The following is a 51,216-nucleotide window of genomic DNA, read 5'->3' as shown; positions in this document are numbered from 1 at the left end:
ATGGGCTCTATCTCTTTCCATAAACGTCTCTAAGATAAAAAAGAGAACATTGTTCACACACACACACACACACACACACACACACACACACACAGAAAACACTAACACACACGCGCACACACATTAACACACACACACACAGCCTTATTGACAACATAACCGGTTACCATGCCATCTTCTCTGCACATTAACACTGCGTGGCTTTTTGGATCGCTCCCCATTTTCAAAGTACTTCCATGTATGGGATCCTGATTGAACTGGGACTCTGATAAGGAAGATAATTTGGAAGTGGACCAATGAGAGGCCAGCCGGGTGTGACAACTACAGACTGATCTGTCACCTGCTGCTGCCCATGTGTGGTGGTGGTGGTTTGTGCATCGCTCCACAGTTAAAAGTATTCTCTTTCTCCTGGATTGTGAACTGATCTGGGAACAGGTTGTATCAGTCAGCACTGTGCTATCCTCTCTGCTCCTGGAGCTTAGCGCAACCCACTAACACTGCTTAGCTCCGGGTCAGTTTTTTTACCTGTGCCTCGGAGCTGCGTCCAACGTGAAAAGACGACCGTGTGTGTTTGTTGGGCGGAGAGGGACACACAGAGCATAGCCCGTGTGTGGCAGACATATTTTTCTTCGCACCGACTGTGGATTGATGGAAGTGCCTATCACAGCTGTGATGGCCATGTTTTCATTTAGGCAGAAGGATTCCATGGCCCTCTACAGACAGGGTCAAATGATATACACGTCCTTTCACATTTTAGTACAACTTGTTGGGTTTTTAGTCTCCAAATGAAATAGTTTGAGATAGATCTAAATTGAAGTGTTTGTGTCCACCCTGTCTGAATGTCTGACTGCTGAACAGAGATGCAGATCTCATGTTAACACTAGGTGGAAATGGAGGTGCCAATTGTCCAGTAAATTCTGGCCTGAAGTTCGCGATCATCTGTGAGTCTTAACTATTTTTCTGCTTTGCTTGGTTGTGTAAAGGGCGGCAGATTTTTTTTAGAAACGGACACGACTGGTGTGCACAGGGTTCTAGAAATGCTAATGTGTTGAACTACATGTGCCATGGAGGGGGGGAGGTCTGTTTGGATGCAGGCAGAATTCTGCAATATACGGCCTAACAGACCTTGGCAGGGGGGGGGGGGGGGTACATTAACATCACTCAAACGTGTGTGGCTGTCTGATATACTGTTAAAGGTAGGGTCAGTGATTTCGGAGAGCGCTTATTCTCAAAATCACTTTTTGTCAAAATCAGTGCATACATATCTCCTCACGATCAGCTACCTGTCCATGCTGTGTGTACGATGACAATAATCCAATGTTAATATACACATTTTTTACAGGCTCTGTAAACGTGTTTGTAAACCAAGGGTATGTTGTCAAAGGGGCTATCAATGGCCTATACATAGGCTAAGCTACTGATTGGCTTAAGTTAAGTATTTGGCTTCAGCATTGAAATATCGACATAGCAGTACATCTAAGCCTATATTTAATAGCATTGTTGCTAGCTAGGGTGGGTTGGTCCGAGACACTTTGTTTACATAAAGGTTTACTTATTTACTTTATTTTCAGTGAGGAGATATTTACTGATTTTGACGACAAGTGTACTAGTGTAGAATCACTGACTCCACCTTTTAAGAGGACGTCACCTCTGAAACAGGTCTGACCTCCTTCCAGCTGAGTCATCGTTTTCCCTCCACCCAAGATGGACGTGAAGTGGGAAAGGCTTGACACCTAAATAAACAGGTGCATTGGAGAAAGTGTGTCAAGGGTCACTCGAAGCTTAGAACGTTGATGATTGATTGATTGATTGATTAATTATGTGACATTTGGAGGATTGAAAAGCAAACAATGGTGAACAACAGGTCTGACTAGCCAGCATGCTAACATGCAGTGGACTATAAACCATTGCTGTGCTGTGACAACACAACCAAATCCAACATTACTCCCCCCACTGAAGTGTTATTAGGAATGTACAAGGCCTTGAAAATGGCAGCAGTGAGATGCAGGAGAATGAACACACCCATCTGTACTGTGTGTTTGTATGTGTTGGGGGGCATTTAGTCTGTCCTCTGACTGACTGTAAAATCTCGTTAGAGTCTCTCCGTAGAATGGGATGAAAGTGCAATAGTTTCTTCTCCTATAAACCTGGGGCTTTCCTCTCTTCAGGTCAAAAAGGTTCGATCATCCCTTCCCCTTTAAAAAAATGTATTGTACGTGTTTTGTTCTATTTAAAGAAAAGGGAAAGTGGGACCGAATGCGTCCCCCAGCTGTACATAGAGTTTAGACAGTGTTTATTGGTCAGATTTTACTAATTGGACATTTGACAGGGACGTTGTATATTTTGTTTTCTTACACACACACATGTGAAAGTGCCAATGATACAGGAATGGTTTTGGATGTTAAAACATTTAAAAAAAAAAAAAACATGGACCACAGCTGTTTCCTGATTTGTATTTTAAAATAAATCTCAGGCTTGGGAACAAAATAGCACTTTAAAAATAATGTGTCATGACTCCAGGTTTTCAGGTCACAAACAGATATTTTCAACACAAGAACACTGAGAGAGGCCCATCTGGAGAGCTAAAGTCAGCAGGGGCCAGCTGATTGGTTATCCAAATGATTCAACCCCGTGGTTCTTAATCATGTTACCGTTCAGCTTTTTGTCAGAATTTGATTCACAACTATTGATTCTTCTTCGTCTTCTTCTTCTTCTCAGTTTTCCGTGGATTCAATTAGACATTCTGTTTTTTTTTTGTTTTTTTTCTCAGTCAGTGTCTCTCTCTTTCATTTCAGTCGTTTGACATCATAATGTGAGTTGATTAAAAAAAATCAAATAAAGACCATGCCTCAGTGTCATGTTATTAACATGAAATGTCATTCAGCAGACGCTTTTATCCAAAGCGACTTACAACTGGAGCACACATTCATACACCGATAGCAGCAACTAAACGCAGGGTGCAAGCTAACTATCAGGAGACATTTAGGGACACTTTGACATGTACAGCACAGAAATGACCAAGTTCATGTAATGTAATCTTATAACTGTCGAGTCATTTAGATCAGGTTTTTATTTACTATGGCAGCTTGAAAACATTCACTGGAGATGCCGGGGATTGAACCCGGGGCCTCATACATGCAAAGCATGCGCTCTACCACTGAGCTACATCCCCTTCTCATAAAACATGAAGGGGCACCATTTCTTCGCTTAATTTACTGACCATGACATGACGAGTGAAAAGGCAAACAGATTCTTACCTTTACCACACAATTGGAGATAGAACATTTGGCATTGAAATATTGTCATTTGAACATTAAAATGCATTAAATGTTTAACTGCAGAACTTGTGATTTGGGAAATGTTTCAATTAAAGATGCTTTTTACAGGATTTTGGAAAGGTTCCATTTTAATGTCAATCATGCACCAACACGACATGTAGTCTGGGTACAAAATGAAACCATGCATCCAGTGCATGTTGGGGTAGCCGACAACTATTTTAATATAAAATCAAGGTTTCGGCTATCTACTCACTATGCATTCATTTCAAAATAAGTTGTTATTTTTCTGATTATTTGATTGCAGGTAGGCTACATGACAAAGCCTAGGTGTGTCTGCAACCCTTCCAGAATGTGGGCAATAGTTTAATGGACACAAGTCACATTTTACTCATGTTTTAGCATGTTACGAGAGTATTTTGCTTTAAGCTCCATTAACTGTGTGCTTGTGTGTGTGCTTCTGTGACTTTGAGTAAAACGTTGGGCGTAGCCTATTATTTGAGGATGTTCCTAATGAATATACTACTATAGACACGTGAGTTCATTTAATTTATGTAAAGATGTGGTGTTGACGGGACGAATAAACACTTCAGTGTCAAATCAAAAGCCCCGTATTTTGGCTCCATTGGTCTGGACTCAGGAACTTGACTTATCATGTTGTTGTAGTTGTTGTTTTTCCATTATCAAGCTAACTGTTGATAAGCTGCTGTTTTACAGGTTTAGGTTAAAGGACTTCATGCTCCCACAAGCAACAGTTCTGGATGAAGAGCTAGAAGATCCAGATCATGTCAAATCATTAAAGGCCTAACTCATTTTTCAGTGTAGTAAGAGCAGTATAAACTAAATCCTTTTGAAGGGTCATGTCATGAAAATTGCCTAATCATTAACAATAACAGTCAATGTGTAGATGGTGTTAAAATCATCTGAAAATATTTATTTTTCATGTTGAATTAATAATTTATGTTTCATTTGGATCAATATGTTGAATATGCTGTGAATTGTGGGAAACGGACGGAATCATGGTCTGACTATGAACCACATAGTGTTGTTTTTGTAATGTGAAATGAAAACATTGCCATTGAGGAGTTGAATTTTGATTATATAGGGTTTTTTTAATCAAAGTTTTCAAATACAAAACAGGCTACTTTACAACTTGTCTAACATGTAAATTAATTAAAATAAATAATAATACATTGGACATGAAATAGGCCTATAATTTAATGGGTTAATGATCCAAGTCTCAACCTCTTCGTTCCACCTTTTTAAAGACTGAATAAATATTTTTAAATCATTATTTTTTCATTGTAAAGGTGACCACAGAGCAAACATTGAAGAAGAGGCGGACAGCAGCGCCCCCTAAGGGTTACGCAGCTCGCGCAAAAACAAAAAAAAACGTGAAGGAATTTCCGCTGACGTCACTGCGTAAATGTCCATAACAGGGCTGCAGCTGTCTGAGAGCAACAATAACAAGCTCGAGCCAACAACTTCAACGCGTTTTTATCGCTCGTGACAGTGCCAGACAAAGGCAGCTTTCTCAAGATGCGACCGTCGACATAACTGTGGAGCCTGCTTCTTCGTCGTCCGAGTCGAAAAAACGGGTTTATCGTCGCGGAAACGTAGCACGCAGACTCGGCCGTAGAAGGGGAACGGGGCAGTTCGGGGCTTGCATCTGGGTCAGTGGGCCTGTCAGCGGCTGTTCACGGTGGTTTTGTTTCCCCCCGCAGTGTTCTATACAAACCAGTGGTAACATGCAGTCTAACGGGGCAGGACAGGACCGGGATTCAGAACTGTCCTGCCGAAACGGTGCCTCGCAGAACGGCGAGACGACGACGTCCTCCACCGCCACCACCACCGCCGCCGGGGCAGCTGCTCACTCCAACGGACTAGTGTCAGTCACAGTCAACAGTGGAAACACTGTCAGCAGCAGCAGCAACAACAACAACAATGGAGTGTCGGCCCAGCCTGCGTCCAACAACGGCAACAACAACGGCACGACGTCAGATGTCAAGAAGAAGAAGCGTCTGTCTCAGTCCGAGGAGGACGTCATCCGGCTCATAGGACAGCACCTACACGACTTGGGGCTCAAGTAAGTCATTACTACGCTATTAGTGAGTGACCTTCCTCCAAGCCACAGTGGACATGTCGAGTCGACCCTCAAATCAGCAGTTCGCTTAACATTGAATAAACCGAGCTGAATTGCATGAAGCTGCAGGCCTCGCAGGTGAATGTTAGAGCCCCCCACCCCCCCACCCCCCAGCACACAGCAAAGAAGTGATTTCAGCCTGCATTTCAACAGGTAGGCTAAATTAAGACTGGGTGGGCTCTAATCTGTCCCACCACTTAACCCTCATGAATGTTATCAAGTCATCCTAGGGCTAGAAATATGACCTGAACAAAAACAAATCAAGATGATGGTTAAATAATAAATAATGCAATCAACTTATTGACATCTTATTGATTGAAATGTATTGAAAGTGTCTGGTAGGCTACAGGATGTAACATCCTCTATTCTATCCCATACTCTTCCAACACTGAATAACAACAAATAAAAGACTATTATAAGTTTGAAGTCTCATGAATTCCATAAATAAAAAATACATGTGTTTCATAATTAAATCACAAAACATCTAAGTTGTAGGCCTACATAACATCCCTTGACAAACAAAATGTGTCCAGCCTCATCAGTTTGAAGGGGACCTCACCACAAAAGCATGGAAGTTCGTTCTATACACAAATTGTAAATAATTAGTCTCTTCAGACAACGTATTTTTGAGGAGGAACCATGTCTTTATTTTAGGAACCCTCAATAACGTCAATTATAGTACGGTAGTTTTCCAATCCAAACAAGTAAATTAGATGCTAAATCATATTAATGTCACGCCTAATCACGCTAACTACAAACATGGTTGTGATTATTCGGTTACAAGAAAAGTTATAGTAAAAATAATAGTTTTTGCTTTTACCACGGACATATAGTTATGCATATTTGCATATCATGACGGTTTGATCCAGATAAAATCAGCTGTACACATATAGTATATAACTGGGTTATTAATCACTTTTTGGCACCACACTGGGCGGGGTTAACATTGTTAACAAGTGTTTCCCTTCCAGTTGCATAGCTCTATAGAAGGATAATTACAGTCAATAGCTGCTTGGCGAACCATATGTTCATTGTTCAACACTATAAATAATTGCTCCTAAACACTATGAAACCAGTTTGGACACAATGTAATTCAGCTCAACGTTGTGTTATTTATAGCATGGTTCTCTGCTATGATCAGAGGCATTTGCTACTGGAACACTGTGGAAGAGAATCACATATGTTAACATGTGGTGTGGATGAAGTGAAAGGTAAACCTAATTACCAATCTAAATGGAAAGTCACTCATGTTATTCACTAAAGGAGGGAGAAATCTGAGAGGAAATTTTTTAGTCTATAAAAATCTGCAGTTTTTAGAGCTTGACATCTTCTTTCTTCATTTGTAAAAAAAAAAAAAAAAAAAGTCAAAAACCCAACAAGAAAATAACAATAATAAGAGAAAAGTGGCTCATTGTAACTCATTGGACAGGCTGCAATATATACACTGTTAAATAAATATCACTGTTGCTGATTTTCTCGACACTGGTTAAATGATTGATTAACATGTCACCGGTTTTCCTCATTTCTTTATCTCTGCTTCTTGTTTGTTGTAATTCTAGTATCTAGTGTAGCATCACTCAGTCACATATGTTATCAGTCACTCACATGACTCTTCACTTTCCAGTTCATGTCATTGTCGCCAAACTTGCCCTGCGTTCCAAATCACATACTCTTTCTTTTTACTACACTACATACTAAAGTACAGAAGAATAGATGATTAGGGCCACAGGAGAGAAAAGAAAATCAGATAAGGAAGATTTGTTTTTCATTATGTCGAGAAATGTCAAGAATAAAGACGCAAATGCTATTGGAGTTAGTGGGGCAACTATGTTTTTTCAGCATACTACAATTGACATGAATGTATTGGGACATCCTAAATCTTTTTCCGGCTTACTAAATAGTAGAGAAGTATGGGGATTGGAACGCAGGAACGATTGAGTGCTGAGGTTTTCCCATCTTATTGATTGATTGATTGATTGATTGATGGATGGATTCTCTTCTCCTGTGCTTGTTGTTTACAGTCAGACCGTGGACCTCCTGATGCAGGAGTCTGGCTGCAGACTGGAGCATCCCTCGGCCACCAAGTTCCGCAATCATGTCATGGAAGGAGAGTGGGACAAGGTGGGACCATGTTATCTTACTCTCCCTACAGTTATCTGTGCACTATATCTACACACCAAACCGTACGGATTACATTTGCATTAAAGGTCACCTATTTCACCGATTTTCAGCATTAACATGGGTCCCCGGTGTCACTAGAGACTCCTAAAGTATGAGAGGAATCAACCCTCTCTCTTTTTCTCCACCTCCACCTTTCTTGAAAACATGTGTTCAAAAACCCCGGTCAGATTTCTCTCCCCCTTGTGACATCATAACGGAGCGTTTCAGACACAGGCTGAAAAGAGGAGATTCAGTAATGGCATTGTGAGAAATATAAAGTTTTTTTTGGACACTATACCATTTAAACACTTTGTAGTAGAAACACAAATTAAAATTTTTAACCTGAAAATATTTGTAATTTGTGACCATTAAAAATAAATAATTTTCTTTATTTTTTATTTTTAAAGATATATTTTTTGGCATTGTTATGCTTTATTGATAGTGTAGAGACAGAGTTGAAATGGGGCAGAGAGGGGAGTGACATGCAGAGAACAACTGCGGGCTGGAATCGAACCCGGGTCCGCTGCTGGCTGAGGCCCATGGGGGGGAAGCCCTACCAACTGAGCTAAGGGCGCCCCCAAAAATAAATCATTTTCTGTGCTTAAACCCTGTGTTATTTAGTGTTGGTCTAATGGAACCTGTTTTCCTCTCTTTACTCAGGCTGAGAGTGACCTGAATGAGCTGAAGGCATTGATGCATTCTCCGAGTGCTATAGTGGTAAGTGGTAAACCCAGCAATCGTCGTCAAAAACACGAACATAATGCAGCTCTAAAAGAATGGTAAATGGACTTGACTTATATAGCGCTTTTTAGCCGATTTTCTCAGCCCCAAAGCTCTTTACATTTCTTACCACACCGATGGCAGTAGCTGCCATGCAAGGCGCCCTCTGAACCATCTGCACTCCAAAGGCGACCTTCCTACCCACTTCGCCAGTGCCGCCCTTAGTAACTGCCGCTCTGAGTAAAATGCTCTAAATACAGGGGCAAAATCAAAGAAATCACCAGTGATACGGGCTCAAAGTCAAACATTAGTGTCAGTTAGAGAGTTACAGACAAAAAAAAAAGATAACGGTTAAGCACTAAAGACTAGATAGACAGTGATGGACAGAGGGAGATGAAAATGTTGTCCAATAACCAGTGTGTTCCAGCCATGTGAAAGGTCAAAAACATCAGCTTATACATTCAGCTTTATGGACAGATGGACTCCTTCATGGACATTCACCAAACGTACACAACACAAATGGGTGAACCGTAATTTAAAAAAAAATGTACATCCAGTTGATTGCATATTGCACATTGTAAATATTTTTCATCACATTGCACATTTCAATTTAACTTATCTACTTTTTACTTTCTATTCTATCTTATATACTGTTTTATATTGCGCAGAAAATGCCTTTGCTCTACTTAGTATTTAGAATGTAGCTTATGTAAATATTGTTTATGTTTATCTTATTTATCTCTATATTTTTTTATCGTTCCAACTGCACTGTGGGCCAGAGATAAACACCATTTTGATTCTGATGTATGTCTTGCATATATCAGAACTGTCAATAAAAGACTTTTACTTTGGTGGTTAATAATAGGGCTGTCAAATTAACGCGTTAATTTCGATTAATTAATCACAGAAAAATTAACGCGATTTAAAAAAATTAACGCAGATTAATCGCACTTCTATAATGCCCTTTGACCCGGTGCAAAAGTGGTGTGGAGCTGCACCTGTAGCTCGCCGGGCCGGGCGCGTGGGTTAAAGGGAGAAAGGTAAAGAGAGAAGCAGGGGAAAGGGGCCGACTCGAGGGCTCTATGGACAGTTTATGGGATGCATGAAGGTAGGAAGACATCTTACTTAATTCTCCGCAGTATCCGTGCATTATTGATTTAGTGGGTGCAACAATGTAGGCTAGGTTCAAAACAGTAGGCCTATCTCTCAATCTTCCTCCAATTTTGTTTGTTTGCTGTCTAGCACCCGCCCCGTGTGTGTGTGTGTGTGTGTGTGTGTGTGTGTGTGTGTGTGTGTGTGTGTGTGTGTGTGTGTGTGTGTGTGTGTGTGTGTGTGTGTGTGTGTGTGTGTGTGTGTGTGTGTGTGTGTGTGTGTGTGTGTGTGTGTGTGTGTGTGTGTGTGTGTGTGTGTGTCATGTCAATATTTTTGCCTATGAGTAGGCTACGAAATGGTGGCAGTGCAGCGCTGTCTGTTGTGGGAGATGGAAAGTCGTAATTTTGTCTGCTTGTTTTTTTGAGAAAATTCGGCGCTAGTTCATGTATAAAGCTGGCTGAGGGGAGGAGACAGAAGTTACGAGAGACGGAGAGCGAGCGCGCACGCGAGAGAGAGAGAGAGAGAGAGAGAGAGAGACAGAGAAACAAACTGTAGTAGGCTATACAGCTGTTTACAAACAGGTATAAAAGTGTCATATAAGTATACGATTAATTTAGATTAATTAATCACAGAGCCTGTAATTAATTAGATAATTTTTTTGAATCTCTTGACAGCCCTAGTTAATAAACATGGTTGTTTCTGGTCCTGTGTCCCTGTACAGCGGATGAAGTTCCTGCTGCTGCAGCAGAAGTATCTGGAGTATCTGGAGGATGGAAAGGTCCTGGAGGCCCTACAGGTCCTCAGAGCTGAACTCACTCCTCTCAAGTACAACACAGAGCGCATCCACATCCTCAGCGGGTCAGTCACACACACACACACACACACACACACACACACACACAGGGAAGCATGTTGATGACAAACTGTTAGCAATGACAGTAGGGCTGTTACGATACACCAACTCACAGTTCGATTTGTGTCACCATTTTTAAAGATATTTTTTTTTGGCATTTTTATGCTTTATTGATAGTGTAGAGACAGAGTTGAAATGGGGCAGAGAGGGGAGTGACATGCAGAGACGAACCGCGGGCTGGAATCGAACCCGGGTCCGCTGCTGGCCGAGGCCCATGGGGGGGACGCCCTACCAACTGAGCTAAGGGCGCCCCCTGTGTCACCATGTTTGACCCACGATTCGATACATAGAACGATAGCAACATGAACATAGCCTTTTATCATACACCACAGTCTCTGCAAAGTTAAAAGACTGATCCTGACCCAACCAGCACAGGGGGAACTACAGAGGTTGTGTTGTTCCTCACAATGACGGATTACCGCATGGGCAAAGGGGGCACGTGTCCAGGGCCCTGGCCAATAGGGGGGCCCTTGATTTTTTATTTTTTTTTATTTAAAAACGGGAAATGGCCAAAGAGCTCCACATCCCCAGCACTGAATTCAAAGCCTCGACTCATTATGTTGCAAATCACCGAGTCGGAGGCATGAATCGACAAAGCGATCAATTTACAGTGGCTTTTCTGCTGTGGCCAACTGCGCCGTCCTTTTACACACCATCACCGCCTTCGTAATGTTCATATTTTATAGATTGCATCAAATCCCTTAGGATAACAAGAATGAGATCGTTTTTTTAAAAACGATGTCCATGCGTAGGTGGTGATTATATTAACTGTGTCGGCTGTAGACTGAACCTAGATGAGCGATGCGGTTGTTTCACTTTAAAGTTAGTCAGCAGTGAGATTGGGGACATGTCTCTGTGTATCCAGGCTCGGGACATGCAATCGGATCGCGAAAGCCTGTCCCCTCTACAACGTTAACGTGCAGGAATCCCCGGTGATCATTTAGTCTTAAACCACATAGTTTTTCTGCACGGCGGCTCACACTGGCACGGTCTCACTGTGAACGACACCAACACAGAGTTTCACCGGGTGACGCGCTGCCTCGCTCATACGGGGCTTTGAGTGTAGGCTCAGACGCAAAGAGACTCTATCTCTTGCACCAGAGAGATTGTATAGAATTGTATTTTACAACGTGTCTCTCTCTCTCTCTCTCTCTCTCTCTCTCTCTCTCTCTCTCTCTCTCTCTCTCTCTCTTGTGTCCAGGGCCCGTGGTCATGTTAATCCGTACAATGTAAAAGTGCTTAAGGGTTTGAGCAAACAAACTATGGACATCCATTATCATATTATATTTCTGCCAAGTTGGTAGTTTGGCCTGAGGCGGAAGTAGAGGATATTTCTCCCTAAACAATGAAAACGTTAGCCCTCATCTTGTTCACCGTGAACATCCACACAGCAACATTCAAAACAATCAAACATGTCCTACTTTTCAAAGCTGCTCAAATATGTACTTGTCAAGCGTATGTGACTTGGCGGTATACTTCTCCTGTGATGGCGACAGTAAATAAAGGACAATCAAAGTGATACTGCTGCTGTTGTGCCTAGTATAAAAAAAAAAAGATATGTTTATCTATTTTATGTAGCAACTGCGAAGAATATGCGTCTATTAAAGGTGAATCCTGAAAAGACAGGCCTTGATCAATATATACTGACTGTGTGTGTGTGTCACTGTGAAAGCAGGTGTGAGTGTGTCTTGAGAGCAGCTGAGACAACATGTTGCCATTGTGTGTTTGTGAAGGTACCTGATGTGCAGTCATGCGGAGGACCTGCGAGCCAAAGCGGAGTGGGAAGGCAAAGGCACAGAGTCAAGAACAAAGCTGCTGGATAAGCTCCAGAGTGAGTGGAGTCTGACTCACAGTCATTCTACTGTACACACTTAACACTCCCTTTGCACTTGTTATTGTCACGTACTGTATGTATTTGTGTTACACTTACCTTGTGTGCTACAACAGCGTCAACCGTGTGATTCTAATGTATAAGACGATGCTTCTCTTGCCCACTCCTGCCCCTGCTGCTTACTACATAACACATTAGCGACACATGCTAATTTATGAGAATAGAAAATCTGTGTTATACACATTAAAATCAGATTTGTCGCTCACTGGTTACATCTCAACCTGTGCCAAATATGAACATTTAGTTAGGGTGTTAAAGCAGGTAAAGAATGTTATCAAGATATGTTACAAAACTTTAGGCAATAGTCCAATCACCGACGTGTATACATACTTCTTCTTTTGACAGGTTTAAACAGAAGGGAAAATGTCTTGTCACGTCACACAGACTACAAAGCTTTCGTCTTGGTCGCAAAGGAACGGACACACACACACACACACACACACACACACACACCAAAACATACAAACTCACAAGTATAAAAAAAACAGCCAGTAGAACATCTTTGTGCTTGCTCGCCTACGTTCAGCCCTGAGAAGCATAATTTAAGTTTATGTAAGCATCAAAGCCTCTCATTGTGTATAACATATTTCCGTGTGTGTGTGTGCGTGTGTGTGTGTGTGTGTGTGTTCGGTGCGTGTGTGTGTGCGTGCAGCGTACCTGCCTCCGTCCGTGATGCTGCCTCCTCGCCGGCTGCAGACTCTGCTGAAGCAGGCGGTGGAGCTGCAGAGGGAGCGCTGTCTCTACCACAACACCAAGCTGGACGGGGGGCTGGACTCTGTGTCCCTGCTGCTGGACCACGCCTGTAGCCGGTAGGAACACACACACACACACACACACACACACACACACACACACACACACACACACACACACACACACACACACACACACACACACACACACACAGGGCTGCAGGGACTTGTTGTCTTCTACTGTGGGACACTCTAATATATGAAGTGAGGCCCATAGCATTATAATTGATCTCTCTCTCTCTCTTATCGTCTCCATGTTGATGTTTACCTGTGTGGCGCTAGAATCATTTCAGACCAGGCTGTTCCTATTGCTAGTATTGATCAAGTGAATGGTGTTTTTTTTCTCTCAATAAGCTTGATAGAGTATGATGAAATTGGAGAAGTATTTTGTAAGATTTAGAATAGTCTGTTTAGTTTATCTTCTTGGATTTTGCACTTCTTTATGGTTGAGACTGGGGGAAGGAGTTGACATGCAGAGGATTCTTCCTATCCCTTTTTCAAACAGGTCTAGTATGTGTGATGTTGAAATTGGCTTTTTGATTAAAAAGAAAACTTTATTCATATTTTTTTTCTTTTTGTTATTCTTTAATTCATTTTCTTTTATCGTTCCAAATAGGGATTTAATTTATTAATTAATTCTTTAAAGTCTGCAATAAATATGTGATCATTCAAAACTGCATCGTAGCCACTCATATAAGGTATTTGGCGAACCGATCTATTTGCCTGTTGTGTTCAGTTTTCATTATGAAGCTTGCTGTCTGACTGATGTGTGCCTGTTCCAAATCTATTAGGAAACAGTTCCCGTGCTACACTCAGCAGATTCTCACTGAACACTGCAATGAAGTCTGGTTCTGCAAGTTTTCCAACGACGGCACAAAACTAGCAACCGGGTCCAAAGACACTACGGTCATCGTGTGGCAAGTCGACAAGGTAAACCATCGTTCCCTTACCATTAGAACAATGAGTGGCCGTGTGAGTGATAGTGATAAAATAAGTGGATAATTTGTGTGTGTGTGTGTGTGTGTGTGTGTGTGTGTGTGTGTGTGTGTGTGTGTCTGCGTGTGTGCGTGTGTGTGTGTGGTCAGGAAACCCAGCAGTTGAAGTTGATGAAGACTCTGGAGGGCCATGCTTACGGTGTCTCGTACCTGGCGTGGAGCCCTGATGATGCCTACCTGATCGCCTGTGGTCCCGATGACTGCTCTGAGCTGTGGCTGTGGAATGTTCAGGTACGACATCTCTCACACTCACACTGTGGATGTAAATGTCAACTGGTATTTTGCTTCCTCATTTGACCGTGATTGACGTTAATTTTTTTTTTAAAAGTAAGACAACAAAAGAAGTTGAGTGGCAGTGTCTCTCAGTTTTGTTTATGGGTGCAGGTGCAAACAGGCTGCATTTTATCACAGACATCAGTTATGTTATAATAGGAAAAAGTGTGTTTGTATCAGTGCATACCTGTTTTTGCTTGTGACATTGTTTTTCTTAATATAAAGATGGCGTCTTTATGGAGAATGCTTGTTGTCAAAATCAGCTTTGGCTCTGTCAACTGGCGTGTTGCTAGCTACGGTTTACATACATACTGTACATATGTTTACATATCAGTTTACAGAGCCTAGGCTGTGTATTAGCACTGGATTTCTTCACATCGCACACACAGTACGTACAGGTAGCAGATTGTGAGGAGATATTCAATGATTTTGACAAAAAGTGATCATGACAACAAGCGTTTTCTCCAGGTTCGCTGACTCCCTACTTAAAGTGAGGTCATTTGACGATCTGCAATTTATTCTGCAGCATTTGCTCAGATGTGTGTTTTGGGTTGAAAATAATGCAGTTTTCTGGTGTTATGCTTTGGTGGTGTTGATCTGAAACAGTTAGAAATGCACCCAGAGGGACCTTTCACATCTTTTTTAAGGTGTCTGTATGTCTCTCTCTCTCTCTCTCTCTCTCTCTCTCTCTCTCTCTCTCTCTCTCTCTCTCTCTCTCTCTCTCTCTCTCTCTCTCTCTCTCTCTCTCTCTCTCTCTCTCTCTATCCTGTCCTGTTCTGTGTTGTGTAGACGGGGGAGTTGCGTACAAAGATGAGCCAGTCTCATGAGGATAGCCTGACCAGCGTGGCCTGGAACCCAGATGGCAAACGCTTCGTCACCGGAGGCCAGAGAGGACAGTTCTACCAGTGTGTGAGTGTCTTTCACAGCACACAGTCTGTGCTGCCGCCGCCCACACACTATGAGCATCACATACACTGCATTTACACTCGCACTCACTTAACATCTTAGGGCGCACTCACACTAGGCAAGTTTGCCTGTTCCATGCTGCAGGAAGATTCAGCACGATTCCCCCCCTCCCCACTCCCCCCGCTGGCCCGTGGTCACACTGCTCGTGGTCTCGTAGTCTACTTGTAGGCTATACGACTGTTTGTGAATATTTTCATCCGGCCAAATTTGCATCATATATTCCACTTCCACATTAGAGCAACGAGAATCCTTAAGCTATTGTTTTTTTTAAAATGTAGCCTTGACATAATCGGTCGCGGTGGACAGTCTCATATTTGTGCAACACGCTGTTTATTATTAATATAACGGCCGGTCATCAGACCATACGTACCGGATGGTTTTAGGGTTAGGGTTAATCAAGTAATCCAAGTCAGAACTTTGTGTATGGGCAGAGATCGTTTTTTTAAGTGTCTTTATAAAGTTTCTTGTTAAACCTTAGTGTAGGCTACTGTTTCCTTATCACCGGGCCGCGGAGTCCCGCTGTGTGTTGTTTTGGGTGCGTCTCCACCGCCATGCGTAAAGGCAGCATTATGACAGCTGACGGGAGGAAAAAGAAAAAAATCATCTGACGAACGTGAGTAAACACGAAAACCTTTTTGCTTCGCTTTCTGCGCTCACCTATTTAGCTCTCTCCCTCTTTTATTAGCCCACACCTAGGCCTACACACACGTTAATTCTCACACATTTTATGTAGCTACAAGTCCAAGTGGTGGGCAATTCTGGTGCCGACTAGTAAGGCAGCAGACGTTAACGGACTATGCATCCTTAATAAATTCACGTCAGGAACGCCGCCTGTGCGCTTGCTTGTGCGTGTGTCATCTCATTAGCATCTCTACTTTGGCCACGGCACACCTCTCCCAAGTGTGCCGTGGCCAAGGGGCTGTTCCGTGCTGGAATACGGATGGCGTGGTCACACTAGCCAAACGTTCTAGACTTTAGTATGCAAATGAGCTTGGGCACGGGGCCGCAGCCCTAGTGTGAGTGGCCCCTAACACATACAATAGAGCTGAAGTGGTGAAATGTCCAGAACACAGTTTGGCTGCCCTGATATTGGCACTTTGATAACATTAACTTACTCAACTACAATATACTATGTTCAATTTTGCCGACTTCAATGTGCTGAAATACTGTATTTTTGATCACAAGAGGAACCCTGGATATATGTAGTTGAAGACAGTTCGCTGTATCAAATTTTTGTTTTAAGGTTTTCAGCAAAGTATGCAAAATAAATAAATAAAAAACACAGTCCAACAGACTTTTTTAGTGAAACTGCTATTTCTGAGTGAAAAGGAGATCCTGTGTAGGGGGTAATGCAAAGTAATCTGGTCCCATCAGATAGTATGATTTGATTTGTAGCTCCGAATTTACCGACATAGTTAATGAGCTCCAATAGTTTGTGCCCACAGCAAGGCAAATTTAAATATGCCTGTGGCGAGTCTTGATTTCCAGGGTAAATGTCTATGGTATCTGTATTTAAAAATAAACATGGTTCCTATTTTTATAACAGAAAATACTGAGCCTTACTAAATGATGGATTGGATTTTTTCCCAAAGCACTTTTGTTTGGAGGGTGTAAGTGAATCCATTGTGTTTCCCCCTGACCCTCAGGACTTGGATGGAAACCTGTTGGACTCGTGGGAAGGAGTTCGGGTGCAGTGCCTGTGGTGTCTGAATGACGGCCGGACCGTTCTCGCTTCAGACACTCACCAGCGCATCCGCGGATACAACTTTGAGGACCTGACAGACAGAAACATGTAAGTCACCTACTTCCCCTGACTAGCCTCAACACACTCTTTCTGTAAAAAAAAAAAGAACCAGGCCTAGATTACATTGCCTATGCCAGACAGGGAGGAAGTTGGATAGTAAGAGAAGGTGTTGTGTTTCATTTCCATTTTAACCATGATTTCACTGATGCGAGCGTTGTAGCAGAGAGAGTTCTCAACTGTCAAGACAAGATGTTTGTAATATTGCACAATGGAAAACTATGCTTTTCCTCCTTATTCCAGATAACACAAAAAATATGTAAATTGTGAGGGCAGATTAATTTGTAACTATCTAATTGATCTGTTTTTCATATGTATATCACATCAGTTTAACACATGTGCATTTTCTCTAAGAAATGTGCTGACAAAACAGTTGCTTAAACTATTTTAAGGTTTATTGTGGCTGACCACAATAACCCCCTGAGACCTGTTTACTCTATAAACCATCTGTTAGTTGACACCCCCGTTGTTGAAGGGGGCCTTAAAAACTCTGTTTGACCAAAAGATATGGTCAGTCCCATCGGGGGCTGACCATGTAGGTCTGAAGCTTTACACTCTGTACTCTGTTGTTTTGTCTTATTATAAATGTAATTAAATTCTTAAATTCTCTGTGAGTTTAGTTTTCTATTACAGCATGTCGGAATATAGAACTTCCCCGACATAAGTAAGTTGCACCTTGTATCATTATTAGCACACAGGCAGAACAGTAATGCCTCGTTTCCACTGAGTAGAGCGGGTCGGGTCTCTCTCTCTCTCTCATACAGTATTTTTGGAATATGCTTTAATAATTGAATGACATCACATTACCCTTGCTCGTAAAACACATATCTAAACATTGTTTTTGTGAAATAGCTAGTTTTTTTTTCAGTCTCGACACAGTGTCTCTCTGCCCGTGGGTGATGTTTTTTTTTGTTGTTTCATTTTCAGAGTGCAGGAGGACCACCCCATCATGTCTTTCACTGTTTCCAAAAATGGAAGGTTAGCTCTGCTCAACGTGGCCACTCAGGTGAGAAGACTGTTTCTACCTCACATATTGTTGCATTCTCTTATCAAAAACCCAAGTGTTTTAAATAAAGAGATCTGGCGAGGCATTTTTCAAAGTCTGGTAGATTTTTACTTGCGACAGCAAAGCAAGGGTAAAACAATGTATCAGGTTGCATACATGGTTGAATACAAAGACTGAAAGACAATTAATGTGTATGCGAACAAGACTGTTCGTGTGTCCAGGTCCTTGAGTTTCTAGCAAGAGGGGGATGAGTTTTAATTACTGAGACATGAGATGATTCAAGAACTTGACCTTGTACATAAAGTCTCCCCCTCTTTCATCTTGGTCTTCTGTATGTGTGAGTAAAACCAACTGTGTGTATGTGTGTCACAGAAGATGTTTCTCACAGGATACATACAGGTGTAATAATTCATAGATTGTAATCAAGCAATGGAGATTTTAGGGAGTTCTCCTCCATGAACTTTTAACCATTGTGAACACATACGTCATACATCTGTATAGAGCCAAACTCTTTGAGGCTCTTAAGTTAACTAGAACAAAGTTCACAGCAGAAAGCATGAATTGTTTGCAGCATTAAAATATTATACAATTAAGGCAAACAAAATTCTGTTAACACATATCACACCAAAATACACTTCAAATACTGTGACTTGAATGGCAGCTAGTTGCTACAGTAGCAGTTCAGTTCAGGCGAGACACTGCCGGCAAAAACATATTGTATTCAGGCTTTGGTCAGTTTTGAGATTTTTGTCTATTTTGCTGACTTCTTTCATCATACTAGTATAAGGTCCAAAATGTACATTTAGGTGTTTATTTGACTAAACCAGCTTGTCTGTTTGTGTCTGTAAAGGTATTCTATACAACAATACAGTAACCCATTATTTTAAAATTAGTATTTCTTTATACTCTGAACCAGAATTCTCAACTTCTTCTTCTAAACTCGCCATAATCATCATAAGCACTATTCTGAAGGTTGTTACAGAAGGATTGTTTTACATGTTGTTAACTGTCTGATTTATGATACATTCTGTTCTTAAAAACATGCAGAAAATGCACTTTTAAGACCTGTACATAATTAATTTATTTTTTTATAAAATGAAAAAAGGCTGTAGTGTCCAAAATCTGTTCTGTAAAACCTTTGGACAATATATTGAAATAATACAATAAAGATTTGAACTCTTGTCCTTATCCAACACCTCGATGTTTGTATTTTAAAGAGATGCAAATATACGCAGAATTAGTTAGATGTTGCCAAATTTGCATATTTAATTAAATATTTCTGGAAAAAATGGTAATCCAAAAGATATTAGTTTTAATTCAGTTTTCAAATGAAATTAACCACTGACAAAGTTCCTTGATGATAGCTCTAAATTGAAAATGTAATCCTATTCAACTGCAGTGTCTGGCCTTAAGTGTTGGTTTGGAGATGTGTCTCTTAGGGTGTATTCACACATGCTGTGTTTAGTTCGGTTGAAACGAACTCAGGTGCACTTCCACCTTCGGTGCGCATCTTTCAGACAGGTGTGAATACAGCAATCGCACTCGGGGGCGGACCAAACAAACGCTCCGAGACCCAGCTGAAGAGGTGGTCTCGATGCGCTTCAAAACGCACTCTGCTGCAGTTCGTTTGTGGTGTGAATTTGGCCGGACTCGATCCGACCCAATTGCAGGAAGCACTGCGCCTTTTCTTTCTTTTCTTTTTTAATAAATCGCCATCAGCTTCACATTATGGGAAAGTGTTGTTGTCGCCATTGTTAGGAAGATTAGTTGTGGTTTGACCGGGAGCCCCGAGCGAAAATATTACATTTGATAATGACGCGTGCGGATCAGCGATCAGATGGAGAGGAGCGTCTCCCGTAGCCTACAGTGCCAACAGGTTCACGCTGCGCTTTGCATGAAGTGTGTGTTTTTATTTTTCTTCCCAACGGGACCGTCAATACTGTCCCTGTGTCAGTTTGGTGCTGAACTGCGCCGAACTGACACCCAGCTGATACACAGCTTAATCAGCTGTGTTTCAGTTTGAGCCTATTCTTCACGCGAAGAATAGGCTCAAGGGGTGACCCAGGAATACAGTAAAAATTATGTTTCACATCGTAGGCTAGAAGCCACATAACGTGGCATTGTCATAGGGCTACATATTATAAACATATGAAACAACAATAATTTGATGTTTTTCCTCTTTATTTATAGGCTAGATGTAGGCATTTTTATTATTTTTAACCCCATATTATATCAATGATAAATTCGCAGTTTTTACTTCGTTCTTCCTGCTTCTCTCCACCCCAGAATGTCTGTCCAATGAATGAATGACCTCAGATCACGTGTGGTTTTGCTTCGTAATGCTGGTTCACTTGCAAAAGGGGCAATATGAAAGTGGACCACACCAAAAAAAAAAATCCAAATTCTATTCGGTCTGGACCAAAGCAAGTGAACTAACGGACTTTCCATGTGTGAATACACCCTTAGTGAATGCTCTGTGTTTGTAGGGAGTGCACCTATGGGACCTGCAGGACCGCGTGCTGGTCAGGAAGTACCAAGGGGTGACCCAGGGCTTCTACACCATCCACTCCTGCTTTGGAGGGCACAATGAAGACTTCATCGCTAGTGGCAGTGAAGGCAAGACAACCAAATGTTTAGTAACAAGCTCACGGCCATATAAGCTAACAGATTGAGAAGAATATAAGAGCATGACTTTGATGACCAGGGTTATTTTCTCAGACTTGACAAAGCTCCACCAGAGCACCAGACTGAAGGTGGAATAAGGTTCTTACATGTAAAGATAAGATACATGTAAACATCTCTATAAACAACAAGTATGGGTCACGCACAGAGGGTTTTAAATGATCTAAATCGCAACAAATCATTTACTTTTTAGAAGTGTCAGTAAAAAGTTAATGCTGGAAAAAGGAAGCACACAAATACAAACAGGTATTTCTTATTTTTTGAATGCATGTGTTTATTCCTGAGCAACCCTGTGACTTCCTCCATATAGTCACATGACAAGAGAACAGATTTGTAAAGTGTTGGCAGTTAGTGTTGTGTCCTGTCTTTCTAACAGACCACAAAGTTTACATCTGGCACCGGCGCAGTGAGCTGCCTATAGCAGAGCTGACTGGTCACACACGCACAGTCAACTGTGTGAGCTGGAACCCCGTCCTGCCCGGACTGTTGGCCAGCGCCTCCGACGATGGGACTGTCCGAATCTGGGGGCCCGCCCCCTATGTGGATGTCCAGGATGCAGAAGGACTCAATGCTGGTATGGACATAAAAACTAGTATCTGTAGTTAGTTATTAAGGGGAATTGTTGTACGGGTAAAGCATGTACTATGGGATGTTTTTGTTTGATTATCCTTCACCAGGCTCCTCAAATGTTAACCTCTGAGTAGGGGGAGAAGCCACAGTTTCTTCTTACCTAAAGAAAAGTGAACAGCAACAGTAAATGCCGATTGTATGGTGGAATGGACTCCTCCCATACGTGGCTTTCCTAGCTTAAAGGTGCAGTGTGTAGTAGCTGTTTTTTGGCGTCATATAGTGGTGAAGGTTTTAGTTCACAACGCTCCCTTGCTAACCCCTCCCTTTGAGAGAATAAACTGAACCCTCAGTGGCCTTTAAGAACTATATATAAAATGCGTAAGGACGTTAAGTTTGTCGTTTCTCTGCTACTGTAGAAAGACGGCAGTGCATGATAGATATAAACAGCTCATTGTAATGTAATAATACACTTTTTATTTTCAAGCGATTACATACTAATTAAAACATGTACTGTATATGAATATTATATTGCATTTCTACCAAGTCTTTTCTGAAAAACACCGATCCCCTTTACACACTGCACCTTTAAAGGTTTGAAGTTAAAGAAACAGCTTAGGTTGTGAAATTATTTTTAGTAGACAATCAATTCCGTCAGTCTGCCCCAGGGCAGCTGTGGCTACTCTCGTAGTTTACCACCACCGGGATGACTGTGTGTGAACAAATTGAAACTGGAACCCTGTAAGCGCTTTGAGTCACAGAGAAATAAAGCGCTATATAAATCCAATCAATTATTAATTCTGCATACTGCACCTTTAATGGACAAAGTGCTTTACAATCTTTGTTTAATACACACACACACACACACACACACACACACACACACACACACACACACACACACACACACACACACACACACACACACACACAGATTAGTGGACAAATGTAAAAAAAAATGCGGTAAGAGGCCAGTTTTCTGATGATGTGTGTCTTTCTCCTGTCCCGTTAGAATGTTGCAGCATGGACAGCTGATGATGAGCGGCTGCTGTGGACCTGAGGAGCATTAAGACTCTTGTAGACACTTGATTGGATGAAGCCTGAGGGGAGGAGGGAAAGCTGCTGCTGATTGGACCAGCTGCTTCTTTGGAGGTGTGGCCATCTGCACTGCTGCGTGTCTGGATGTCACCAACATGTAGAGAGATGTCAGACTCTTCCGTCACGTTATTTAAAGCAGAGGCCCCGGCCCTGGGGTTGAAGATGGGCTCCACAAACCCCTTGGTGTCCCCTTGACCCACCTCCTGTTCCCCTCAGCAACCATCCAGGACCACCCACGCCCTCCTCCTCTTATTTATTACCAACTACCAACTATTAATTACCATTATTTATTCACAAAGTAGTTTCGCTGACTTGTAATAGGCTGTGACTGTAGCAGCGTCTATGGAAGGGGGGTGTATGTTCTTATTTTTTCCCTTGCAGTCCACCAGTTGTCTGAGCTGGTCACATGAAGAAGCTTCAACCCCTTTTCTCCTCCTCTTTCCCTTTCTGAAACTTTTTAAAAGATATACAGGAAACCTACAGAAAACATTTGATGGCTCTAAACACCTTCTCTTGAGGAATTATCTTGTTAAGCGCAAGTTAGTTTGTGTTTTTCCTTCGGCTTTCCTACTTCTAGTCAGAGAAATAATAGTATTTTGCGGGCATGTTGCATAGGATTGATGGCTAACAGTTATGTCCTGCTATATCTGGTAATGTACGTGGAGGTGCTTGGCTGCCTATGTGGATTATCTGAAAGTAGTTCCCTGTCTCTCCCTTTTACATACAAAACAGCTGTCTTTATATGAACTTATTTTGCTTTGGTTTAGTTGTTACATGTTTCTGAGTTTCATGTATGACTGTGTTTCTTCTGTTTTTTTTTTTTTTTTACTACAAGTGGAGCTGTAACATATAAAGAGGCACTCCCTCATTTCTTACTGTACCCAATAGAGCCACCCCCCCCCCTGTAAACAGATTAGGCTGGTGTTATTCTCTTTCTCAAAATGTCTCCAAGTCCATTGGTTCCTTCCTCCTTCATTATGTGAAATCCACTCACACATGTAGTTTCATAAAAAAAAGGCTCAGTAATTTCAACAAACAGCTGCCGACTGTAGTTTTTTGAGGAAATAGTGCATTTGATGGGGACTATTTTCAGCAGCGGATGAATCCTCATGTGGCTGCGATAGTGAGTATAAGGGGCAGCAGAACATTGTATACAGTATGGGAGTCAGGATAATGAAGGTAAATGTAAGCCAGTGCAACAGTGTGTCTCACTGATGTGTTTTTAACATAGTTCTATGGATCAGATATAGTAGATATACTGTATATATATAAATATACAAAGCACACTTGTTGGTGGATACAATCGTGCTGGTTTGGCTCGATCTGATGACTAATAATAATACAGAATATCACCACACTTATGTTTTCAAGTAGAGTATAAACAAAATATTTAAAAAAAAAGGTCATGAGTACAAATGACCCACTGGCAACTCTTAGTGTTTTTTTTTTAAAGTCTGTAGGCCTACTTGAGGTTTTGATCATGATTTAAAAAAAAAAAAAATTGCCAGCCTTATCCTTTACGTTCAACACATCACCCACACACAGTAACATAATGATGGAGTCTAACACATTTGTACACAAGTGTAACATAAAAGTTATTATGAACTTCTACAAAGTGTTTCCTTTCAGAGAGTCAAAGAACAATCTTGCCTGATACGATGTGCTGTGTAATATGTGCTGTATATGTGTGTGTGTTCTGGCATGTATTATGAGGCTGTGTGCGAAATGTCAGACAAGGACGACGTGGTTTTTTTTCAGGGTTCCCACGACAGTTTTTTTTAAATGATCAAATTCTAAAATGTGTCAGCTACTCTTGAACAGCTTCATACCAAAATGTTCTCGACTGCACGACTGTTGGAATAGAGAGAGAGCGGGAAATTTGCATCTCCGACTGCTACCACAGAAAATGACTTTTTTTGAAATTCAAAAAGTGGACTGTGCAGCTAAATCCCTGCTTCTACAGATTCCATTACAGATGTGGGAACCCTGTGTTTCTTCCCAGACACCATCACAACCACAGCCATCACCTGCTTACACTGTGGTCACAGAACACACATACTAGCGATGACACACAACAATAGACGTCACCCACACACTTTGATTCACTCACAGATGTTGTGTAATAGTTTCTTGTGATTTTTCTTTTTAGTTTGTTTGTTCAGAGTATTTCAGGCTTCTCTTTTTCTTTTTTCTCTCGCTGTAAGAAACCAAAAGTAGGAACTTTGTTTTGCTTGCAGGCAGTTTCTGCCGAAAAACCATTTTACATTTTAAAACGTGTTATTACAAAAAAAAAGTGATTGTACTGTTCTGTATTGTTCTGTAGGAGAAGTGTTATGTATGCATATTTTAAATAATAAAGCATTCAGGGTTTTAAAAATGGAATTGACTTTAAAATATTATTTGACTTGATCCATCAGCATTTCTCCTGGCTTTATAATATGTTGTCAACATTGTTTCCATCATCATCCAGAGTAGGAAGTATAACGAGCAACAAGCTACCGGTGTTGGAGCTAAGCTAACCCGGATGAGCAACCTATGCCCCTAACTTCGTCCAAAAATGCACGCAGTTAAAGGAACTGTTTCTGTCGCCTTATATTGAGCCAGTGATTTAATAAAAATAATAAAATTAAATGTTGAACTATTCCTTTAAATGTTATTTTTCTTTCATTTCAAATTTAACTCTGTCACATTATTGGTTTAGATATGCTCCTCATTGTCCACCGGAATGGCTGGAATTTAAACTCCTCAAATATGTCATTAGCTTCTTCTGCACATGGCACACAACTTTTTCTTTCATCTTTATTTATGAAAAACGACATTTCCCCTCCCAAAAAAAAAGACACTTAAGACAGCATGGACTTCCAGTTCACCCACACTCAACAGAAAACAATGGCTTTACATTACAGAGCCAGCACAGTGACATTTAACATTTTTTTGAAGCAATATTAAGAGTCACTGTGCTCGCTCCATACCAGAATACCTGCACATAAAAAGGCATTTGATACAACAACAGAGCATGTGTGGAGCCCATGATTGCTCTGTCCACACACTTTAACCAAAAACAAGAGGAGTGCTGCCAGCCACACAGACATTGTCCCAGTGCAAAGCCCAGACGCCTGCTGAAGAGGAAACTTTCAAACAGGGGAATGTCAGCCTTTAACATGCAACGTGTGTTCAATGCAAAAAGGTCATTCAGTAAACAATAATCAGCACATGATTGAAGTCAAACCCAATTTGTTCAAATTCAAAAAACGGCCACTCATAACACAATTCATTCCTCACACAGTATCATTTCTTTACAGTTTTAAGTGGAACCAGCTTCAACGTGACATCCAACCAGCACAACACAATACTGCAGAGTGTGTGTGTGTGTGTGTGTGTGTCGGCGCGCTTTTGTGTGATTGTCGTTCACTCTGTGCTGCACCATATAAATACAACGGTTCAATCCGATTCTAGATGTGTTATGAACACACAGTTACACACACACTTTATTAAACTTTTGTGTGTCTGTGTGTGTGTGTGCGTGTGTTGTGCTGGAAGTCTGGCAGGTCTCGTATGCATACAAAGTCTCAGAGCAGGATTACTGATCCACTATCTGATGATCACTGGTGTCACAATAAGAGTTTTCACTTCAATACCATCACAACCCTCTCATTTCAACATTTCAGCTAGAAAACTCGTTGATCATCTTAAAATAACTTTTTGTGGGCATAGAAATCTATTCTGTTACAGGTACAATTGGAGAAATCCATAAAAATGGGTAAGGGTTGGACAGACAGTGAGGGCCCTGACACACCAAGTAAAACACTAAAGACTACACAACAGGGGACTGAAAAATGTGCACATACACATTAGTAACAGCCAGGAATTGATGAGTCATATATGGCAACAGATTAAACCAAAACAACTACACGTTGGACAGCCCTCTGCACCTTGAACCTTACAGACTTTGCACTTGCTCATTCAGAATCCTCTATTAAACCTCTTGCAAAAACTATTCTTACATCAAGTTTATTATGGGGGTATTACTGATTTTATTTGTTGGAAGTGTTATAGTGATTTGGTCATGTTTTCCTTTTGGGATTTTCTTTAATCACTAATACTTTGCTTTTACGGTGAAGCACTTTGTAACTTTGTTTTTGAAAAGGCACTGTATAAATAAAAGTTATTATTACTTATTAACATTGGGTTTTACTTTTACTTGTCACCCATCTGTACACGCAGTGGCGATACAATAGATTATGTTCATAAACACAAATCATTGAGGAGTGACAAACAAAACAAACTCATTCACATCTGCGTGAACCTGATAACAAAAAATGTCATCGTATTGATTATATTGAAAATGCAAATGACACTACAAAGTATAACTTTATATAAAAAAAACTGATGACTGAACAGCCAATCAGAGAACTGTAAATGACACCAAACATTTCTGCGCAGTCACTAATAAGGGACGACTGGAGCCATGAGTGAGTGACAATTGACAGGTTGTAGATCATTGTTATCTTGGTGTGTCAGTGCCCTCAGTCTGCTGCACGCCTGCTAACAAACACTGCACAGTGCACCATGTGACACACTTGATCCAACAGGTTGATAAAGTGATGGCAGGAGCCAAACACAGAGCTACATGTGTATTGCAGAAGGCCAGAGCAGAAATAATGAACAGCTGATTGATGCCATGTTTGGTAACGCCAGCTGATATAGGGCAAAAAACCTGGAACAATGCCATGTCCACACGTACATGTAAATGCTTTTCTACCTCCTTCGTTAAAAATGTGGGTACACTTGACAGTGTTTTAGAATATGTCTCCGTACACAGGACCACGCATACACAATCATGCCAGACGAGGAGGCGAAAGTCAAAAACTATCGGAAATCCATTGTGAGCATGCACACTGAGTGTCTTCTTGAGCATGGTAGGTGCATGCTCAGTAGATTGTAAAAATGTTGTCAGTGGAAGGTTTATTAGAAACACCTGCTCCGTATTGAAGATATCTTAGCAGCCAATCATAGGGCAGCAGCGCAATGGGAATTTATATTGGAAATCTATCACTCTACTGTGAAAAAATGTAATATGTCTTCCAGCCACTAGAAGCTGTGATACTGCTTTTGATGTCCTTATCCGTTAGCTAAAATTTGAACAAACAATTACTTAGGTCCCCTTGACGGTAAACACATTGTTAACCGGTTGTTGGGGGGATGTTTATCATGATGGTACTGAAGTGTAACATGGTTAAATATTAACCCTTAGTTCTGTATCAAAGTCAAAACTCTTTGCATTCTAAAAGAGTGACAGGGTGACACCTTAGAAAGACCACAGTAAAAGTAAAAGTTCTTCTCCGTGCTGCTATGACAGATTGTATGCACACACAGTACAGGAGCAGGACGTGAGGGGGGCACATGGGGAAAGGAAACCCTGGAGTTTGGGGATTTGGCAGCACGGGCAGAGAGAGATGAGTGGATGCTTCAGTCATTGATGAGAGCCAGGATCATACTGGGGAGAAAAACAGGTGAGAAAAGATATGCGTTAATACAGAAGGGTTCTAGTGTCAGCTCATTGATGAGTAGGCAATAGGCATGGGCTGCTATCCCATTTCAAGGTATACGGCAGATTGAAAATGTCATGCCCTGCATTCCGAATCGCATACTCTTTCATTTTTCTATTCTACATACTACATATATAAAAAGTAGGCTATCTAATTGGGATGCAGAAGGCATACTATTGGGACAAACTTTTATTTTTTAATTTCATCATTTTTTAAAATTGCCCCTTGATCTTGCCTCTTGCTTTTATATCCGTCACCCCTGTTTGTTTTCATATGGAGGCTCCGTTGATGTAACGTCACTTCAGGTTCGCACTGGATTATGGGTAAGAATAGCCCAAAGAGGATACTGTTTTCAACATTAAAAATCTTGGCCGGATGTAGTAGACATCCGGGTCTATCTAACCATCCTAAATCTGGCCGCAAGAATCGGGAAATCCCAAATCTTTTGTCTACCATACTAAATAGTAGAAAGCATGCGATTCGTAACGCAGGGTAAATGTCAAGTGTGTCTGTCTTGCTCTCACCTGTACAAATAGATGAAGAAGCAGAGCAGGTGGTAACCCAGTTTGATCATGGCCTCCTTCATGTGGGACTTGAGTTGACCTCGGTTATGGATCTCAGTGGGGTCAAACACGCCCATGTTCCCCATCGGAACCTTGACGTACCTGCAGGGACAACAAGACAAGTCAACTCACCTAAAGCAGATTAAGACCAGAAACAGCAGGCAACAACATTGTTCTATCGAAACAACTGATTTATGGGACATACTATTCTTAAAAACATGCTGAAATTAATTTTTTAAACCTGTACATAGTATCTTTTGATTTATTAAATGAACAAAACTCCAAAATCTGCTCTGTAAAAGGAACTCCTGCTTACCGTTTCGTGACACTACATACTAAACTACAGAAGAGTTTTAGGGCCACAGGAGAGAACAAAAACAGATAAAGAAGATTTTGTTTTCATTATGTCGAGAAATGTCAAGAATAAAAACGAATACTACAAAATGCTATTAGAGTTAGTGGGGCATTTGTGTATTTTCAGCATACTACAATTGATCTGCATGTATTGGGACATCCTAAATCTTTTTCTGGCATACTAAATAGTAGGGAAGTATGGGGATTGGAACACAGGGCATGTTTTCTGATAGCCATTGCATGAACAGCAGCAGTGTGAGCTTACCTATAAATATCCCATAGTGCCACAGGCAGGTTGAGGAGGAAGATGAACCAATGCATGGAGACCATCATCAGCATGGTGGACAGACACTGGCCAATCATCTCTGGAATCACCCACTGGACACACAACATATCAAAAACATACATGAGCTAAACTAACAAACTAACAATACAATCAGGAGTAATAGATCACACCTGCCTCATCATAGGCTTAAGTTACACATATAGCATTGTATCTGTGCTATGGGACCCCCTTGAAAATGAGATGCTGGGGGAAAATTATATTCTATTCAAATTCAGAGATATGATGATCATATTTGTCATGGACTTTTACTATAAAAACTCCAGCGCTTCCCTACGAGTAGTAAACACACAAAAAACAGAACCTGCCTAGTAGCAACAGTTATTGTCTGTATGTTTCAGAGTTTATCTTTTACCCATTAAGGCATTGATGCAACGTATGTGTGTTTCTACCTTTAACGCCTGATGAGACGTTCAAGTGTATATATTTGTGTATATTATTTACAAATTAAATTATTGAATACATAACGAAAAGGATTAGGTAATGATCAAATTCTGTTTTATTCACATTTTACGTAGCGTCCCAACTTTTTCAGAATTGGGAGTTGAATAATAAAAAATAAAAAAAAGGGCCATACTTTGTTCAGCTTGGAGCAGCAGGCTCTGGCATTGATGTAGTCACATTCTAGATCAGACAGGGTGATGATCTGAGCTTTGAGTCAAGGTGAGACGTACAAACAAGTGATGAATTAAGACAACATCATTGCTCTAAAATCTTCTGGTAGATGGCTGTGGTGACTTTGGACTTGATAACACAGTGGACCAACAGCAGCAGATGACATGATACCTCAAATCATCACTGATCCAAATTAAATGATGCGTTTCATTTGGAAATCAAGGTTCCACAGTCTAGAGGAAGAGTGGAGAGGCACACAATCCAAGGGGCTTGAAGACCACTGTCAAGTTTCAACAGTCAGTGATGATTTGAGGTACCATGTCATCTGATGGTGTTGGTCCACTGTGTTATCAAGTCCTAAGTCACCACAGCTGTCTTCCAGGAGATTTTAGAGCACTTCATATTTCCTGTCTGTTGACAAGCTTTATGGAGATGCTGAATTACTTTTTCCAGCAAGACTTGACACCTGTCCACAGTGCCAAAACCACAAGTAACTGGTTGACTGACCATGGTATTACTGTGTTGATTGGCCAGACAACTCTCCTGACCTGAACCCAATAGAGAAACTATGGACTATTGTCAAGAGGAAGATGATACACACCAGACCCAACAATACAGACGAGCTGAAGGCCACTATCAAAGCAACCTGGGCTTCCATAACACCTCAGCAGTGCCACAGGCTGATAGCATCCATGCCACACCGCATTTAGGCAATAATTCATGCAAAAGGGGCCCAAACCAAGTACTTAGTACATATGCATGATTATACTTTCTAGAGGGCCGACATTTCTGTATTTAAAATCCTTTTTTTATTGATTTTATGTAATATTCTAATTTTCTGAGATTTAGAATTTGGGGTTTTCATAAGCTGTAAGCCATAATAATCACAATTATAACAAATAAAGGCTTGAAATATTTCACTTTGAATGTAATGAGTCTATATATATATTAGTTTCACCATTTAGGTTGAATTACTGAAATAAATGAACTTTTGCACGATATTCTAGTTTTTCGAGTTTCACCTGTACATACTCAATTTCTGTACTTGAGCAAGTTTGAGGCTCTTTACTTGAATATATTTTCTTGTCTTGCTACTTTACTTCTACTCCACTACAATTCAGTGGGAAATATACAGTAATAATAAATTATATATTGGGATTTATCTGACTACTTAAGTTGCTAGTTACTTTACCAATTCAGATTTTTGCACTCCAAACATATCAAGTATACGTATAAAGTATTCTATACTACCCAACAGCACAAATGCCTACGAGCTCATGAGACAATAAGATATTAGTATGAGTCCATAAATCGATATTTCACTGATTGACTAAATTAATTGGCTATTGACTAAATTGATAAGTACTTTTTTTAATGCAAATATGCCCAAAATGTCATGGTTCCAGCTTCATTGAGTACTTTTACTTGTAATACTCCTTGTACTATTCTCCTCCTGATTATATTTACATAGTTTGGCCTAGGTGACGTTTTCAATGCAGGACTTCCACTTCTACCAGAGTATGACTATTCTACAGTTTGGTTTTTGTAATTGTAATCAAATAAAGGAGTTGAATACTTCCACAACACCTAGCTAACTCATTGACATAAGCCAGGTAACTTAATAACACTCAATGCAGCTATACCAGGCCGTAGAAGTGGCAGTATCAGTTTGGCTAAAGGCTAAACACACGTTTTGTGTTCGTCTCCCACTCTGCTTTCACACTTTCCCTGTACGGTTCAGTTAGGTTTCACCGTTGCTGTCATACCCAGTCCCTCTGCTGTGATTCAGCCTGTCACTGGTATGTAGCACAGCGGCTACCGCGGTTAGCTACTCGGCGTTAATGGACACATATAAACAAAAGGAGTTTATCAGAGCTTTCGGCCAACTAGCCGGTTCAGCGAATAGGCTCGTCAAGCGCCAGGAAACACACAACAGGAAAGGATACAAAGTAGACCGAGAGGAAAATCAGTGCACAACAGTCCACAAGCGACAGAATGAACACTGCCGCTTCCATCTTCTCCTTCCGTCAGTTTTCATTTCCGGCTTGTTTTTCTGATCCTGTAAAGCGGACCGAGACTATGACTCTTATTTCTTTGTGCTACTGCCGCCTAGCGGACAGGAGTGTAACTGATGAGAGCACAGCCGCAGCAGCTGATAATAAGGTCCGGCTAGGTTTGAAATTGAAAAAAGCAGAAGGTCAGCATGACGGTTTAATATTGATACATTTAGAAATAGATTCATAAATAATTAATTCAATATTCTTTAAATGCATATTGTGAAGAGTAAGACAAATGTAAAGTAAATACAATGTGCACTGCTAGCCAATGTAGCCTATACAGTAAGCCTACTCTTTTAAGTAGGCCTAGCCTATATTATAACTCTGACTCTCCGTTTTTCAATCCGTTTTTTTCTCTCAGTAGGAGGATGGATAAATTATTTTACATCTGTAGGCTACATGCCATACATAGGCTACACTTAAAAAATCCTATAGAACGAAAAACAATCGTTATATCTGCTGGACAACAATGTATAATCCATTCTAACGTGTGTCTGGAGGGTAAGCTGGAGACCAAAGGGTCACTGAGGCAGAAGTCCAAGACATGTACTAAATAAAAATGTTTTCTATAACACATTTTTAACCGAAAATAAGCTAGAGCATGGAGTGGCAGGTTGAGAAAATGTATTATTTTATCATTTTTCTTTTAGTGATTGATAAAATGGGTCAATTTGAACTGAACACCAGGGGCTGCTATTGCTCATTTATTCTGTATTATCAAATTATTATTTATTTATTTTTATTATTATTTATTTATTATTGATTATGATGATCTAGTATTTAAAAAAGGAAGTTGCTGTCCCCGTTACCATTTTGTTTAATAGGCTATCAAAAACTTTCAATTCCAAAGTTCTTGGCTAATAGAAATGCTATACAATAAGTGTTACATTACACAGAGAATATGCCAGTGTGCAAAAGTTAAATAAAGTGTAGTAAGTGCGTGTTTGGATGGTGTGTTCATGCAGGTTGTTTATACCTGGTAAAAGGTGATGTGTCCCGTCATCGTATTTTCAAGCTTGCGCAGCAAATATGATGAAAGTCCCCTTCTTAAGAGCAGTGACTCACAGTGCTGTCTCCCATGTACTGTAGATGTGGGCAGGGCTGCAGGGGAGAACATGAGAATGCAAGCTGTACAGGAGGAAGCAAGAGGGACTTTTCTTTTAGCCTGTGGTGAAGATGCATCAAAAGTAAGAGTATCAGTCAAGAACCATAGAGAGGCCAGTGAGAGAGGGGGAGAGAAATCTTAGAACCCCACACACCAGGGGGACAGAAACGCAGACAGTAGCATGGCCCGGGTTGTGTTTTCCATCTATTTGTACATCACCCTCTTCCTTATTATCTTTCTGAAAACTGAACATGCCACGGGACACGGCACCAAAGGTCTGCGAGCATCAAGCCCAGGAGACATGGTCATCGGAGGAATATTCCCCATTCACGAAGATGTAGACAATAGCAACACCTCCTTTGCACCCCACCAACAGCCATGTATCAGGTGAGACCTAATGCAGTGCATGATAAACAGACAATTTTCTTTTTCACTTTGAGTTTGTATTTATTCTAATCTACCTGAACTCTTTGGATGCAATTACACAAACTCCCCATTAATGGGATGTTCTGTCTGCGGAGCTACAAGGAGGCAAAGCAACGTGATATGCAATATTCTTTAGTGATGGAAGAAGTCATCAGAACCTTTACCTTTGGTCAAAGTAGAAAGAGCCCAATTTAAAAATACTTCACAATACATAAATGCAAAAAGACTGCATTCAATGTCAAAGAACAAAAAACAAATGTTTTTAAAGTATAAAAGTAGTATAATAGAATATAATGGAACACATAAACATTAAACAAATCTGAATAAAGATTCTTATTAGAGTATCTTTAAACTTCAGTCTTCTTTGCCTGGAAAGGTTCACATCAAAAGCTTTTCATCAGAGGCTAGAGTTTGCTGAGGGCAAAGATGAAAATAATCAGATGTGCTTCAAAGCTCTGAAAAAAAAATCGGTAGGCTAACACTTTACAATAAGGGTACATTAATTAATGGTTAGTTAATGCTTAATAAGGGTTAACTAACCATTAGTTAACTGTTAACTAATGTGTCTAGTAAGCATTTACTAATGGTGTTCATGTTAGCTAAGGTATTAATACATTATTTAATGTTTATAAATATCCTATACTAACCTTAGTTAATACATTAATTAAGCATGAACCAAAAGTTGATTAATATTTTCATTTCATTTAACTTTTATTTATCCTCGAGAGACCAATTGAGGAGTGACCCTCATTTTCAATGACGTCGAGTCAAAACAAATTCAAAACAACAATACAAACAAAATATTCAATGCAAATACATCCAATACACAACAAGTGAAGAGAAGAGAAAACAAAACATATACAAAATATAATAATAAGCATTAATTAACCCTTATTAAGAATTAACTAACCATTAATTAATGTACCCTTATTGTAAAGTGTTACCAAAAAATCCTACCTGAACCCTGATTTAAAGGATTTAAATTCTGGAGAACGCTTGTTGTCAAATTCACTTTTTGTCAAAATCTGTGAATATCTCCTAACAATATGCTACCTAAACATACTGTATGTGTGCTGAGAACATAATCTAGTGTTAATAAACAGCATAGGCTCTGTAAATGTTAAAATGGTAAACAAAGGGTATTTAAACAAAGGGGCCAACCAGAGCGACAAACATGCCTTTTTAATGCTCAGTTAAGCAATAATTAAGAATAGCTAATGGCAATGCTTAGTTAATCCGTATCAAACATTAACTAAGCAGTTATTAATGGTTAACTATTGCTGAGTTGATGCTTATAAAGCATTAACTAAGCATTTAGTAACAGTCAATTAATGTACCCTTATTGTAAAGTGTTACCGACTAAATATTCCAATATTACTCACTGCACCCTTGTACCAAATGTATGTGCTACTGTCAGTGGCGTGCACAGGTAGACCTGAAGTGGTGCTGAGCACCTGCCCTTTTCCCCTGGCCCAATGAAGTGCCCTTTTGAAAAAAAAAGAAAAAAAAAATCGGAAAGTTTTTTTTTTTTTTTTTTTTTAACAGTGTATGTGGCCCATGCCGACATTATCATCTATAAATGCTCAACGATTAAAAACGTTTGACAATAATGCCCCAATAAATGTGGCCCCCCTCCTCCTCCGCACACACTTCCTTTGTCAACGTGAACGCGCAGAGTGGACACAAACGGAGGCGCGTTGCCGCAGCTGCTGCATACACACACCTACTCCCCTGCCCTGCCCTACCAGCGAGGTAACACGTACATGAATGGAGTCAAGAGTGTATTGTTTGCCCCCTAAGCCTCAGTTGCCAAGCTATAACTTGCATTTATTTGTCTCTGTTTTTAAAGTAGCCTCTATCATGCAGTGCCACACAGCTGAGCATAAATTAGCCGACTGTCCTGCTTAACAAGCTAGCCCAAAAAAAAAAATAGATATGACGTGATGAACACAACTAATGTCGGCGGAGTTTGTCATTGGTGCAGCATGTGAATCGATCAGTATGCTGAATATTTAGTGTTGTTTAGGTTTACTTTAGGCTATATCATTAACACTTCACTTGCAGTAATTTATTTGCTAAATAACAAACAGGCAATTCCCAATTGCCTGCAGAAAAAGTAGCCTTGTGCCTTGTTGTAATGTAACCAAGCAGTCTTATTCATATGGTTGGTTGGTCTCTTTTATTTACAAATTGCAGTATAATGCCTAGAAAGGAGAGATTAAAAAGGAAAAAGAAAGGGAGCTAAAGCAGGCATCCCAGGGGAGCAGCTCTCTGCTCTCCTGGATGAAAGCATCCACCAGCAGCAAGGAGGAAGATGAAGATGAAAGGTCAGAGTCAAGACCAGAGTCATGTTAACTGTTCAGGGCCTTTTAAAGCTCAGATTTTAATGTTGAAATGTTCCTCAAATGTTATTGAAATATCTTAAAAGCTGTCCACACATTTTATTGTAACTACGCAAAGTGGGTTAGTGGTACTAAATCAGTCATGAAGCTATATAAGCTAATTATATTATTTCGTCCCAACCATAAGTTATTTCTACGTTACAAGACTTGCAGTAATCTTGTATTTACCTTAATAGGATATTATTAGTACGGAGATCAGGGGCCTAACGAAGACTTAAAAGAGATAATTCGGGATAAGAGATTATTTAAAAAAATCCGAAGCTGACTGTTTTTTTTAAACATGTACATTTTTTGTTTCTGCTTTTTGGTAATTCTGTGTCTCCAATTTATTCCAGAAAATTGTACTAAATAGCCCACATTGACACAGGTGATTTAGCCTTAGCTTTCTTCTCAAAGTGCACCATATTTATGAATTTTACTTTAAAAAGGTTAAAATTGTTCTTCCGGACCCCCCTACAAGGTCCAGGGTCCCAAACACAGTCTCCCGAATTCCTTTGAGAAACACTCTATGTGTGGCCGGGTATTAAAAGTCATTAGGCCAGGGGGGGATTTTGTACAAGTACCCTTCAAATGATTTCGTCATTCATCGATAGAATATATTGTGCCCTTTTTTTGCACTGAGCACCTGCCCCCCAAAATATCTGTGCACGCCACTGGCTACTGTAGAAACATGGAGGTGCAACTTATGTAGATATAAAACGCTCGTTCTAAGGATATGAAGCGAGCAACTTTATTATTCAAGCGATTATACACCAATTAAAATATACTTATGAATATAATATTCAATTTTTACCAAGTCTGTTCTAAAAAAAGTCAATTTCCTGTACGCTCTGCGCCTTTAAAGATTTTGAGGTGAAAAAAAACCAGCTTGAGGGTGTATTCACACATGCCGTGTTTAGTTCGGTTGAAACGAACTCAGGTGCACTTCTGCCTTAGTTCGGTGCGCATCTTTCAGGCAGGTGTGAATACAGCAATCGCACTCGGGGGCGGACCAAACAAGCGGACCGAGACCCAGCTGAAGAGGTGGTCTCGATGCGCTTCAAAACGAACTCTGCTGCAGTTCGTTTGTGGTGTGAATTTGGCCGGACTCGATCCGACCCAATTGCAGGAAGCACTGCGCCTTTGATTTCTTTTCTTTTCTTTTTTTCTTTAATCGCCATCAGCTTCACATTATGGGAAAGTGTTGTTGTCGCCGTTGTTAGGAAGATTAGTTGTGGTTTGACCGGGAGCCCCGAGCGAAAATATTACAGTTGATAATGACGCGTACACATGCTGATATGTTCAGCGATCAGATGGAGAGGGGAGCGTCTCCCGCACAGTGCCAACAGGTTCACGCTGCGCTTTGCATGAAGTGTGTTTTTATTTTTCTTCCCAACGTGACCGTCAATACTGTCCCTGTGTCAGTTTGGAACTGAACTGCGCCGAACTGACACCCAGCTGATACACTGCTTAATCAGCTGTGTGTCAGCTTGAGCCTATTCTTCTCTCGAGCCGCGCGTCCAACAGCAAAAATACAGTAAGCTATACATTATGTTTCACATCGTAGGCTACAAGCCACATAACGTGGCATTGACATAGGGCTACATAATATAACCATATGAAACAACAATAATTAGATTTTCTTCCTCTTTATTTATAGGCTAGATGTAGGCATTTTTATTATTTTTAACCCCGTATTATATCAATGATATATTTCGCAGTTTTTACTTCGTTCTTCCTGCTTCTCTCCACCCCAGAATGTCTGTCCAATGAATGAATGACCTCTGATCACGTGTGGTTTTGCTTCGTAATGCTGGTTCACTTGCAAAAGGGGCAATATGAAAGTGGACCACACCAAACAAAAAAAATCTAAACTCTATTTGGTCTGGACCAAAGCAAGTGAACTAACGGACTTTCCATGTGTGAATAATACACCCTTAGTGTTAAAATTATTTTGATTGGTAGCGTGATTTTATTCGAAATTTTTAAAAGTACCACCACAGTCTCATTCTATCACATCTGTACTGAATTGATTATTTTCACTGTACTGTTCACACAGGTTTCGATCCAGTTACCTGGTGCAGGTTCTGGCTATGATCAATGCCATAGACACCATGAACAAATCTCCTCTGCTGGCTGACATCAACGTCACTCTGGGCTACCAGATCCTGGACTCCTGCTCCGATGTCAGCACAGCTCTGAGAGCCACGGCAGACTTCATCCGGCAGGCCAGCTGCCCCACAGAGAGCAACCAGTCCACCTGTGGCCAACAAGTCATGGCTGTTATAGGGGCCTCCTTTTCTGAAGCATCCATTGCCATCGCCAGTCAACTCACTCTCAGTATGATTCCTCAAGTAAGTATAGTGAGAAACAGGAAAACTGCTGTTAAAGGTTCAGTAAGCGGAATGGTCAGTTTAGCTAACTTCCTGTCAGTTACTGCAGTTAGCAGTCCCCTCCCTCGTCCCCACGTCACCACATTAATGCACTGCGGTATTCAAGCAGTGAGTTATCTAGCGTCATCTCAGATCCATAAGTGTGATAAAACATGATAATAACCATCAAAACAGACATTGGGAAGGATTTTTACCTGCTCCGCCATTGTAGGCGCATACACATTGACCCATCTGTCGCTCTGCACGTGCACCGGCAGTGAGACGGGTGCCGGTTCGTAGCGCTCTCTCTTCTGATTGGTTATCAGTAGTGGGATCCCCGAAAAGTTTATTTGCCAATCACATGCAGAGCGAGTGACTGAGAGATCGGCTTTATGAACACTATATAAGTGATCACTGTATGAATAAAGAGCGATTTAACACTTATATTAACATAAATAAATCGCTAACTTCACCTTTAAGTGAGTGATGGAGCATGTACTGTAGGATACCAGCATCTGTGGCAGGAGCAACAGCCACCGTGCTGACGTTTACAGGGAACGTTAGCAGTAGAACAGGTTTAGAGAGGCAGCTCATAAACATGACTGACTTGACTATAAATAAGGGCAGGAAAGTTTTAAGGTGAGTTTCCACAGATGAAACAGAAAACCGACCATCATAATAAATAAACATACCATGACATTCATACAAACACAAAACATCACCGATGGCCCTGGGGGGGACAGCGTTTGTTCTATGATCTAGTCTGTCACTCCTCCAACACTTTGGTCTGGAACAACATCAACAACCACTGGCCAAAATTAAAATGCGTTCTTCGTAACCCTCGTAACACCTTCTGTTATGACATGACAAAACAATGTCTGTTGTGGCAAAGGTTTGGTCGAAATTCCAAATAGATTTTATTCTCCTCCAGCCAACCCAAACATAAAGAGATAGTTCAGTATTTCTGAAGTGGTGTCTTATGGGGTACTTAGGTGTAGTTAGTCTGTTACTTAGGGGCCACTCACACTAGGGCCGCGGCCCCGTGCCAAAGCTTATTAGCATACTAAAGTCTAGAACGTTTGGCCTAGTGTGACCACGCCAACCGTATTCCAGCACGGAACAGCCCCTTGGCCACGGCCACCTGGGAGAGGTGTGCCGTGGCCAAAGTACAGATGCTAATGAGATGACACGCGCACAAGCAAGCGCACAGGCGGCGTTCCTGACGTGAATTTATTAAGGATGCATTGTCCGTTAACGTCCGCTGCCTTACTAGTCGGCACCAGAATTGCCCACCACTTGGACTTGTAGCTATAATGTGTGAGAATTAACGTGTGTGTAAGCCTAGGTGTGGGCTAATAAAAGAGGGAGAGAGCTAAATAGGTGAGCGCAGAAAGCACAGCAAAAAGGTTTTCGTGTTTACTCACGTTCGTCAGATGATTTTTTTTCTTTTTCCTCCCGTCAGCTGTCATAACTGGAGATGGCGATCACCGGGGGTTCAAGATTATTATTTACTTGGCCATTCGACCGTAAATGACATAACAGCTTTTATTTTCTCTAGATCAGTTATTCATCGACCGCTGCCATTCTGAGTGATAAGAGCCGCTTCCCCTCCTTCATGAGGACCATTCCTAATGATGAGCATCAGACAGCTGCTATGGTCAGTATGCTCAGGATCTATGGCTGGAACTGGGTGGGCATAGTTACCACAGATGGGAGTTATGGCCAATCAGCTCTGGAACTCTTTGTGTCCCACGCTTCAGAACAGGGGATCTGTGTGGCCTTCAAATCAATCCTACCTCAATCTGTTACCAGTCAGGACGTCCCCTCTGCCATCACGCGGACCGCCAGCACTATTTTCAAGAACCCCAAGGTACAGGTGATTCTGTCCTTTGCCAAGCCAACTCACATGATGTACCTTTACCAGGAGCTTAAGGATCAGATGCTGAGGGAAGGACAGAACATAGAGTCGATGAGAAGGGTTTGGGTGGCCAGTGACAGCTGGTCCTCCTCCAGCTCTGTGAAAGGTAATTTAACTCTGGAAGACATAGGACACGTGGTTGGCTTCACCTTTAAAAGTGGAGACCTGTCTTCGTTCAGTGAGTACCTGAGCAGGCTGGAGGCAGCTGGACATGACTACACAGGTACCAACTCCTTCCTGCAGGAGTTCTACATGCAGCTGAATGCTAGCAAAGATCCTTCAGATGCTGCTTTGATGTTTGAGGCTGCAAAAACCAGTCATGCTCACACTATCTTTGCTATTGAGATGGCTGTGAGCGCCATTGCTTCGGCTGTGGCGTCTATTTGCAGGAGCAGGGAGTGCAAAACACCAGGCACAGTGCGACCCTGGGAGGTATTCTCATATGTGTGTGTGTGTGTGTGTGTGTGTGTGTGTGTGTGTGTGTGTGTGTGTGTGTGTGCGCGTGCGCATGCGTGTGTGCGTGTGTGTGTGTGTGTGTGTTTGTGTGTGTGTGTGTGCATTTCGATAAACACAGAGGAGAGAATGTTGCAGCCTCTTTGTCACACCTTTGGAACCGAAGGAATTTTCTTTTACAATAAGAGTTTCTGTTGTTGTTATCCTGTAGATGCTGACAGCTCTGTGGATGCAGGAGTTTAAATTTAGAGAAAATAAATATCAGTTTGACAGAAGAGGAGACATCAACTTGGGCTACGATGTGACGATGTGGAGGTCTGAAGGAGGGAACATCCATGTCAGTGATATTGTGGCAGAGTACACACCTCACAATAACAACTTCATCCACATAACGCAACACCTGCAGAGCCTGAAGGTAGGCCCTCATTCTCCTACCATAATATTTTGGATATAGACAGGGAAAAAAAACACACACCCGTACTGCAGTGTTTTTGCTGAAAACATTCAGACAATTAAAGGTGTGTAAAGGAGTCAAGCAATGGATTTTAGGTTTAGATATCAAGTAGGCCTATATCTAGCATGTCCCTCCTAAAATGAATATGTTCGGTCGAAATCAGTTGAAAAAAATTACTTTTCATTTTATACATTTCAAAAAAATAATCATAGTGTCTCCCTGTTTCTCCTCAGCATGTCATCTCAAAATGCTCCAAAAGCTGTTTCCCAGGAGAGTTCAAGAAAACAGCTGTGGGTCAACACACTTGTTGTTATCAGTGTATCAACTGTACTGAGAACTACTACTCTAATAACACAGGCAAGGCACAAGGTTCCATACACACACCGGTTGTATCTGGATACATTGAAATGCGCAATGACTATATTTAAAAAATATGTATATTTTTACATTTATTTATACAGAGAGACCCGTTAAATGCCAGTCAGTCCACTTTCACCTGTCGGTCAGATGTTGGTTTAAGGCGAGACACGGCAGGCAAAAACATCGTTTTTTAAGCACTGGTCAATTTTGAGATTTGTGTCTATTTAGCTTCCATAACATGTCTTCTTTCATACAAGTATGGATAAAAGGTCCAAAATATATTTGACTAAACTTTGACTGCTCGCGTCTGTATTTTGCTCCTAAATTCGTCAAAAGTGAGCATTCTAACGTAACATACAGCACCGCGACCGCTGTATGAATCATAATAACCATGGTACTGTTGGAGAGCTCTGAATCGCAAGAACAACGTTATCGGATCCAAATATGGTCATTTCCTTTGTATCAGTAACCAATCGTGAAAGTGTGAGGAGGGATTCAATGCTAGGAACGCGACCTCATTGGCTAATGCACATTTCTGACGATGTGATTCGCTAAAAGGCACCACGTGATGCTAGCCGCGGGTAGCTCGAAAATCACTAAATAAAATTGGAAAAACGTCGAAAATATGCCAAACCAACAAAAAATAAATACTTAATCAATTGGCTACGGACATTATATGATCGCCATTTGAAGGGGAGAAGTGTTAAAGACATGTAAATCACGCCGATCACGTCGGAGAGGCACAGACTGATCAGAGGATCAGAGGGGACATGGTGGGGAGAGAGAGCGTCTGTGCCGACTCCGGAGCAGGTTGACAGACAGTGGCTAATAATGAATTAATCACGTTTAAATTAGCATGTGGATGTAAATGTTACTATGCTATGGTTTATATATGTTAAGCAGTGGTAGGCCTATATGGCATTGAGGGGTGCAGGGCCTAATTCAATAAATTAGCCTACTCTAGCTATCATCAGTGATTATCAGCAGAATAATAAGAACGTTTTTATCTGTAACGGCCGTTTTCTCAAAATTAGCTTTTTCCAATAGAGAATTCTGAGAAAAATATCTCTACTTCTAGACGACATCAACCAAACTTTCTATAATCATGCCTAGCACTATTTTAAAGGTTTTTACACAAGGATTTGTTAATATATTGTTAATTGTCTGATTTATGATAAATTTTCCTCATAAAAACATGCCTAAAATGCATTTCTAAGACATGTACATAGTATTTTTTGATTTATTAAATGAAAAAAGGCTGTATCCAAAATCTGTTGTGTAAAAACTTTAGAAACTAATATGTGCTTAAAATAAAATAGAAATTTTAACTCTGGCTTTATCCAACATCTCGATTTTTCTTCTCGAAAAATGACCCAAATTTACGCATAATTGGTTAAATATTACCATATTTGCTTATTTAATAAAATATTACAGAAAATCATGTAATACAAAAAATAATTGTGTTAGTGTCAGTAATCAACTGGCAAAGTTTCATGATGATATCTATAAGTAAAAAAAAAAATCCCTATTCACCTGGGGTGTCTCGCCTTAAGGTTGTGATATAATTAACATAGTAATTAGATCTAGAATGAAGACAATAATATATTATCTCTTGAGTGAAAAAAAACAAACATTTAATTTAATTTTTCAGATTGTGATTGAATTTAAAATGGAAAGCATGTCTGTTGTACACTGGCAATGAATAAGGAGACCTAAAATTGTCTGTGTATTGGAATGCATCTTCTTAAAAAAAAAAAAAAAAAAAAAACTGTTTTAACTGTATCAGTAGCTGTGTATCTGTGTATCTGAATCTTATGGCAGTGGGGGTGGGACCTGATAAGCCTTTGGCTTCTCCTGCTTCCCTTCGGACGATAACACAAAGTAATATGTATGAATATGCAAAGAGAAAATTGTGTATTGTGATAACACGTTTGGGTCGGTGCATATAAAAACACAAAAAATTACTAACGTGTCCCACTGGATAGGTTTTATTGGTGTGCAGGCACACATGACAATGGAGGAAGGGCTGTTAGTGTTTGTTTATGATAGATGCTGTAACTCTTGGCACATGACTATCAAATAGTAACAACATCAAGCTGTTAGGCGTTAGCATAAGATTCATGCATGTTCTCCAGAGAAGATGGTCCAGGTATTGTTTAATGCTTACTTGTTTTGGCTTTAGCATGTAACATTGAATTAAATACCTACTAATAACTTAGGTATTTTTTACAGACTTTTGTTTTATCTCTCATATTACAAAGTTTACTCAGTGAAGATTCCTTTTGGTTAGTTGTAATGGGCACACAAAACCAAATGCACGTTTCTGGAGACTACTTTTGCTTATCTTATTGAGAATCAAAGAATGGAGAGAGGCATATCCCTCATTCCAGGTATCTTTCCATCTAGGACACCTGTCCTGATACCTCTACCAATAGTCCATAGAGGGCATAGATGAGCACTTCTACCAATTTAAAAAATAGTTTTGAAAACAAGGGACCTCACCAAGGAGTTGTTAAAGAAGAATTGGTTGAGTGAATGTAAAATTTTACCACAGAAAAATAATATGTATTTCCTTAAATCAAATTATTGATTTTGCACGGTTTTATTCACCATAATAGTCTCAATGGCAAGATAAACATTGATAAGCTTTAATAAACGCATGCACAGCTAAGGCCTTTCCTTTGATAATCACAACCTCAGTAGCTATCTGTCTACAGTCTGTACGCATTCACTCTACTTTTATACGCAGCAAGTGGTGGTTCTTCAATACACAGTAATAAACGTGGACATAAAGCTTTTGCTTGGTTATAAAGAGCATGCATGCAAATAGGGCATGGGCAATTTACATTCCCTGGAAGTGTTTTCTTTGGTTAAACAGTGTGAACGCATGGTCCAATGGACAGGGTACATAGCGTATTTGCAAAGAGTTCATGGGCAGGATGGAGATCCTGTCCATCACGGAAGCAGAGCAGGCCAAACAAAATTGACAGTTTTCAGTTTTTTTCTTTTCCATTTCAGCTTATCAGTCTCTCACCCTTTTTATTGCTATCTTGCTTTGCCTGTTTGTTTAGGGAATACAGGTAAAATGCATTCTCGTCCTTGGCAATCTCCCAGCAATCAACACGAGTGAAAATATCTTTAAGCACATCTGGGTCTCATCGAGTTATGACGCTTATGTTGAGCCTAACCCTTATCCTAGATAAGCAGTTCTACTAGTCAAATATTTGTGAGCCTACGAGTGTTTTATTCTGAACCCGTGCTTTTTTTCTCTTTGATCCCTGCAGATATGGACCAATGTCTTGCGTGTGATGAAAACACAGAGTATTCTCCCAAAGGCAGCTCCAGCTGCATCTCCAAAGACCTGCTCTTCTTCTCCTGGCAGGATGGCTTTGCTGTGGTCCTCCTTACATTCTCTGCCCTGGGCATCGTCCTGACTGTGCTGGTGTCCGCACTGTTTCTACATTGTCGTGACACTCCTGTAGTGAAGGCTGCTGGAGGACCACTAAGCCATGTCATCCTCTTCTCTCTGGTCATCAGTTACATCAGTGCCATGCTGTTTGTAGGACGGCCCAACAGTTTCAAGTGCAAGGCAAGGCAGGTGCTCTTCGGCATCAGTTTCACTCTGTGCATTTCCTGCATCCTGGTCAAGACTCTGCAGATACTGCTAGCCTTCCAGTTCAACCCTGTGCTGCACGAGGTTTTCCGAAAGGTCTACCGGCCTTATGTCATCATCAGCATCTGTTTAGCATTACAGGCAACTACCTGCACCTGCTGGCTGGTCCTTAAAAGCCCATCGCGTCGCATCATCAGGCTTCCAACAACTCTGCTGGAGAACTGTAATGAGGGCTCATATTTGGCTTTCGGGTTGATGTTGGGCTACATTGCTGTCCTGGCTTTTGTGTGTTTCATTTGTGCCTTTATAGGACGCAAACTGCCACAGCAGTACAACGAGGCAAAGTTCATCACCTTCAGTATGCTGCTGTACCTCATCTCCTGGCTGCTCTTTGTTCCTGTCTATGTCACCACAACTGGAGTGTACCTGCCGGCCGTGGAGATGGTGATCATACTCATCTCAAACTATGGCATCCTCAGTTGTCATTTCTTCCCAAAGTGCTATATAATCCTTTTTAAGAAGGAACTAAACACCAAGAATGCCTTCCGGAAGACTTTGTATGAATACTCCAGCAAATGCACAAATTCTGTCTCTGTCCCTGGACAGTCCAACTCTCAGCACTACATCATCAGTGCTTTATCCTGCTCTGTACCTGTAGCCAATCCTCTCGGACCTGCTGTGGTGACAAACTGCAGAAACGGGACTGGCTGCACAAGTTCAATCCCACGACAGTGCTTTAGAAGAAGAACCAGTATCTAAATTGTCATGGCCTAACATGGGTTGGCATGTATTATACTGTATTTATTGAATTGTATATTGTGGTTTATTATAAAGTGTATATATTTACAAGATCTTCAGTTTAATGTATTGTTTGACGAAACGTATTTGACCTGTGCTAATGTTACACTATAAGCTTTAGCACAAAGAGATTGATAGATGGATGGATTTGTTTCAATTAATTAAAATACGAAAATTTAAAGTACAGTTGTATTCTCGAGTATGCACAATGTACCACAACTAATCAGGATATTGCAAAAGGAAATACTAGTATGGTTCAGGGAGGGAGGGATCCTTACTCTGGCAACTCTGCCTGAGATTTCTCTTTTTTTTATCCCTATAAAGGGTTTTTACTTGGACTTTTGTCTCAGCTGAGCTAAGGTTCTAAGGGCAGGGTGTCATACTGTATGGAATGCGAAGCCCACTGAGGAGAATGTCTATTTGTGATATTGGGCTATCCAAATACAACTGATTTGATTTGATTTAATTCAAAAACCCTGCAAAACAAGCCAGAGCTTAAGTTGACAGCAGTACTTCTGCAGCCACACCCCTCCTCCAGGCGGTGAATATGAGTAAGCTTCAAGCTGCTGAACTGGTGAAGGAGGTAAATATAACCTCTCTGTTTGGCAGACGTACACAGGCTACATTTATTTGATCTGTTAGAGGAGATTATTTAATCAGCTATACACACCAGTCCTCATATTTCATATCATCACTTATTGCATTGAAATAACTGTGGTCAGTCTGTTAAGTGGAGAGGGTAAACAGCCTTAGGTGTTGCACATCATCAAGTTCCATCCACTGTAAATCCCAAGACTGAACTTGTCAGTCTGGTTGTGCAACAAAAAATAAGAAGATAGAAACTGAGAGAAGTAGAATGAAAATGTATTAGCTGGCACCCCAAGATCCCATGATACTTTTTCTTAACCACTTTGCAGTGTATCAATTTCCGTGTTCTTTTAGTGGGTGTGAAAAACAGACATCAGATTGTTGGACATCTGAAATGACAGTGGTACTCCATTTGTTGCAAAACAAAATGCCCCCAAGACCATTACTTAATGACTACAGTCAGAAAAGGAGCCCATGAGCTCAACAGAAACTTGAAATGATCTCACAGCTGTGTTAAACGTAAACTCCAGTCTAGTCCTGTCAAAGAATGGCACAGTGTAATGGGATATCAGAGGGCTGACATTCCACAATTACAAGACCAATCCATTGTCACAGGATATAATCACATATAACAATAAACAGCCTGATGGGGTTTCCCATTGTTTCATGTGACATGTGTAGAGATAAGTTGAGCTCAGAACACCCTTAAATATTTGTAATGTATAGTACTTTACAAGAAGTCTTTTTTGATGAATATTTCTTATTTTATTGTAAAGGTATATAGTTTTTTTGCAAGATTCTGTTCCTAACCCTTACTCTACAACAAAAGCGTCTCGTGAGTTAGTAAAAATTAGCGTGCGAGTGTACGAAGAAAAAAAAAACATGGCAGCAGCCAGCAGAGCAGGTGGGTCAGGAGCTCTACTTGCGCTTTTAAGAAAGACTGCAGAGCCCGCGGACACGGATCGTTGTGCTGGCAGGTGTGGGGAGAGTCAGAAGCCTGGGTCAGCTATCTGCGGGTGCGTGAGCCGACAGCGACCACGGGCCAAAAATCTATTTCCTTACGTCTCTGACTCGACTGGCTCATAGCATCCTAAAAACCGGTTGGTCTATGCGCTTGAGTCACCATGACAAGTGTTCAGCACCCTGTGCGTACAAAAGCAATTCTGCTTTGAAACAGCACCGCAAACTGAATTTTTTTTAAACTGTTTAACACTCCTGACCAGTGGCGTGCCGTCAGGGCCAGCAAAACCTTCTTTGCTGGCCTAAAGACTTTCAGAAAAACGAAATTATAGGTAACACTTTACAATAAGGTACACAAAATTGTAGTAGCTACTACATACCTACTACATAGGGTTTTTTTTTGTGCTACCTATGTGTTAGGTAGCACAAAAAAAAAAACCCCTATGTGTTAGGTAGCACATAGGGTTTTTTTTTTGTGCTACCTATGTGTTAGGTAGCACAAAAAAAAAACCCCTATGTGTTACCTACTACATAGTTTTTTTTTTTTTGCGCTACCTATGTGTTAGGTAGCACAAAAAAAAAACCCCTATGTGTTAGGTAGCACATAGGGGTTTTTTTTTTTTTGTGCTACCTATGTGTTAGGTAGCACAAAAAAAAAACCCCTATGTGTTACCTACTACATAGTTTTTTTTTTGCGCTACCTATGTGTTAGGTAGCACAAAAAAAAACCCCTATGTGCTACCTAACACATAGGGTTTTTTTTTTGTGCTACCTAACACATAGGTAGCGCAAAAAAAAAACTATGTAGTAGGTAACACATAGGGTTTTTTTTTTGTGCTAACTAACACATAGGTAGCACAAAAAAAAAACCCTATGTGCTACCTAACACAGGGTTTTTTTTTTGTGCTACCTAACACATAGGTAGCGCAAAAAAAAAAACTATGTAGTAGGTAACACATAGGGGTTTTTTTTTGTGCTACCTAACACATAGGTAGCACAAAAGAAAAAACCCTATGTGCTACCTACTACATAGGGTTTTTTTTTTTGTGCTACCTAACACATAGGTAGCACAAAAAAAAAAACCCTATGTAGTAGGTATGTAGTAGCTACTACAATTTTGTGTACCTTATTGTAAAGTGTTACCAAATTATATATTATTAATAAATTATTATATTTTTTATTAAATATATAATTTAAAAATTGTAATATATAAAATGGTTTCATTAATTCTATCTATTTTAAAGAGTTTGTTCACGTAAGTCTAAATTGAATTGTTTTTCCTTCGGCTGCGCTGCCTCCAGTGTGCTACTATATATTAGAGCTCTTATCCAATCAGATTATTTCCCTGCGCTGTCTTCGGGTAAAAAAATATCTGGCCGAGGCCTTGAGAATTCCGAGAGAATCCCCTCACTGTTGACGCTAATGGGGACGATGTTGTGATTGACATGTACTTTAACCAATCAGATTTCGATTTTTCCGACTTGGGCGTATCCTTTTACATGGCTAGGCCTTCTAGCTGGCCTTGTCGCAATTGCAATCGGGAGGGAAAGTAGCCTACTTGAACTACCGCTAGCTAGCCGACATTACCATGGATAGAAGGCAGTAGGCTATGTTAGATCTCTTCTATTTTTGATTAGATCTTTTAGATGAGACTTTGTCGAAACACACAGTGGGTTACAGAGGAGAAGGAGTGGATTTAATGGACAACTTACTGGGGAAGTTTTTTATTGAGAAAATGACCTTTTAAGAAATGCTGGACATGGTGAAGCTGGGTCGAACAACACTGCAGCTAGCCGCTATGACCCAGCTAGATAGACGATCTGTGCGACACTTCCAATCAGACAGCAATTTATGAAAGGTAGGCCCATAGTTGGCTCATTGCTAATTGTATTGCTGGATATGTCTGCTAGCCTACTTGCAACCGATCGCTGCCATGTGTGGTGCTACGCTGGGTTTTCAAACCGGTGTTTACTAGGAGCGGTGACCACAGGACGCGCTACGAGTATGTGTGCTGCCAGTGCCGTTTTGCTATTCATTCTCCATGGTATGACCCGCTAGTAGTATGCTGCTTCCCAGCATAATTTTCCAGCATAAAACATTTTAAAACATGCAAATAATGTTTGTTTTTCTTAGCTGCTACGCTGTCCAGCACTCTAAAAATTGGAACTAAATGGATAGACAGAAGATCTGACAGGTAGTTTTCATCCTGGCGCAGGGTCTGCGTTTAAGCTGGGATCTGTGTGTGTGTGTTTGACATTTGTCTTGACCGGTAGTTGCTTGTGACTTGTGGCTGTTTTGAATTTTTTCTTGATTATTTGGTCATGTCATGATTTAGACTACGTGGGGTCTTTTCATTATGCAGCATCTTGTCAAGCTGTGTAGTGTGTAATATTAGTTGGCCTATGCTCTTGATGGTTTAGTCAACATGTTTAGTGTCATTAGTGTAATGTCATTGTATTACACTCGTTAATGGTTACTGCTGCAATCGTATGGTTAATCCAATGACAATAGCCGTGACGTCATCATGAAGTTATTTATTTATATATTAAGCGGTTTGATTTTCGGGATGATGGCTCTGAAGGCCTAGGTGTAAAAGGCATGGCCCGCCTCTGCTCCTGACTCATTGGGATCCTAATGGCGCTTTTCCACCGCACATGTAGCTCTACTCAACTCAACTCGACTTAGCTCAACTTGGTTTTGGTAGCAGCACGGGTTGCTTTCAACTGCAAATAGTACCTCCTGAACGTGGGCGGGGTCGTCATACAAAGGGGCAGAAAGCCGACCCCGGAGCGAAGAAGCAAAGCAGATATTACGGGCAGTTGTTGGCAGTGTGGAGAGACAGATGAAATGGGCTAGCGAGGTGCATGATATGCGGGAACTACCATGGGCAGGATTCGAACCAGGGTCAGCTGCTTCCGAGGACTGAGCCAAATGTGTCGGATGCACTGACCACTACGCCACGGGGGAAAACCTCCCTTCTCTTCATCTTTCTCCTCCCCCTTTTCCCCCCTCAAGCAGTCCCTTTTGCCCCTTTTCTGGCCGAATAGATAAGGCACTGGCCTCCTAAGCCAGGGATTGTGGGTTCGAGTCCCATCTGGGGTGATTTCGAGCAGAGTGGCGCAGCGGAAGTGTGCTGGGCCCATAACCCAGAGGTCGATGGATCGAAACCATCCTCTGCTAAAATCATCTTACCAATATTTTGTGGGCTGTTACAATGCTTCCTAATTGACACAGTCAACTTTTTACCCAACATTTGATGTTCCTCTGAGTGAGTCAACATACACGTTAGCCAAAGATACTATCCCATCATCTCTATACATTTTCCCTCCTGAGCAAGGAGTTTTGGGTTTGAGTCCAGAACTATGTCACACTTTTGTTTCGACTCCTCTTTTCAGCCATACCTTTGATTGATCGAAACCATCCTCTGCTAAAAGCATCTTACTGTTACAGTGCTTTCTAATTGACACAGTCAAGAGTTTACCCAAATTTGATGTTTCTCTGAATTAGTCAACATAGATGTGAGCCATAGATACAATCTCATCTTATCACCTCTATAACATTTGCCTCCTGAGCAAGGAATTGAGGGTTTGAGTCTCATTTGGAGCAGAGTGGCGCAGCGGAAGCGTGCTGGGCCCATAACCCAGAGGTCGATGGATCGAAACCATCCTCTGCTAAAAGCATCTTACAGGTAGTTTGTGGGCTGTTAGAATGCTTCCTAATTAACACAGTCAAATTTTTACCCAACATTTGACATTCCTCTGAATGAGTCAACATACACGTTAGCCACAGATACTATCCCATCATCTCTATACATTTTCCCTCCTGAGCAAGGAGTTTTGGGTTTGAGTCCCATCTAGGGTGTTTCACAGCAGAGTGGCGCAGCGGAAGCGTGCTGGGCCCATAACCCAGAGGTCGATGGGTCGAAACCATCCTCTGCTAAGAGCAATTTAATAGCAGGTAACACTGCTTTCTC

At 40.9% G+C, this 51,216-nt stretch overlaps 3 protein-coding genes across 3 annotated transcripts; 2 read left to right on the top strand and 1 right to left on the bottom strand.

The window, feature by feature from the left end:
* Window positions 1-4,752: 4,752 nt before the first annotated feature.
* wdr26a (WD repeat domain 26a) lies at window positions 4,753-24,638 on the top strand. The gene is made up of 14 exons (XM_080039279.1): window positions 4,753-5,361; window positions 7,440-7,539; window positions 8,239-8,295; window positions 10,112-10,248; window positions 12,037-12,134; window positions 12,847-13,003; window positions 13,738-13,876; window positions 14,032-14,172; window positions 15,004-15,123; window positions 16,827-16,972; window positions 17,909-17,987; window positions 20,474-20,603; window positions 21,046-21,243; window positions 22,249-24,638. The coding sequence occupies exons 1-14, from the start codon at window positions 5,024-5,026 to the stop codon at window positions 22,269-22,271; spliced, it is 1,863 nt and encodes a 620-aa protein (XP_079895405.1). The 5' UTR covers window positions 4,753-5,023; the 3' UTR covers window positions 22,272-24,638.
* Window positions 24,639-25,115: 477 nt separating this feature from the next.
* Window positions 25,116-31,795, bottom strand: cnih4 (cornichon family member 4). Its single transcript, XM_080039504.1, has 5 exons — window positions 31,705-31,795; window positions 29,721-29,789; window positions 29,066-29,178; window positions 28,408-28,548; window positions 25,116-27,831 (listed from the first exon to the last, which is right to left on the bottom strand). The coding sequence occupies exons 1-5, from the start codon at window positions 31,771-31,773 to the stop codon at window positions 27,804-27,806; spliced, it is 420 nt and encodes a 139-aa protein (XP_079895630.1). The 5' UTR covers window positions 31,774-31,795; the 3' UTR covers window positions 25,116-27,803.
* A 1,142-nt stretch (window positions 31,796-32,937) lies between these two features.
* Window positions 32,938-45,748, top strand: gprc6a (G protein-coupled receptor, class C, group 6, member A). Its single transcript, XM_080039818.1, has 6 exons — window positions 32,938-33,307; window positions 37,787-38,081; window positions 39,658-40,449; window positions 40,682-40,885; window positions 41,158-41,281; window positions 44,569-45,748. Exons 1-6 carry the CDS (start codon window positions 33,102-33,104, stop codon window positions 45,654-45,656), a joined length of 2,709 nt encoding a protein of 902 aa, XP_079895944.1. The 5' UTR covers window positions 32,938-33,101; the 3' UTR covers window positions 45,657-45,748.
* The last annotated feature ends 5,468 nt before the right edge of the window (window positions 45,749-51,216 follow it).

Source organism: Ammodytes marinus (assembly GCF_949987685.1).
Source record: "Ammodytes marinus genome assembly, chromosome: 13".
NCBI lineage: Eukaryota > Metazoa > Chordata > Actinopteri > Uranoscopiformes > Ammodytidae > Ammodytes > Ammodytes marinus.
This window is presented reverse-complemented; position numbering and strand designations above follow the sequence as displayed.

Bases quoted from the DNA above. Each gene is read 5' to 3' on its own strand.
- wdr26a (XM_080039279.1), top strand. From the start codon at position 5,024: ATGCAGTCTAACGGGGCAGGACAGGACCGGGATTCAGAACTGTCCTGC. The intron at 17,988-20,473 runs GTGAGAAGACTG...CTGTGTTTGTAG, and splicing joins TGCTCAACGTGGCCACTCAG to GGAGTGCACCTATGGGACCT. The intron at 20,604-21,045 runs GCAAGACAACCA...TCTTTCTAACAG, and splicing joins CATCGCTAGTGGCAGTGAAG to ACCACAAAGTTTACATCTGG.
- cnih4 (XM_080039504.1), bottom strand. From the start codon at position 31,773: ATGGAAGCGGCAGTGTTCATTCTGTCGCTTGTGGACTGTTGTGCACTG. The intron at 29,179-29,720 runs GTATGGCCCTTT...TTGTGTGTCCAG, and splicing joins GCTGCTCCAAGCTGAACAAA to TGGGTGATTCCAGAGATGAT. The intron at 27,832-28,407 runs GTGAGAGCAAGA...TTTTCTCCCCAG, and splicing joins TTCTTCATCTATTTGTACAG to TATGATCCTGGCTCTCATCA.
- gprc6a (XM_080039818.1), top strand. From the start codon at position 33,102: ATGGCCCGGGTTGTGTTTTCCATCTATTTGTACATCACCCTCTTCCTT. The intron at 38,082-39,657 runs GTAAGTATAGTG...TATTTTCTCTAG, and splicing joins CTCTCAGTATGATTCCTCAA to ATCAGTTATTCATCGACCGC. The intron at 41,282-44,568 runs GCAAGGCACAAG...TGATCCCTGCAG, and splicing joins CTACTACTCTAATAACACAG to ATATGGACCAATGTCTTGCG.